Below are 72,089 nucleotides of genomic sequence, written 5' to 3' on the forward strand. Positions count from 1 at the left end.
ACAATCCTAGTCAGGTAAGTCACAACACAATCCAAAGTATCCTGTGCCTGCCCTCTGGTAGCTTGGCACTGAGCAGTCAGGCTTAACTTAGAAGGCAATGTGTAAAATATTTGTGCAATAACTTATAAAGTCACACAGTGAAAACACCACATAAATACACCACACAGGTTAAGAAAAATAAATAACGTTTATCTGAATAAAAAAAGGTAAAAAAGATGAAAATCCAATGTACACACACAAAGTTATGAATTTTTAAGGATTAAATCCTATTAAAGTGCTTAGAAACCCAATAGCCCCAACTGGCGCTGTCACAGTGTCATTGACAGAGTTGTTACCCAATAATCCAATGCGACAGGTGCCGGTCACGGAGTCGCACGGACTCCCAGGTAGAATACCTTTGAAAACAAACAAGCAAAGAAGTGGCATGGAGTCGTAGAGGTGAAGCGTTGCTGGAGCCAGTGCAGCATCAGTCCCTTACGGTGTCCAGGAGGGTGAGGCATTGGTTCAACACTGCAAGACAGGGGGGTAAGGTATCAGGTCCATCTAATTGCAGGGGGAGTTGGTGTGGCATCTGTGGAGAGGCGTCGGTTCATTGTGACGCAGCGAAGACGATGAATCCAGGACGTGATGAGTCAACTTCACAGTGTCACAATCACACTGTGACATCAGCAGCATTGCAGCGACGTCAGACTTGCGTTGCAGGCTGTGGTCGTCGCGTGCAGTGAGGGCCATGGAGCAAGAGCAGGCAGTGGTGTGGTGTCAAGCAATGACGTCTGTGCTGGAGTCGCTGAAGTTGGTTCTGGAATGCTGAAGTTGGAAAGCTAACTAAAAGCTAGTAGGTGAAGTCTTTGTTGCCCGTGAGACTTCAGAACAGGAGGCAAGTTCAATCCAAGCACATGGAGAGCACTTTTGGGGAAGGCAGAGTCCTTCCAGCAAAGTCAGAGGCCAACAGGCAGCAGGGCAGCAAGCAGGGCAGCAGTCCTCCTCAGCAAAGCCGTCAAGATGAGTCCTTTGGCAGCCAGGCAGTTCTTCTGCCAGAGTTCATGTGTAGATCGAGAAGTGTTTGATTTGGTGGGGTTAGGGACCCTGTATATATACACAAAAATGCCTTTGAAATGAGGTAGACTTTAAAGATTGATTTTGAAGTGCACAATTTCCCCTTTGAGCCCAGTCCTCTCTGCCAGGATCCCTGTGGGGGGTTATTTGTCCTTTTTTTGAGGGCAGGCCAATGGCCTTTGAAGTATAAGAGAGAGAGGCCCTCCGCACTTCCTGCCCAGGGAGGCCCATTCAGTGCACAGATGAATGCAAGTGTGACGGAGTGTTCTGTGTTAAGGTGGAATCAACAAGGGGAGCTGTCAACTATCACAGACAAGATGTGGATTGGAGACATGTTGTAAGGCATGGATGGCAGTAAGTGCAGAGAAATGTCACTTTCTAAAAGTGCAATTTTTAAAATAGTAATATTAAATCCAACTTTACCAGTAAGCAGGATTTTCTATTACCATTCTGGCAATACAGAGTTATTCCTTCCAGATCAGAATCTACCACTTAATAGTATATGACGTCAGTTCTAATGAGAGTCTATGAGAGGAACAGACCTTTCATTAGTGCAAAATGAGTTTATGATTGTTTCACTACCAGGACATGTAAAACACATTGGTACATGTCCTGCCTTTTACCTACATGGCACCCTGCCCTATGGGATACCTATAGGCCTACCTTAGGGGTCACCTATATATAGAAAATGGGGGATTTAAGACTTGGGAAGTAGTTTTAAATGTCAAGTAGAAGTGGCAGTGAAAGTGCACACACAGGCCTTGTAATGGCAACCCTGAGAAATGTTAAAAGGGCAACTTATGTGGGTTACACAATCAGTGCTGCAGGCCCACTAGTAGAATTTAATTTACAGATCCGGGGCACATGTAGTGTACTTCACTAGGGACTTACAGGTAAAGTAAATATGTTATTTGAGTAGGACTCAATGTTACCATGTACAGGGGAGAGAGCAAATGCACTTCAGCACTGTGCAGTGGTAAAGTGTGCAGAGTCCTGAAACCAGTAAAAACAGTGTGTGAAAAATAAAGGAAGGTAGGCAAAAGGTTGGTGGATGACCACCCTAAGACTGTCAGGTCTAACAGTAAGACAGTAGTCTTTTTGTAAACTGGGTACTGTTCTAGATGTGAAGCAAACAGACTTCTCAAATGGTTGTTCTACAGCACACAACTGGAATCAGCATTTAATTTACTATCATCAAACTATATCAGATACAAACCAGACAAATTTCTAATGTGTGACAATACTACATAAGGTATACCTTCCTTTTACACAGTGCTACCAATAATAATAAATGCTAAATCCACACTTAAACCATGAGATTTATTTATTGTTACAGCATATGCTAAAGATATTGGAAATTGCTTTCTACGTACATACGGTTCTATCACAAGTAAGAAAAGGGCGTCATATCTTGCTATCTTTTTTACACCTTCAAGATCATCAAACTTAATTGCTAGATGCTAAGCTTCATTCCTATTTGGCTAGAGTATAAAATCAGTTATTTATCCATTGCTCCATTAACTAATCTTTCTTCAACATTTGAATTACATCGCAATAGTATTGTTACTCCTTGGTGTTCCATTTTATCAGTTGACAGCAATTCTAATATTTGTTTCTTTTCCAGTGGCAGTAATTATTCATTAAAGGATGTGCATTCTTGAATCGTAGGCATTAGGCACAGAATTGATTTTGGTTGTTCAGTAAACTCAAACATTAGCTGTGCTGCAGATTTTCTCAAAGGAAATATGTTCTTTATAAGTTGGATTTCCAAACAACATTTTCCTTCTTTTGACAGTATTCCTACTCTAATATCCTTCATAATATTTACATATTGCATATCAGATGCTTGGCACATATTTGCAATCAGTTATTTGTATTGGAAAGATAACTAAATGTTTACATCTCAAATGCTTTTTCAGGAATTACGAGTTTCTTCATGTAAGAGTGCCTTAAATACAGAATGTCCTTTCACAGGGGTGAGTTGTTTTAAATCCCCAAAAAAATCACATGCTTTCCTCCAAAAAGTACATCATAGTTTGTATTCAATATCTGTTGCATTCTTGAATGCACAAAGGCGAGAAGTAAGTTTGATACCATGCTCACCTGATCAATGATTAAAAGTTTCAATTTCCTTCAGACTCTGGAAACTTTGTGGCAAGTTTCAACAGATAAACTTTGGTACTCCAGTTTATTGTTGTCTTCAACAGGAGCATAAGTAGACAATGCAAAGCAATTCCTTTGATTTTTTATGCAGCTAATCTTTTAGGGGGTGTTTCTATACATGATAAAATGGAGTCTGTAGTCTTTCTGCAGATACTTAGTTAGAACTCATATTAAAAAGCTTTGTCCAGTATCCACTTGTCCACTAACATACAAAAATATTGGCTTAAAATTTGAATATTTACATTGATTCTTTTTGCGTAGGAATCCATACTCTATTTTGTCTTTGACTTCCCTGTATATTTCTTTCTGTTCATTATTGAGTTGCCCTACTAAGTCTTCCAAGTTAACATTTTTTTTCTCTTGGTTGTTGGATTGCTGTCTCCACTTCATTCATTGCTATGGCTTCTTCGTGAACTTTCCTTTACTATCTCAATACCAATTGTTTCTTCTTGTTCAATTTCTTCATTTAATATTTTCATATTGTTTGGAAATATTGGACACTGAAAACTGTCTTTTACAGCATTGAAAGAGTATACATAGCAATCAAATTGTCCACGTAACTCTGTTTCAAATCGCCAAGGTTTGAATAGTTGGAGAAATGGCAAGTAGAAAAATTCTCTTTACTCAGCAAATTGACAAATAAGTTTTCTATGGTTGATTAAGTTACCTTTTGCATGCCAAACTAAACAACCATAACAACCAGCTACACCATACTTGCCTTCATCAATGTTTTCGGACACATTGTTTCTGTACCTATAGTGTTGGAGAATTTCGAAAAGACGCATGTTATCGAAATGTTGACATCTTATTGAATAGTAGTTATCCAACATATTTATTTTTACAATATCTGTACTCTCTGGATCAAATTTCACTAAGTGCTGAATTTCTGGGTAAGATTTCAAGTCTCTGGCCCTCATTACCACTTTGGTGGTCTTCGCAGAGAGGGGTGAGATGGGGGAGGGTGCACTGTGTCAGGTGGGTGGGTGGGGCGCTGTGTTTGGTAGGGAGGGGAGCGCTGTAGCTGGAGGGGAGGAGAGGGGGTCTAGTGCTTGCTGGGGGGCAGGGGAATCATCTACCAGTAACAGGGAAGAAATTCCCTGTCACCGGTAGCCTTTCCGCCATGGTTTTCATGGCGGTGCACTGACACAGCAATCATATCAGAAAGGCGGCTCCTAATACCGCAGTTGGTATTCTGTGGACCGCCAGGTTGGAGATGATCATCTTTGGCCTGGCAATTCAGACCACCATAGCGGTACAAGTGGAGATTTGGTGGATTAGCAGCATCCAACCTGCCACTCTCATAATGTGGCAGTCTGCACCCCCAGCCTGTTTGCGGTGGGACAGCTACATTTACTGTTTCGCATTTCGGTAAGCCTAGGCAAACCCAAATAATTCCTCCAGACTTTGAGAACAAGCTAGCTGAAATCAATCTATCACAGCACTCAAATTAGTTTACCTCTATATGTGAGAGTATTTTCAAGCTGCAACTGTATAATTAAATTGATAGAGATTTTTCTGCAGAAATCTTCTCCCATGTTTCCTTCATCTCTGCTTTCTCTGACTTTGTGATATATGCAGTGACATACAGAGCAACAGCAATGGAATAATCAGCACACAAATGTATATCAATATTTGGATTCCATATATTTGTGATAACAACATCATATTCGTTAATATATTTGGAGGCCTCTGATCTTTTCAGAGTATATGTACTTTTTGGGATTTTCTTGAGACTGTGTGCCTCACTGCTGATAAAAAGCTGTTCACTCTTCCCTTAGAGATGAGAGGCCTTGGAAAGTCAAAATGGCATCTTGTGTAAAACTTTCCGTTACAGCTATATCTTCAGAAGCAACACTTCCTACATCTATGTCAGCGAGACCGGATCCTCAGGGTTTGTGCCTGTTCCCTATATGTCCACCTCTTGGCAGCTCCAAATTCTACCAGCTGTTATAGCACAGAGTTAAAGAATGGCCAGGCGGGGGATGGGGTTTAGGTTGGGAACAGCGGGGAACAGACCTGTGGAAGCAAGAATTAAGAACACAGTAGCAAGGTCATTCACATTAATCTTCTTAAACTTTGTTTTAACTCTTTATGCTCTAATAACATGAGAGATCAAGTAGTTTTCAATAATGTGACCTTTTTATAATCATATACTCTGAACATTGAACTTTCTCAAGTTAATCCTTGGAATAGCAATTACATCACAAGAAGAGTCAATGAGTACATTTGTTTCCAAAGAATTAACTGCTATATGATTCATGAATTATACTGTAGAATAGGCAAACTGACTAAACTTGTTTTGTCTAGAAAGATCACACTCTGTTTGATCTAAGTTTCAAGATTAAATTGCCCAGAAATTATTGCGCACCTTATTGCCAGACTGCACATCAACACTCAAGTACCTGGAATGATCGTGCAATCTGCCGATCTGAACTGCAAGGGTTAATTGCCAAGAATGAATCACGCACACTGTTGCCGATTCAACCATCAAGATTCAAATGCCTTGAAATGATTGCGCACTCTGCCAATCTCAACTGCAAGGGTTAATTGCCAAGAATGAATCGCGCACACTGTTGCCGATCCAACTATCAAGATTCAAATGCCTTGAAATGATCGCGCACTCTGCCAATCTGAACTGCGAGGGTTAATTGCCAAGAATGAATCGCGCACACTGTTGCCGATTCAACCATCAAGATTTAAATGCCTCCAAATGATCTCACACCATGCCGATCCGAACTGCAAGGGTTAAGTGCCAAGAATAAATCGCGCACACTGTAAATCACAAAGCCAAAAATTCAAATGTTTCTAGAAAAACTGAGTCGAGGTCTAATCCCGAACTCCGCCTTACCACCTTGCTTGGAGATCAGCAAGATAATGAGGACAGGGCCAGGAAATGTCCAAGTAGGCCTCCGGAACAGAAGCCCTGGAAAATGCTGCTGCTCTTCACCGGGACCTCTGAATAGTGAGAACGTGGAGCTGGGCTGGGTTCCTTAAATAGACCCAAGCCCCACCCACATGCCACACCCAACCAAGCTGCAGGAAAGGCTTAAAAGTGAACAATACATTACAAACAGCATTAATGACATTTCAAGATAAATACCTGCAATGCAAAAAGTTAATAAGCAATATCAACACACAATGCATGAATTATTACATTGCATAAGGTTTGTCATTTTGCATTATGTTGCCGGTAGAGTGCGCACTGTCCTGGTGTTGAGAGTACTCCCCCCTCCTGAACGTGCTCTAGGCCCTGGATTGTCTGGGTTTAGGCGGTGAAAATGCCACACTAATCGTGGAGCATGAATGTCAGATGCTGAGACAGATGAGTCGTTCTCTGGACCATACCCTTTCCAAGATATTAGATACCAGAGAGTACGACCTCTACATTTTGAATCCAGAACCTGTTTTACTTTGTATTCTGGAAAGCTTTTTTCAGGAGAGAAGTATGAAACACTGGATGAATACGTAGTGATTTTGGTAACTGTAGTTTGTAGGTTACTGGATTGATCTGTTGAAGAACTGTGTAAGGACCTATATATTTAGGATTAAACATATGTTTTATCTTGAATTCAATGTGGCCAAAGGAAAGCCACACTCTATCTCCTGGCTTATCTTGTGGTCCCTCACAATTTGTTTCGTCACAATGCTTTTTATACTTTTGTTTTGCTTTGTTTAGATGTTGCTGGATTTGTTTCTGGGTTTGATGGAGTTGTTGTATTGTTTCTGACACTTCTGGTGGAAGTGAACTTTCTTGTGGAATTGTGATTGGCAAAGTACCTGAGTGATAACCAAATAGACCGAAAAAGGGCGTCGCTCCAGTAGAAGTATGATACGAGTTATTGTAGGACGATTTAGCTAACCAAAGCATTGATACCCAAGAATGGAGTGCATTTTCAGCGTAAGCACGCAAATATTGTTTCAATATTTGATTGAGTCTCTCAGTTTGTCCATCTGTTTGAGGATGATGACTGGTAGATAATGTAGCTGTAACTTGCAGCGTTTTGCACCATGTTTTCCAGAAGTTAGAGGCAAATTGTGAACCTCGATCGGAAAGAATTACTTTTGGTAATCCATGATAACGGACCACTCAATTTAAAAGTATTGTTGCCAATTTACTGGGGGTAGGCAATTTCCTGCAGGCAATTAAATGTGCATATTTTGTGAGACTATCTACCACTACAAGGATTACTGAGTGATGTTGAACAACTGGCAGTCCTGTAATAAAGTCTATTGATATGTAAGAGTGGAGTTGGGAGAGGATGTAACAGTCCTTTTGGTTTTGAATGACTTGTCTTGGTATGAGCACAAACTTCATAGTTAGTTACCATTTGCTTGAGGTTTTTTGTCAAAGTAGGCCACCAAAAATATTGTTGGATTAGTTCAAGTGAATACCTGAATGACCTGCCGTAGGTATAACTTGCAACCAATGAAACACTAATTTAGGCGACCTGGTAGTGGGAGCAAATAAACATGCATTATGAAAAGCTAGGCCTTGTTTGATTGATCTTTTGGGGTCTGCTTGAACCCATTTCTGCCATTTTTCGATTGTGAAAGGATAATGAATATTTTCAAAAAAATCTTCTGTTTTAAAGGATTTTGTCTGGAGCAATGATAGCTCGTAGCTGCTGGATTGTGGGTAACATGGTAGAGTCTTGTCTGGACAAAGCATCCGCTTTGCGGTTGTCTTTGCTGGGACGAAAGGTTACCACAAAATCAAACTCTGCAAAAAACAACATCCATCATAATTGTCGAGGAGTCAAAAGTCTAGCTGAACTCATGATCTGGAGATTACGATGGTCTGTGTATACTGTAATAGTGTACTTGGCCCCTAGCAAGTAGTGTCTCCCCTCTTTAAAGACATCACGGATTAATAGAAGTTCTTCCTCAGCAATGACATAATTTTGTTCCGTTCAGTTTTCGAGACATGTAACCTACAGGATGTAGCTGACCAGTATCTTTGTTGCATTGCTATAACACTGCACCAATTGCCACATCTGAAGCATCTGCTTCTTCTATGAATGGACATTCAGTATCTGGGTGAGTCAAGACTGAGGCGGTGGAGAAGGCATCTTTTAACGTTAAAAAAGCCTTCTCAGCTTCTGGAGACGATAGAAATGGTTCTTTCTTTCGTAGTAACTTGGTGATTGGTGCCACTGTTTGTGAGAAGTGGTCTATGAACCTGCGATAGAAATTAGCAAAGCCAAGGAAGCTCTGAACATCTTGAACAGTTTTTGGGATTGGCCAATCGGATACTGCTTGCACTTTTCTTTCTGCCATGACCATGCCTTGAGGGGTAAGGATGATCCCTAAAAATTCAACGGTAGTAACATGAAATTCACATTTGCTCAAAATGCAATATAAATGATGTTTCCGAAGGGCTGTGAGAATTTTTTGGACATGTTGTACATGTTCGACTTCTTTATCAGAATAGATTAGAATATCATCAATATAAACTATTGCAAATGGATCTAGATATTCTCTAAGGACACAATTCAGAAAGAAATAAATCGCTGCTGGAGCATTACAAAGTCCAAAGGGCATGACAGTGTATTCAAATAGACCATATCTAGTTTTAAAGGCGGTTTTCCACTCGTCGCCTTCTCTCATCCTGGCTAGGTGGTAAGCTCCTCTTAGGTCTAGCTTGGTGTAAATGTAGGCTTTTTTAACTTGATCCAACAGGACAGGGATCACGGGTAATGGGTATTTATTCTTTATTGTGATAGTCTATACAAGACCTAAGATCCCCATTAGCCTTGGGAATGAAAAAAAGAGGAGATGCTGCAGGAGACTTGGAAGGGCGGATAAATCCATTAGTTAGAAATTGATCTAAATAGTATCTTAGATATTGATTTTCGTGGTCAGACACGGCATATACATGACAACTAGGGAGTATAGCACCAGGAATCTGATCAATTTGACAGTCATAGGGTCTGTGAGGTGGCAAGGTTCCTGGTTCATTTTCATTTGAAACATCAAGGAAGGCTGAATACTGCAAAGGCAGCATTACAACTTTTTCAGCAGTTGTGGCTATATAGTAGTTGTGTGAATCTGTGACACTGGATGTCTGGAAACATTTTTCTTTACACAGAAATGAAGAAAACATGATTTTCCTTTCTTGCCAATTTATTAAAGGAGTATGATAACTTAACCATGGCATTCCTAGGATAATTCCATACTGAGGAGCATGGATTACATCAAAGATTATTTTTTCCACATGTTTGGTATCTTGATTTCCTCCTTTACAGATCACAGACAAGGGGAAGGTGTGCAGAATCACCAGACCTCCAGCTAGAAGTTTTCCATCTACAGCTTGTATTATTTCTGGTGTTTTCTTCTTCTTACATGGGATCCCCCATGTTTGAATCAATTGTGCATCGATAAAATTACCAGTAGCCCCAGAATCTACTAAGGCTTTCTTTAGATAAGTCTTTTGTTTTACCACTACTTCTAGATCTAATTTTAAATGTCTTGACTCGAAGTAAAACCTTTTTAGCATCTTGTGAAGGGTCCACGGTTACACCCAAAAGCAACCGTTCCTTACATCTTGGGTGTTCTAGTTTTCCTGATTGATCTGTGCATTTGCTACAACCTTCTTGGTAGGGGTTTGTTTACCTTTTGGTTTTGCTGGACATTCTTTAACAAAATAGCCCTTTCGACCACGATACAGACATTGTCCGGTCTTTCTACAAAGATTTGTCTCTTCTTTCGTTAAGGGCCGCCTGATGGTTTCTATTTTCATTGGTTCATGATTGTGGTCTCCATGAACTTGTGATTCTCTATGCTCATGAACATGCCAGGAATTTTTCTCAGTCTTTTTGCGTGTTCCCTGTCGTTCTTCAAGACGATGGTCTAGTCTTAAAACAAGATTTATCAGATCTTGACAATCCGTGGGTTGAGGATCAATCTGTTCTCGGTCTGCGGACAGAGTAACTGTTCTTCGATCAAAAAAACTTTCAAATTCTCAGACAAAGTCTCTCCAGTTATAAAGCAAAGGATTATCTCAACACACAAGAGGGATTGGGCCGCGTGTCCAGTCAAATAAGAAATCAAGAAGGCCACCCTGGATTGGGGATCAGGAACGTGTTTGGTCTACAGGTGAAATGCAATTCTACTTGAGTCAAAAAGGATTGTACTTTCTGAGGATCACCTGAAAACCTTTCTGGGGGAGCCAAAGGAATGGGTGTGGGAACTGTGAGTGATATGTTAGTTGGAGGATTCCCTCCTGAACCTTGAGGAGGAGGATTAAATCTACCCTCACCCAAAGGACTTTGCTCCTTCTTTCCCACTCTTTCTTGTAACTGATCCACCCTTTCTGCTAGATTGGTTGCTATGTTTTTAGATTCTATTACATCCACTTGAAGCTGCGTAATTACCTTAAGTAACTCGTCCAATGTGGCCATATTGAAAACCTAGCACAAAACAGGAGGATAAAAACATTTGTGGGCTCACTATTCTGTTATCGAGACCGGATCCTCGGGGTTTGCGCCTGTACCCAATATGTCCACCTTTTGGCAGCTCCAAACTCTACTAGCTATTATAGCACAGAGTTTAAGAATGGCCAAGCGGGAGATGGGGTTTAGGTTGGGAACAGCGGGGAAGGACACCTGTGGAAGCAAGATTTCAGAACACAATAGCAAGGTCATTCACATTAATCTTCATGAACTTTGTTTTAACTCTTTATGCTCTAATAACATGAGAGATCAAAAACTTTTCAATAACGTGACCTTTTTACAATCATATGCTCTGAGCATTGAACTTTCTCAAGTTAATCCTTAGAATAGCAATTACATCACAACAAAAGTCAATGAGTACATTTGTTTCCAAAGAATTAACTGCTATAGGATTCATGAATTATACTGCAGAATAGGCAAACTGACTAAACTTGTTTTGTCTAGAAAGATCACACTCCGTTTCAACTAAGTTTCAAGATTAAATTGCCCAGAAATTATTGCGCACCTTATTGCCAGGCGCGCATCAAGACTCAAGTACCTGCAATGATCGTGTGCTCTGCTGATCTGAACTGCAATGGGATAATTGCCAAGAAAGAATCGCGCACACTTTTGCTGATTCAACCATCAAGATTTAAATGCCTCAAAATTATTGCACACCATGCCGATCCGAACTGCAACGGTTAAGTGCCAAGAATAAATCACGCACACTGTAAATCACAAAGCCAAAAACTCAAATGTTTCTTGAAAAACAGAGTCGAGGTCTAATCCCAAACTCTACCTTACCGCCTTGCTTGGAGATCAGCAAGATAAGGAGGACAGGGCAGGGAAATGTCCAAGTAGGCCTCCAGAACAGCAGCCCTGGAAAATGCTGCTGCTCTGCACCGGGACCTCTGAATAGTGAGCACGTGTAGCTGGGCTGGGTTCCTTAAATAGACCCAAGCCCTGCCCACATGCCACACCCAACCAGGCTGCAAGAAAGGCTTGAAAATGAACAATACATCACAAACAGCATTCATGACATTTCAAGATAAATACCTGCAATGAAAAAAGTTAATATGCAATATCAACACACAATGCATGAATTATTACATTGCATAAGGTTTGTCATTTTGCATTATGTTGCCCGCAGAGCGTGCACTGTCCTGGTGTTGGCAATCTATTTGCTTTGAAGAGCGGAACTCGCTGTCTTAGTGTATTGTTATTATTGTCATCTGGGATTCTGCATGTTACATATTGCTCTATGAATGATAGTACAGCATCATCACTATCAGTTCCAAATTTTGGAACCATCCTTTATCCATAAGAGCATGTGTATATGAGGAGCACCGCCCAGCAATATAGTCTTGTTGACCTGTATTCAGCTGCTGGTATTTGTACAGGTTGATCATCGTAGCGGCCTTCTACTCCTGTGGAAAATAGTTGTGGAAAGCAAGAAGCCTTTAAACTTTTTTCCCAGACAGTCAATGGAGCTCCTCTAGCTTGTTTTATTTGAAACATATCAATAGCATCCACAACAGCAACTTTTGAATGCAGTAGATGAGCTTATTTCTTCTGACTTCTGCTCATCCACTTTTTCTATATGTCCACTAGATTGCACTACTTCATATTCAACACAGCTTGCATTTCTAGTAACATCAGCAAATCCCCATGTGTGTCAGTATATGCATGGGTGTGTCAGTGTGTACATCGGTGTGTGCCTAGCTGTGTCACTGTATGCATGAGTAAGTGCCTGGGTGTGTCAGTGTATGCATCAGTTTGTGCCTATGTGTATATGTGTATACATCGGTGTGTGCCTGGGTGTCTCAGTGTATGTATCAGTGTGTGCTTAGTTGTGGTAGTGTATGTATCAGTGTGACCCTAGGTGTGTCACTGTATGTATCTATGTGTGCCTGGGTTACTCAGTGTATACATCAGTGTGCATCTGGGGTATGTCAAAGTATGAATTACTATGTGCTTGGATATGTCAGTGTGTGCAGCAGTGTATTGCTGGGTGTCTTACTGTATGCATCAGTTTCTACCTAGCTCTGTCAGTGTATACATCGATGTGTGCCTGAATGTGTTACTGTATACATCAATGTGGGCCTGGGTGTGTTAATGTGTCCATCAATATACAGCTTAGTGTATGGCTGGGTATGTCAGTATCCGCATTGGTGAATATAGAAATGGTTCTGCAACATTCCACTAGATATGTAATTCATTCTAACATTTTTATTAGCTATTTGAGTACAGTATCTCTACTAGAGTGAATGGGCATGGAGGTCTGGAAGCCAACATCTTACTTAATGAAACTCAGAAGAACATGTTTCGTGGTTTAATAAGAAACCACTCCCTTCTATGACCTATGTGCACCTCACTTAAAGGTTGAGTTATCTGTTGTAAACAGGGTGTATAAAACTTCTAAAACACACGTTCTAATATCAAGTCTAGTTAGGGATAAAGCTGTGTATCTAGGGTCACCATTAGTGAAAAACAGTTTAAGGCTTCCTTAGCAGCTTTTTAATGCTAACTGAAACTAACAGTAAATCATTTCACTTACACTTTTAAGTAGTATGCTTCAGTTTTCTGTGTTTAACTGCTAGTGAAACAATCTCTATCATTTCTTAATCCATATGTGACTATGAGTTGAACATTGCTTTCATTAATATCCATATCAGTGTATCATAGACTTGTAAGTTTTTTGTTTTTTAACTCAGTATCACATGTTTAATGATTTCATGACTAATCACTGCATTCTGTATGCTAGTTTCAACATAGCTCAGGGGTCAGGTTAGTATATTGAAAGAAAACAGAAACAGCCACCAAGCACCTTTTCTAATTTCTACTAAGTCATTTAGTTATTCATTCGATGACTTGTATAATTTTTTTACATTTATATTTGTTCTGTCATTGTACTAGCAAACTGCTCAGTTTCATTCACCTAATATTCACTAATTCATTTACTAATACTTTGTAAAACAAACTGCATTTATACCTGATAAGAGTGCCTGTTGGAGTGTATTTCAATATCACTTAGAATTTCTTCACAGTGAAACATGTACAAAAAACAACTACAAGAATTGTAATCCACTCTCACAGAAGGCAATCATTTATGGCAACCTTTCCAACTTTGCTTTGAAGGTTACTCAATAAGAAAACCAATCACATTCTCCCTTTCATTTTATACTTATGTTCTACCAATTATGACTGGCTTCCATAGTTTACCCTTTCCAACACTTATCAAAAGATAGCCCAATTCAGTAGGAGTTTTCGCCATGTCTGCGAATCCACTGCGGACCTCAGTGCAGACCCCATGTAAATCCACAGATCCACTGTGGTGCCAATGTGGCCCCCTGTGTAAATCTGCAATTGCATCCTTGGATGTGCTGGCAAGTACAGACTTAATTGTCCCAACATGTTAAAATACACAAACCCATATCCATGCCATTATTTCAGACAAAAAGCTACTTTCACGCCAAATAATCATTTTAGCTATTATTCCCACTACATATGTAACAAAGAACTCACAGTCTAGTCTTTTTTATTACCTTCTACCTCTTGCTCTTCTAGCTGTGTTACCATGATAACACAGTCTGCAACATTCTGCGGCATCAGGTCACACATTCATAACAGTTTCTAACTACAGAATGCTTACCTTTAAACCAATTTCAACAGGTGTGGTTATAGCTTTCACAAAATAAACATATCATAGGTAGTAATACTAATTTTAAATTTACCTAAAGCCAATTCAACATTTGCTTACTATTCACATAACATCAGTACCTAGCACCATGATCAAACATATCTGCAACAGCCAAGCAGATATGTTCTTTGAGATTGTATCTTCTACCCTCTATTTTAACTGAATTTCATTTAAACTCTGCCTCATTCAGCTGCAGCCTTCTCCTGTGTGCTACTCCATATTCCCTCCAAAATGTTCAGAGTATGAATTATGGGACACAGCTTTGTGTTTTGGGCCATAGCAACTGCAAAAAAGTAGTATTGACAGTGACCTAGGTTTATCTTATGTGGATATTACATGGGTTGCCAGAGCGGGTTAAAGTGGTGTTTTTGCTCCCTTTGATTGAATCTATCAAGGATTGCCAGCATCAACAGCTTATGATTGTCCACTGTGGTGGCAATGGCCTGGGCACAATTACAGGGGTTGGTTTGGAAATCTTAATGAAGGATACCTTTGGAAAATTAATGACACTTTTCCCACACACTACCTTTGGTTTTTCTGACATTTGCCAAAGGCAGAAGTGGGACTGGTCAACTGAATTCTCTCAACAAATAGACAAATCTAGGAACCATGTTAATACAACTGTTTCTGCATTCCACAGAGTCAATAACATGGGCTCTATATACCACAGCAACTTAGTATTTGATGTGGATGGTATATATAGAAATGATGGAGTGCACCAAACAGACAAAGGCAACAAGGTGTTCCTGCATAACTTGAAAGACTGCACCTTCTTTCATCTGTAGTAATCAGCTACACATCTTAAACACAAAGGCTCTTTTCAGAACCACTCCATTAACCATACGCTCATTTATTTTTAAATACTTTATTTTTTTTAAGTAATTTGGCTGCGCGGATTCACCTGTGGATCTTAAGAAGGAAAAAAAAAGCTATTTTGGACATTCTCTATACATTCTTTCTCAATATGCCACATTTATTTAAACATACATGGCCAGGGAGCTCCTACCCTAACCCCCTTCACATGTATCAGTGCCCACTTATTTGCCTCAGGTCCCTTTCCCAATACTACAAAATGTAAGTCAAACTTTTGGCTCTGAGATCGTACACACCCAAGACTATATAACTATTTGTGTGACTGGTTAACTCTTTCTCTGTGTGTGAAGGTATGTGGGAGAGACTGTATGTTGAAGTGACAGTGGGTGTGAGTGTGTATATCTGCTATGACAGTCAGTTTGTGATTGTCTCTCCCCGGGTGTTAGACTGGGTATGGGACTCTCTCCCTGAGTGTGAGAGTGGGTGAGAGAGTATGTTTTGGTGAGAGAGTAGTGTGTGACTATCTCTCTCAGTGTGAGAGTGGATATGAGAGTGTCACTCTGGCTGTGAGAGTGGCTGTAAGAGTCTCTAGGAGTGAGACTGAATGTGAGAGTGTCTCTCTAGGTGTGAGCATGGGTGTGGCATTCTATATCAGGGTGTGAAATGTACTGTAAAAGTGTCTGACTGGGTGTGAGAGTGCCTGTCCGGGTATGAGTGTCAGAGTGTGTGTCTGGGTGTGAGATTGGGTGTGAGAGTCTCTGTATGGAAGTGACAGTGGATGTAAGAGCATCTGTCTGAATGTGAGAGTGGGTGTGAGAAGTCTGGGTATGACAGTGGGTGTGAGAGTGTCTCTCGAAGTGTAAGATTGAGCGAGAGAGTGTCTGTAATGGTGTGAAAGTGGATATAACACATTTCACTGGATGTAAGAATGAGTGTGACACTGTCTCAGTGTGAGAATGAGTACCAGAGTGTATCTCTGGGTGTGAGACTACATGAAGGAGCATCTCTCTGGGTATCAGAGTGAGCATTAGAGTGTCTGTATGAATGTGAGAGTGTCTGTCTGGATGTGAGAGTGGGTGTGAGAGTATGTGCCTGAGTGTGAGAGTGGGCGTGAGAGTCTCTGTATGAATTTGAGAATCTCTGTAACAGCACCTGTCTGGATGTGAGATTAGATCTGAGAACATCTGTGTGGCTGTGAGACTGGCTTTAATAATGCTTCTCCGAGTGTGAGAGTCACAGTGAGAGAGTCTCTGTAGATGTGAGAGTGGATGTGACAGCATTTCTCTGGCTATCAGACTGGGTGTGACAGTCAATTAATCAATCAATCACTTTTTGTAAAGAGCAACTACTCTGTGTATCTTGCTTTGGAAGTGGGTGTGAAAGTGTCTCTCTGGGTGTGAGAGTGGGTGTGGGAGTGTCTATCTAGGTGTGAGAGTGGGAGTGAGAGTGTCTGTACGGGTGTGACAATTGGTGTGAGTGTGTCTGCCTGTATATGAGAGTGTATATATATATATTATTTTTTTTACGATTTCCAAGATCTGTGAATCTGTCTGTGAATTAACATCTGGGTGGCCATGTTGAGTCCCACGGAGAAATCAACGGATCTTAGAAAATGTCCCGAAAATATTTTTGAAGACATTTTGAGCCCATTATTTACTTTTTACACTCAACAATATAACCCCCATGGAGTCAGGGAACCCCTACCCTGATTCCATCATCTCCATTCCTCCCAGATTCCAGCCCCAAGGACCATTTCACAACAAAATAAAATGGAGGCTGCAAGGCTTTCAGGTTGCAAGCAGCAAATTAGATTTTTACTGCGGCACGTGGATACCCACATTGACTCGAGGTGGAATAGTGGAGGATCTGCGTCCCTATATATCTATATTTGTTGGCCTTAACTTACTCCAAAGCTACTAAATAGATTTGCACCAAACCACAAAAAGCACAATCTGCAGAACAGGATCTAGATTCCTGCATAATTTTGTGTAATTCTGTTCAGTGTTTTGGGGTCTGTAGGCGTGTTTAAAAACCCTATGGAAAAATTAATGGGGAAAATGCCTTTTGGGACCCCCCTTTTTCTCAGCCCCTGCTTGTCAAATTACCCTGAAACTTTGAAAACAGCACATGAACTGTGTAAGTATAAGTTTTGAAAATTTTGTGAAGATTCATCAAGCAGCACCAAGTTTTAAGCAAAATGCCTAATCTATGGAAACTTGGTCCTAAATATAATTGCCTAGTGGCGACTGCCACAAGGATATATATATATATAAATATATATACTTATATATATATATATATATATATATATATAGAAGTTCTGAACACGAATAAAACCACAGAAAGTCATCTTTTATAGATAGATTTATTTCAAGTATGTATGACCCTAAGGTAACCAAGTCATGCACAGTTTTCTTATCATAATTTTATTGCAAATGCTGCAGTGATAATATCAGTGATGCCGTAAAAGATGTTAAAATGCTGTAATATGTGGCATAATTAGCTGTACATGTTGAGGGCCCAAGTTACAGTGACAATTTTGGCCCCAGGGACTCCATCCACCGGTGCTTGGCCTCTTGTTATAAAAAAATTTTGGAGGAGTGGGCCACATGGTCCCCCTCCTCTGGCAAATTTTGGCCCTGGGGACCTCATCACCCGGGTTCCATCATTTTATTCTGTTTTTTTTATGGGAGGGGGGCCATGCAGACTTTCCTCCCCCATGCAATTTCAGCCCGGGGACCCCAACCCCTGGGACTCGGCCTCGCCATATATTTTTTTTGTGGGATGGGGGTTGCATGGCCCCCCCCTCCCCTGGCTGATTTTTGCCCCTCCCTTGGCCGATTTTTGCACTGCTAATTACCCAACAAATTACAACATTCATCCCATCTTTTTTAACATAATTGATAATGTCATTGTAATATTTGTGGTAAACATTTTAATGGAAAAACTGTGTATGGCGAGGGCCTGAGTAGTTACCTTAGGGCACGAGTTATAGTTCCATGAGGTAATATACATATATATATAGATATATATATATATATATAGAGAGAGAGAGAGAGATATTTCAGATATTCTGTCAACTGTGCGTTTAGATTTAGATTTCTATATACATGCACAGTTGACAAAATATCTTCTAATATACTTATATTTTAATTGAACTAGTAGTAAACCTTTCTTTTTTACAATAGAACAAGGTTTTTTTTGCATCTACGGTAGCAGGTAATGGTAATGGGCTTTTGCGAACAAACAACTTTCTTTTTCACACCTTATTTTTGGCGTTCGCCAATTCTAATTATCGCTGTGGAGTTTTTTGTGCATCTCAAACTACACATGGGAATTTTTAGCGAGCATAGTACGTTTAAATTTGCAGTTCTCTAACAAGACATGGCAAATACTATTACTGCCTATTAATTTGCAAAAGTGCATCTGTTTTTATGAGATTTTTATGAGAGGAACACGAACACTGTCATAGTTGTATTTTTCTATCACATTTTTTCCTACTTAAAACAAATTGCACATTGACAAACTGGTAGGGTGGGCAAAAACAAAGCTCTTTTTAACAGGATGAAGTGCACACTGTATCTCTGCGCTAATTAACGCCTTCAAAAGTTGAACATCCCGCACCAGTATTCAAGCTTTTATTCAGAAGTTAACATTAGCACCACCAGGCTCATGTCTTGTAATCTAGTGCCAGGATCACTTTATACAGTCCACAAAGGTTCAATTTCAGCTCAGTTCGCTTATACATTTTCAACATTTCTAGTTAACATAATCAAGTGCTGTGAAATCTTCTTCTAAAATGGCAAGTATTCATTCCTGACTCAATTGGCACTTAACAATATTTTTTTTCTAGTATGCGCGATAGCTTTCTGCAGGGAGTTGTTAAGGACCATCCTTGGAGAGAAAAAGCTCACACGTGCAATCAGCAAGCAGGACTGTTCTGTGTCTAGTGCCCCTTCAGATGTTATTTAGCTAATATACAGACTCACACTGAAAAACACGGAAAACACTTTCGAGGTAGCATCTTGCACTTGTTCACTTTTCAGTTTTAAAGCTGCCCATGAATATATAATCATCGTACTTTAATTTTGTTTGTAAAAATATATTACATTTTAACTGACAGCAGATGTTTTTTTAGTTTGCTCCTTCTTACAATATACAGGTACACATCTTACTAATAATTGTGAATCTCTGCTTTATGTGCCCCATAAATACAACTTTACGGCCCTAATTCTGAGTGAGGTAAAGCAAAGTTAATTCAGAGTGAGTAGGTTTTTCCACATTCAGTTTTTCTGGGTTTGGAAGAATGACAAATGTTTCTTCTGGTTGGTAAATCCAGTTATACAAATCCCAGGAGGCTTTGCTGCAGCTGTGGTGAAGCATCATTCCCAGATTTCTATTTTTATTATTACTGGGTAGCCTGCCAAAAATACTGGTCTCTTCTAACCCCTACTGTGCCAATCCATCTCCCTCAACTGAACCCCCACACCAGCAACAGGTCCTCACATGCACATTCCACCTGCTCCGAGCAAGTGTGAACTATATGCAATGAAATACCATTGACCTGGGAATTCTGTGCGGTTTTACGACTGGAAAAATGCCCCAACAAGATAATTCCCACTTTCATTGAGTTTTACTCATAATTGCATAACGTTGGTGCAGATTAACCACAAGATAAGAATAAATTAACCATTACGCCAGTCCCCTGTAACTTGTATTCAGGCCCTCGGTGAGAATAATATCCTGTTATTGTTGTGACAGCGTGGGCAAAACTAGATGCTCAAATGTCTGCAGCGGTCATTCTTTTTCCACGTTCTAGTACTGAAAATATGTAATATTTTGCATTGTTTTAAAGAATGATTAAAACATTTCTGAAGAGACAGAAAATATAGCAAATTGCTTGATGTATTACAAAGATAAGATTCTAATCCCAATTGTATGTACGCATCATAGCAGACAGAAACAAAATATATACAGGGAGTGCAGAATTATTAGGCAAATGAGTATTTTGACCACATCATCCTCTTTATGCATGTTGTCTTACTCCAAGCTGTATAGGCTCGAAAGCCTACTACCAATTTAGCATATTAGGTGATGTGCATCTCTGTAATGAGAAGGGGTGTGGTCTAATGACATCAACACCCTATATCAGGTGTGCATAATTATTAGGCAACTTCCTTTCCTTTGGCAAAATGGGTCAAAAGAAGGCCTTGACAGGCTCAGAAAAGTCAAAAATAGTGAGATATCTTGCAGAGGGATGCAGCACTCTTAAAATTGCAAAGCTTCTGAAGCGTGATCATCGAACAATCAAGTGTTTCATTCAAAATAGTCAACAGGGTCGCAAGAAGCGTGTGGAAAAACCAAGGCGCAAATTAACTGCCCATGAACTGAGAAAAGTCAAGCGTGCAGCTGCCACGATGCCACTTGCCACCAGTTTGGCCATATTTCAGAGCTGCAACATCACTGGAGTGCCCAAAAGCACAAGGTGTGCAATACTCAGAGACATGGCCAAGGTAAGAAAGGCTGAAAGACGACCACCACTGAACAAGACACACAAGCTGAAACGTCAAGACTGGGCCAAGAAATATCTCAAGACTGATTTTCCTAAGGTTTAATGGACTGATGAAATGAGAGTGAGTCTTGATGGGCCAGATGGATGGGCCCGTGGCTGGATTGGTAAAGGGCAGAGAGCTCCAGTCCGACTCAGACGCCAGCAAGGTGGAGGTGGAGTACTGGTTTGGGCTGGTATCATCAAAGATGAGCTTGTGGGGCCTTTTCGGGTTGAGGATGGAGTCAAGCTCAACTCCCAGTCCTACTGCCAGTTCCTGGAAGACACCTTCTTCAAGCAGTGGTACAGGAAGAAGTCTGCATCCTTCAAGAAAAACATGATTTTCATGCAGGACAATGCTCCATCACACGCGTCCAAGTACTCCACAGCGTGGCTGGCAAGAAAGGGTATAAAAGAAGGAAATCTAATGACATGGCCTCCTTGTTCACCTGATCTGAACCCCATTGAGAACCTGTGGTCCATCATCAAATGTGAGATTTACAAGGAGGGAAAACAGTACACCTCTCTGAACAGTGTCTGGGAGGCTGTGGTTGCTGCTGCACGCAATGTTGATGGTGAACAGATCAAAACACTGACAGAATCCATGGATGGCAGGCTTTTGAGTGTCCTTGCAAAGAAAGGTGGCTATATTGGTCACTGATTTGTTTTTGTTTTGTTTTTGAATGTCAGAAATGTATATTTGTGAATGTTGAGATGTTATATTGGTTTCACTGGTAATAATAAATAATTGAAATGGGTATATATATTTTTTTGTTAAGTTGCCTAATAATTATGCACAGTAATAGTCACCTGCACACACAGATATCCCCCTAACATAGCTAAAACTAAAAACAAACTAAAAACTACTTCCAAAAATTTCAGCTTTGATATTAATGAGTTTTTTGGGTTCATTGAGAACATGGTTGTTGTTCAATAATAAAATTAATCCTCAAAAATACAACTTGCCTAATAATTCTGCACTCCCTGTATATTGATGTATAGCTACTGTAAACCCCAATAGTATCTGCACGTTATTGGATACATTTGGAATACTTCTTCTTTGGGGACTACGTTTGTCTGAACTAACTTTATCAGTACTTTATCCATTGTCAGACTAAGCAGAAAATAGACACTGGCACCACAATAAATGTGGCCATCAAAAGCGAATCATATAGCTAAAATAGTTCCCAATTCGGCAACCTTATGGAGTTTTGAATTCCTAAAATACACTTTATATGTGTTTTGCAAGATAGGGTATAAGGTCTGCATTTGTGCTCACTGCAGGCAATTATTTTTTGCGGCAATATCAGAGAAATCAACAGCAAACAACCGTCCCCGTGCGAAAAAACAGGCCCACAAGCAGCAAACTGACCCACACACTGACCTGTTAGCCCTGCTCTACAGGCCAGTTTAACACTCACTTTATCTTTCACTGCTGCAAGTTCCAGTGTGCTTATTTTAAACGAAATAAAATCTTTGTGTGTGAACTTTGGGTCTATCAGTATAAATCCTCAAATACATCCTAGAATCCTTATTGCCTAATTAAACCAAAGTAATTGAAACAAAAGTAGCTGCAGCTCAGAGGTACAACGTAAACAGTGCTTGTACTGGCTGCCTGGGATATTCTAACCATTGTATTGTACTGTATTTGCATGTATATAGTGCTTACTACCCCTAGCAATGCATTAAAGTGCTTTACACCATGCAGCTGGCTGCTCCAGAACCCAATGTTATTGGTTAATTCATTGGTTATTTTATTTTATGTATTTGAGGAGTTTTATGTAGTGCAAACAAGACCCGTCAGGGTATCAGAGTGCTGTACAAATAACAGACAAGTTGTACATACAGGGAGAGGCGCTAAAAGGAAATGGCATGCAGCAGTACAGTAACACTATAACATAAGGCCATCAGATTCAAGATCCCGAAGATGTCACAGTAAAATATTGAAGCTGAGGTGCTTCAGGTCTGCTATTCTTTTTTGAAGGAGGAAGACCTGCATTCCAAATTCTAGGGGCTAGACTGGAGGAGCAATTGTATGTTTTAATTTTGTAGAACTTCTGTAGTTTCAACAGTAGGTAGTTAGCTCTTCTCAAGGTACTACTACCATCAGACAGTTTGTGTTTATTGCCAAGTAGACACGAATGTTATGGTGAAGGGCCTTGTGTGTTATGCTGGCTATCTCCAGCAGGATCCTTGCGTTAAATGGGAGCAATTTTAGATGTTTCACATTTGGTGTGATCTGGTCAACTCTTCTGAATCCAGTAATGATCCTAGCAGCTGAGTTCAGTATAGCCATTACTGGCGGCGTCAGACTTATTTTGGGTAATCGAAATGGGAGATGACTATGGATTGGACTGCTAATTGAAAGTCATCAGGGGCAAAAAAGTTTGAGTTTCCTTAGTGCATTCCGTTGGATATTGGCTACCCTGGAATTTACACTACTCTGATCTTGCATATTCAAGTATTTGTGCAACGCTATACCTAATGATCTAGAAGAGTCACTAATATGTGGGTGCAGTTGAGAGCTGTAAGTTGCTAGAACCATTAGTCTGGGGGACAGAGTCATTGTAAGGGGAGATCAGGAGGAATTCCGTTTTGAGTGTGTTGAGCATAAGGTAATTGTGGGTTAACTATTGTTGATGTTTTCAGTAGGATGCAATTGAGAGGTTTGATATCTTTGGGGACTTTCATATATAATTGTGTTTCACCAACGTGCATGTTGTAATGAATGTCTGATTGCTTTAGAATGTCAGTAAGAGATTCCATGAACAAGTTCAATAGCGTGAATGAGAGTGTGGAACCTTGGGGCACTCCCATTGAGACTGGTGTAATGTCTAAAAGGGTTAGCTTGCTTTTTATTCTTTGATCTCTGTTTTGCAGGAATAATGAAAACCAATTAAAAACGGGACCAGATAGCCCCATCCATCGCTCAAGAAGGACAATCATGCTGTTGTGTCAAGCATGTTGAATGCAGAGGAGAGATAAGAATAAGCAGAAACAGATTGTTCTGATCCAGCATTCACAGGGCACCATCTTCAATGTGTGTTAGGGCTGATCCAGTGCTATGCCCCTTTCTGAATCCAGATTGACAATGGTCAAAGAGCTGAAAGTGCTCAACGTGGTTTCAGAGTTGCAGGTGAGGTATTTCTTAAGTAAATTTGCTACTGTTATGATGTTGGTAATTGGATGTAAATTGTTGAGGTCAGACAGGTCGCCATTACGTTTTTTTAGGATAGGGGTGACTTGACCTATATTTAGGCAATCAGGATTCATGCCCTGAAAGAGAGAACCATTTGCAATCTTAGTCCAAAGAGGGAGTATGGATGATCTAAGCTCTTTGATGATCTTGGCAGGCAGAGAATCAATGACGTGGGTGGAGGGTTCTATTGATAATATTTTGATGTGTATCTCAGCTTCATCTGAGCATTTGAAGACATTCCAGGTAGCATTGTTTTTTGTAGTACAACCGGTAAGAGGGGAGTTCACCATGGAATACAATGGGAGGAAACAGGACTGGCATAGTAGGTTCTGTGAGGCAATTTGCAGTTCTAATTCAATCTGATTTAAATTCATGTACTAGGGAGAGAATTCATCTACATTGAGCAGTTATCTATAGACTACTGGTTAGGTTTGTAAATTGTTTGATGATTAACAATTTTGTATAATTTGCGCCCTAAATTAGTCTGTTGTAGGAGCTTCTTGTTGACCTCAGGTGCTTGCAGTGGGCTAAGGAGGAAGATATTCTCCATGCTCTCTTGGCAAGCCTTAAGTTGTGCCTTTCGTCTTTATGGGTGCAGTTCAACCAGGGGTTGGAGTGTCTACTGGGTATTCTTTTTAGTTGTTTCAAAGCAGTGGTATCAAGAATGTCTGACATGGATTGTATGTAATGATTGGCAAGCTCATTCACCTTTGTCATATTTGAGGGAGGAGGCTGTTGCTAACAGAGGTTAAATCAGTTAGGTTAATGTTTCCCAAGACTTTGGACCATTGACTGGTTTTAAGAGGTTGGCTTTGTCAGATCAGCAACGTTTCACAGATGAGGAAGTAGATTAGGTAGTAAACTGACCAGTCTCAGGGGAAATAGATTCCAGTGGCATGACATTACCCATGGCAATGATAGGATCTGGGGCTGAGCCTCTATTGAATGTTGGACAATTATATGCCTAGGTAAGGTTAACATCTGAAAGGAAGGCCTTGAAGGTATTCAGTATGGGTTATTTGAGTCAGGCCATTGAATGCTGAAGTCCCCAAGGAATATCTGGTTCGGGTATTGGTCTGCACTGAAGGAGATGGTCTTCATTATTTCCCAGGGAATGGTGGATTGTGAGTAGTTTGCACACATACTTGTCTCTGTTCCATATTTCTACAGCTAGGTATTCATATGAAGAGGCTGTAGCAGTTTTTGCAGGTTTGAAGGGAAGCGTTGAGGTGTAGATACATGCTATGCAGTCCCCAATTCTTTCAGGTTTATCTAGTCTGATGATGTCATAGTTGGGAGGAACTAGAATGTCTAAAATGGGTGATGTGGTTTTATTGAGTCACTTTTCATTTAAGATTAGGAAATCAAGGTCTTGTGCGAGGATGAGATTGACAATGTCAGCTGCTTGTCTTAGCGCAGATCTGCAGTTATGAAGCAGAGAATTGATTTGAGATTTTGTTACTAATGTCCCTTGGTGTCTTATAGGGACCTGCAATAGATTGTGTTTGTTCAATGTTCTATAGTTGAGACCAGGTTCTCTTAACGGGCCGGAGGGAGTAGTTTGGATAGCGGGTGGTGAGAATGATGAGTCTTTAAGTGTAGTGGCATAAGATAACAGAAGGGAGTGAATGTCAACCTCAGAAAATTGGTTTGTAACCCTCTGGGGTCTGGAGGAGGCATTTAAATGAGGTTTAGATCTCCAATGCAAGTTTGGTGAGCTTTCAATTATCAATTCCCCATGCTAAGAATAATTTATCCTTCTCCTTGTGGGTGGATTACATAGCTTGAAGTGTTGTTTTCTGTTGACCCCAGTGGCCAGGTTTGCACTTTCAGAGCTTCTCAAGCTTTGAGGTGATGTGTAAAAGGATCCAGAGATTGTCTTGAACTAGCTGAAGGCCTTTATTGAGATTGGCTAGTTGTGTTCAAATAGAAGGAGGAACAATACTATGGAAGGGAGGGCGGTGTGCTATCGGGAAGGGGGCTGAGTGTGGTCTTTCTGGGGAGGGCAGAGGGGTCAGTAGACCAGAAGGGTCATAAGAGGTGGGGGGTGAAATAGGTGAAGTGTTTGGAAGTTGAGGGCTACAATATGATATACTAGAGGTGATAACTGGAGAAGCGGTAGGAGGAAGCCTCATAGGTGTGCCAGCAACATGACCCATGCAATGTCAGGAGATTGGTATGAGCAGGTTAGAGGACAAAGCGGTTGAATGCGTTGTTTTTTGGGACACCGATGAGGTAGGTGAGGGGAAGACCTTGATCAACTGAGGTCAAGAATTATAGCTGAAAATCTGTGTGTTGGGGCTAACAACAGTTCATATATAGTGTACATTAGTTCTCACACTTTTGTGGTCTAAGGGAGTGGGTAGGTCCAATAAATGGATTTTGGGGGAAGAGCATGAATACTCACTTGAAATGGGTAGACTAGCCAAACAGCAATGGATCCAGAGTTAGTGTATAGAAGACAGTCATGAGAAGGAATTGATGAAAGAGTAGAGTTGGGGCTAGATGATGCCTGTGCTTCATTCTGGTTAGCGGCTACTGTTGGCTCCTGGGAATAGTCTTGTGCTCTTGAGGAAACATTATATTTACTCACGTTTCTGTGCGGTAGGTTAAAGTAATTACAGAGTGATCATTAGTGGGGCTGTATGTGAGATCATGCAGATGGTTACAGTTTATAGATGAGGTACAAGGGGTTAGGTATTATTACATTGCAGGAATTTGACTTTCAAAGAAGGAGATGTGATGTTTGAAGTAAAATATGTGCAATTTGCAGAAATACAATGATAGATTAAGGCAAATAGGTTTGTGAGTTATATTAGGTCTTGTTTAATAGCATGTAACCTGATGATGACAAAATGTAGATGGAAGCAACAATGTCTGCATGTGAGATAGTGCTATGATAGGTACTTTTGATAGGTGTTTGAATCAAGTTAACAGTCTACTTGCTGCTAGACTACCACTAGAACACTGCATCAGCAAGGACAGTTGATCAACACAGGGGTTGGGAATGCAAACTACTGGCTTGGCAAATTTATAGGGAAATATAGAGAACTTTATGCTGCACTGGCATGAAGCAGTAACTTCATGCCCACAACAATATAGTGAATATTGGTTAACTAATGCAGACATCAAAAAGGAGATTCTGCAGTACTGCAGGGGATCTCATGAGATGTTCAACCTTAAGGTTTAATGCCCAGTATTAACTACAAAAGTAAAGCAGGATCCATTTTGGATTCCTCTTTTTTAGCATGGCACAAGATGTGAGTGACGAAGGCTTTCCCCTGATATACTTCAGTAAAAATGTTGTTGTCCAGAGAGTTTCATTTTTGATTTGTGTTTTTGGCTCATTAGATAAGTATTTTCGCTTGGGAAGACATTGCTGATTTGGGCCAAATTTTTCTGGACAACATTTTTTAAAATGATGGATGTTTTGCAGTGATGATGTAAAATTTCAGGAACCATGAAGCCTATATAGATCATTGTGCCAAAACATAGGTTTTGGAGCTTATATAGTCCCATATTGGCAGAAAATAACTCCTCAGAGCAACCCTTCTGTCATTTTCCAAAAATAACGGCTATAATAGAGGAGGAAGAGACATTTACAGAAATGAAACAAATAGTTATGTTTTTAATCCTTTTATGGATACACAACACAATGTTTAGGATCTCAATATGAAACAAAAATAATGTTTATCACTCCTGCTTTAGACACATTTTCATATTTCACTTCATTTGTTTGTTTCAGCAATCGCTCGTGGTACATTTGCAGAATGCTGAACATTTGAGAATAGCATATTGACTGGTATATCTTTTTGTAGCACAGATTTTGCAAGTACATGTATGGGCAAGTTCTGTGGGTAGAGGCTTTAAATGTTTTAGCACCCCATCAATATCCTCCCAACCAAATCAACACAGATTTTTCTCTACAGTATATATGAATAATCTGAAACATTTACACATCTTCTGCTCAAGTAGAATTCACATTTAATGTGTCCACCCATAGAATATGATGTCATGGAAGGTCACTTAGCGGAACTAATCACTTCAACTCACTGTGCCAAAGATCATCAAATGTGTGACAGTCAACTTGTTTTCCATACACGTACACAGTATTTTCCCATGTCTATAAAGTCACATTCTTCTTCTATGTCATCAAAGCCTTTTAAAAACTTCACAGGTTCAGCTGTTAAAGCTCCAAACTTTGTTCTAATTTTGCTCATAGTATTATCATCTGTAAGAATATGTGCCTTGATAAGAACACTAGGCATCTCTGGGTCACGTTTCTTGTACAGAATATGAAGCTGGATTAAGTGGCATTTTGCATTTGCTCCATAACTCTATCAATCCCTGACTAATTAACATTGCAAAAAATCTAAGTAGCACAATAATAATACTTGTATCATTTCACAGTATAATGACTCGATTGGAACCATTTCAAACAACCCACTCAACATGTGCCACAACACGAAGGTCAACTTCCTCCAATTTGCTGTATATTTCTCAGACGAATTGGCCCATTTCTTTTGAATATATCTTTTTAGGCACCAACTCTTCATTGACAATCATTCCACTTGCAATGATTGGGAATTCAGTGTTCACTGAAGCATGAGGAATGTTTTGGGAAGGTAACATCTCCAAGTTTATCTTCTTTGATGTTAATGACCAGAATTTATCAAGGTGCACAGGTATAGTTGTTGAATTTGTGATTTAGGCAAGGTCAATTGTTCCACTTGTTGACATTCATCTGATTCTCTCACATTCTTTGACAGATAGTTCAAGATAACTCTGAAACACAATGAGCAGTTGTTGCAAGGTGCACACTGACTTTGATGTCTGTAGAGCAGTCTTAATGGCCTCTCCGAAGTTTCCCCTGGATGAAACTTTGACAGTTCTCAATTCGACATATAGTCCACAATAACAGCAGTTTTTGAAGAGGACACCTTTTCAAATTGAAATTCGTCAGGTGAAAGGTTTTTTTGGAGCTCTGGTCTGAGTTTGTGCTTCACTGGTTTGGTCACGACATCTCCATCAAATAATGCATTTGTTAGAAGAAGACCATGCCAAAGAATGTCCTTGATACATTCACCCCTTTCTTTTGCTCCATCACCTCTCTATGTGCTTGAAAAAGTAGTTTTTTTGCAACCTGTTTTGTAGTGGCTGGCTTGACGAAACTCTTACTATTGCAATTAAAGTGTGGAAGTTTAACTTTAGTGATTATGACAAGCAGCTTTGTCTCTTTCAATATAAAATTCTCCTGCTTCAGTTCTGAGTATAGCTTTGATCCATGTTCCAGGACATCTAGTGGACGTGTTTTCATATCTTTAGCCACATGGTTTGGCCACAAAGTTGTGTAGTCTCAGAGGCTCAGTCATTTCAAAGGGGTTTCCTTGCTGCTGCATGAAATGAAGAAGGCTGTCAAGATTTTTATTACAAATTTCCCTTTTCTTTGCTGGCAGTTTGTGGTGAGGAACAGATTCAAGACGGTCCATTAATTTTGAATTTGTCATCCCTCTGAAAACATTTCAAATAAAAAAGGACTTCATGGTAAGCTAGCTGCCATTGAGCTACATACTCACTTTTAACGTCTGACCAACAATTTCCTTGGAACTTGTCTGAGATTTCTGGATTGTCTGTTCTAGTTTCATATCTGGAGCCACAGCATTGAACCTTCCCTCTCTGTCTTTCACCACAAAATGTTGTTGGATTAATTTTCTGCAGAGGTATGGTTTTTCCACCTCTAGCTTCTTCACACTTTTCAAATACCTGGGCCCATACCTCAGGTATTTATTGCAATTAGATTCATGAAACACAGTATTCAGTGACTCCACAGTCTTCATGTGCAGCTCCCAATCAACTTCCCAATCAGCATGTAACAACATTTTCACTAGATCTATCATGTGTAAAATATGTCCACAGTACTCGCAAAGTTCTGATTTTTCTTCACATTCTTTACAAACTCTATGATGGTTTTCAGGTTTTCTGATTTTGAACTGAGTGTACTGAACAGTTCTTGGCTTTGCATTATGTCTTTTGAAGGAACTGCACCCTGTGCCTTGTTCACTTCTGAGATACGATATGCAAAACCTAATTTGTCATTCTTGTTCCAGAAAGCATTCCAATGCAATGTTTCTATAGCCTCAGATATGATGAGCATACCTTGTAACAAACAAACATAATGAGTTCCGCTCAATATTGATTGGTCAGTTTATTTCAAAGGTTTCAGCCTCAATAAGTGCATCATCAAAACCACACCCACTGAGATAACTTCCTGTACACCACAACTTTTGTCATGTGGAAAATGCCCATCATTCGATAAAGATCATCAAATTTAACTGGTTTGCTCACAAAAATGTCAGCTACAATACAGAAAAAATCTCCCCTGCAAGAAATTGGCAGGATAGACTGGTCTTCAAGCTGAGCATGCACTTTTTGAAGATTTTCTGCAGCTGTGTATACTCTTGCGTAGTTTGTGCTGGAAATTATATTACTGGTAAAAACCCAACCTTTTTCAGTAGGACGGTATTCTGAGAAATCAGAGCAGGAATTCCAGCCCACGGAGGAACTGGCTTTTCTTCATCCTTCAGTCCGCACAGAATAAGCAATATGATAAATCCAGTTCAATCAGCTTTACCGACTGCAGCATCAGGTAGAAGATCTATGTCCTCAGCCACTTTGAAACTTTCTGGTAGACTGGGGTGCGTTGATGGCTTGTAGTGATTTTGCACATGTTGGCATGGCAGTTGAGTTATAAGTTTGCAGCTTCATTTGTTTATGAATACAGCTGACATAGCTAGTTTTCCAACAGTTACTTCATTGGTACAGTCTTGAAAAAGCTTTATGGCAGTATCATGTGTGCTGGATGTATGAGACAAAGAAGAGTTGCCTTCAAAATCAAAATTATCAAGAGCAACATTTGTAAATCCTTTCCTGGTAAAGTGACTTGGAAGTGGTGTGCTGTTGGATTTACAAGATTTTACAGCATGAGCTGCTAACATGTTTCTGCTCTGTATTATGTCATTATAACTTGTTGATACACCAGTCCTATTCAGTGATGTGATTAGCTCTCTACTTTTGCGCTTGTCATAAATTGTGTGGACAGTAATCATGTGTAATGGAGTTTTCCTTATGCCGTGATGTAATTCATAAAACATGATTTGGAAAAGACAGTACATTTGCACAGCGTAAGCCTGTCAGTTCATGGGCTCGTCTTACACTTCTTCGCTTTTATCTTCAAAGCCATCTTCAATGTTGCTGGCTTCTGTTCCAAACTCAATAACTTTATTTTGTAACAGCTTTGCTTTGCTGATATTAAACAATGTTGAACAAAATGTTAAGACAATGGGGGTCATTACAACATTGGTGGTAAAAGCCTCTTACCGCCGTGCAGAAGACCACCGTTACACCGCCGCGGCGGCGGTAGTCCGCCACAGCTATTATGACACACATCTTGGAATCCGCCGAAATTCAGACACCCACACAACACCGCCACACCAAAGGTCAGTGATAAACTGGCGGAAACAAATCCTCCACCTCCACGCCAACAGAAACACGCCCATGCTATTACGACCCACAAATCCATGTGGCGGTCTTTCAAATGCGGTATTCCATTGGCGGTACACACAGCCGCGCTCAAAATACACACACATCTCCAAAACACCGCCACATTGGACAATTCAAAATACATACACCTGATACACATACAAACAACAATCCCACACACCCAACACTATATAAAACACACACCCACATCACCCACAAACCCCTACGACCAAAAATCTATCACGAACGAAGGCCAGAGAGATAGCACAGAATAGACAACCCCATCACACAGAGGCACACAACACCATCACCCACACAACATCCACGCACAAAACACCACAAACCACTACACTCACCACACTCATCACCACATACACCACCCACACATCACACACACCACCCCATGGCACGCCAAAGACACCCCCGCTTCTCCGAGGAGGAGCTCAAGGTCATGGTGGAGGAAATAGTCCAGGTAGAGCCACAGCTATTTGGCTCACAGGTACAGCACACATCAATAGCCAGGAAGATGGAGTTATGGCGCAGAATAGTGGACAGGGTGAACGCCGTGGGACAGCACCCAAGAAATCGGGAGGACATCAGGAAGAGGTGGAACGACCTACGGGGGAAGGTGCGTTCAACGGTCTCCAGGCACAACATCGCGGTGCAGCGGACTGGCGGCGGACCCCCACCTCCTCCCCCACAACTAACAACATGGGAGGAGCAAGTCCTGACCATCTTGCATCCTGAGGGCCTCGGAGGAGTCGGTGGAGGATGGGACACTGGTAAGTCAAATGTTAACTATCATATCCCCCACCCTACCTGCATGCTCTCACACACCCCCACACCCTCCCCTATCACTCCAAATCCTCACTAATGTACCCATAACACAAACCACCCATCCCAACACCAAGCCCTGCATGACACAACTAAGCATGGACATCCATCACTAAAGCATGCCCACTGCACATACCCATAACACCCCCAACCATCATCACACAAGCCCCCACATAGGAATGCTTGCACTGGGGTACATGCACACCCACCCATTGCACACCATGACACACACACATGTAATAATCATGCTCTTATGCCCCTGCAGGAACCCGAAGGACCGTCACCACACCAGAGGGTCCAGACAACACCACTCTACCCCCAGAAGAGGCCCACAGTGACAAGAGCAGCTCTGCCCTACTGGATCCTGATGACCAGCCCAGACCATCGTGGACCTCGGGACAGTCGGTTCCCCTCGCACAGGCACAGCCCAACACCGACCTTCCACCCTCTGGTAACACCAGCACAGCACCCACCCAGAGGGCCCAAACCTCCCTACCCAGGAGAGGTCAATCAGCGGTGTGTCCACCACTACAGGGAACCCAGGCTAACCCACCACCCCAACAACAACAGGGACCTGGGGGCAGTGGTAGTGGGCACACGGTCCAGGGGACGGAGGCACAGGAACACAGGGGAACTGGGAGGGCTGCTGTGCGACAGGGGGCGGACAGGCCAAGGGAACCCACTCTCCACGAGGCCCTCTCCTCCATCATGGGAGCATACCACCACTCCCAGGAGATGATGGCGAGGGTCCTGGACAAGTTGCAGGAGACCCTGCGCCTGCAGGAGGAACAGTATTTGGGGTTTAGGGAGGAGCTCAGGACCATCAGCTCCGCCCTGGGCACCATCGTTGGGGTGCTGAAGGACATACAGCAGACCTTGAGGGACACCGTGGCACTCCAAGGGGCCCCTGACACTAGCCAGGACGATGAACTGCCCACCACCTCTGCCGGCGCTAGTGGACAGGACGCCCCGCCACAGGACCACCATACCAGCACCCCACCCCCTGCAGACGGACAACCACCACGCAAGCAGTCCCTGAGTTCCAGGAACAGGACAGAGCAAGATGGCAAGACCCCGGCAGGAAATGACACCACCCTGATTGTACTCCCACTGTCCCACTTTGTTACCCTGTCCATACTTTAACTGCACCAGCTCCACTTCCTATGCCCAGATGGGCAGTGCACCTGTGAGGCTAATAGACTGGACTCTGCCATGGACATTCCTCCGCCATCACCCATCCTCATTTTACAACCCCCTCCCATTTCTGAGCACTTCAATAAACACCCTTGAAACACAAAACAATCTGGAGTCAGTCTGTGATATAGTAAATATGTATTATCAATGACAGTGTCATAATGGGTTTTCCATTGTAAGGATAACATACCTATGTCACACATCACAAGTCCTTGAAGGATGGAAGCAGTTGACACGTAGGTAACCACACCTGTGAAACCGTAATGGAAGGGTACAACTCAGTCACCAAATAGTGATTTAAATCGACAAACATGACAGAGGTAGACGTGTGAAAGTTAATGTAATGTTAAACCAGAAAATGTTCACCTCAGGGAAAATGATGTATCTCCTTACGTGTTTCAGCAGGGCAGACAACGCTCTGGACAAGACGTTGGAAAACATAGGCTGAGACATCCCTGATGCCATGGCCACTGTTGTTTGAAATGACCCACTTGCAAGGAAATGGAGCACTGACAGCACCTGCACGTCAGGGGGGATTCCAGTCGGATGGCGGATTGGTGACATCAGGTCTGGCTCCAACTGGGTACACAGTTCCTGGATTGTGGCGCGGTCAAACCGGTAGGTGACAATGACATGTCTCTCTTCCATTGTCAACAGGTCCACCAGCGGTCGGTACACCGGAGGATTCCGCCATCTTCTCAACTGTCCCAGCTGACGGTGCCTACGAAGGACAACAGCGAAGAATCAGTCATTATTCCTCCAGGTATGTACCCACAGTTACACACAAGACTACACCACTCACAAAACCCTTCCTGTATGTGTGTTGAGTATAGGCCTAGCTATGTGTGACGCAGTAGTAAATGAAGCCATGTGGGCCCCTGAAATGGCAGCTGCCTGACCTCTAAACTGGGACAATGGGATTGTGGGGTAACTGTGCTGGCGTTGCACACCGTCGCGGTAGGCGGTCATAGGCCCCGGCGCAATGCTGCATTGGTTAACATTGGACCCCATGGGTCCCAGGAGCCAATGAACAGGTGCGCCGGCGGACGTCACCGCCGCGGACGTCACCGCCATTTTCTATCTGTTCAATCACTAGATACCTGACCTTCGACAGGAGAGGACCTACACTGCAAGTGCTGCTGTGACCTCGGTCTGGACGTGACGATGGCTACTGCGTCTGGGGAAAGGGCCCCTGCCTTCACTGCACAGGAGTTGGAGAAACTGGTAGACGGGGTCCTCCCCCAGTACACGCTACTCTACGGTCCTCCAGACCAACAGGTTAGTACACAGGGAGCACGTTGTATGGCCTATGCCTGGGTGGAGAGGGTTGGTTGGAAGAGGGAAGGGGGCAGAGTTAAAAGAACAACAATGCATGGGACTGAATGGGCCACATGGCCAGAGTAGGGAGGGGGCCACTCACAACGACGGTGCAGTTGGTAATGACTGTTCCTCTTCCCTTGTGCATGTCATATAGGTCAGCGCCCACCAGAAGAGGGACATTTGGCGTGCCATCGCCAAGGACGCCCAGACCCTGGGGGCCCACCAGAGATGGGCCACCCACTGCCGTAAGAGATGTGAGGACATTCGCTGCTGCAGCAAGAAGACGGCGGAGGCTCAGCTGGGGATGGCCTCCCAACGTGGGAGGGGTGCCCGTCGCACCATGACCCCCCTGATGTTCCGAATCCTGTCGGTGGCCTACCCGGAGTTGGATGGGCGCTTGAGGGCATCACAGCAGACACAAGGGGGTGAGTACAACCTCATTATGCTGCCTTTGCGTGCAGTGGAGGTGTTTGGGTGGGGGAGGTGGGCTGTGGGTGTCCCTAGGCCAGGGCGAGTTAGGTAGGCAAGGCCCCTCCGTAATGTAGGCCATGTGGCACTCTGCAGAGTGCCAAGTCAAGGTACAGTTGTCCCTGTGGCATCCATGTGCACAGATGTCCACCATAGCCATGTAGGCCATATCCCAGAAATTGCATGTGCAGAGGGCAGGAGCACGCCGTAATGCAGGGGGCTGCTGCGTCTGTCTTGTCCACCAACGGTAGCGGTAATCCATGCACTAAAACTCTCTTTCTTCTGTCTCCCCCCCTTTTTTTGCTCTCCCTGTCCTTTTGTACATCAGCATCAACAGGCGGAGGTACAGTGGCACCGGAGCACGAGGGAGCTGCATCCCACATGGCCATGGAGGGCCACACCATGGACTCTGAATGCACCAGTGGGACGGAGGGCGAGGGGAGCTTCACGTCGGCCACCGGATCACCAAGCAGCGACACGGACTCGTTCGCCTTTAGGGGCTCCCTTGTGGTGGCGGCACCATCTGTGCCCCCCACCTCTACAGGTACAGCCGCCACCTCCCCTACCAGCACCGCCCTCCCAGCAGCCCCTCAGCGTTCGCCCCGTGCCCGCTCACCCAGGAGGGTGGGCATCACCTTCGCCCCAGGCACCTCAGGCCCTGCCCCAGTCCCCCCTGCTACCCTCAGTGAGGAGGCCATTGACCTCCTCAGGTCACTCACTGTTGGGCAGTCTACCATTGTAAATGCCATCCAGGGTGTAGAACGAGAGTTGCAACACGGTAATGCATTCATGGAGGTCATTCATTCTGGTCAGGCTGTCCTTCAGCGAACCCTGCAATCTCTGGCCTCAGCACTGATGGCAGCCATTGTCCCTGTGTCTAGCCTCCCCCCTCCAACTTCCTCCACCCAGACCCAATCTCCTGTACCCCAGCCCATCCCAAGCACACCAACAGACCAGCATGCACACAAGTCAACACACACAAGTAGCTCAAGCAAACATAGGCACCACACACACCACAGGCACTCACGCAAGCCTCACCCACGTACAGACATAGCAACATCCACTGCCTCCACTGTGTCCCCCTCCTCCTCTTCTCCCTCCCCCCTCCCAGTGTCATCTACACACACACCTGCATGCACCACATCTACAGGCACCATGAATCGCACAAGGAGACCCAGCAACACAAGCCGCTCACCTGCACTCACCATCTCCACTCCCATTTACACGTACCCTGTGTCCTCTCCCAGTGTGTCTGTGACGCCCCCTCCCAAAGTACACAAACGCCAGCAATCACTCAGCCAACATCCATCCACCTCACGACAGCCTCCAGTACCTGCACCCATAACAGCTAAAGTGACACCTCCAACAACCACCTCCTCTTCCTCCACTCCCAGACCCCCTCCAGCTACCCATCCCAGTGTTCGTCAGAAACTGTCCCTCTGTAAAGTTGACCTTTTTGCCCCCACCCCCCCTCCAATTCATCAGTCCCGTCGTAGCGCCTCAGCCAAAAAGCCTCCAATACCAGTGGTGCCTGTTCAAGGTTTGTGGAGTGCACCGGCCACCAGGGCAGGCAGTATGACCCGGAGCCAAGGCACTGGTAGCCCACCCCTTGTAAAGGCTCTAAAATTGAAGAGTGGACGACGGGACCGTGTTAAGACTCCTGGTGGGAAAACAACTGACATGGGTTCCAAGGGGATTGGAGAGTCAGCTGTGACTCCACCAAAGGTGGGGAAGGGCCAGAGGAAGTCTGCCCAGCCTGTTGTGAGTGTTACAGTGGAGAAGTGCGCCATCATTTCCGACGGTCGAGACACAACCGCCAGCACCGTCGTCACTGGTCTAGAGACCACCGCCAGAGTCACAGGCCAGGAGGGCCCAAGTATCGTCACTGGTCCAGAGACCACCGCCAGAGTCACAGCCCAGGAGGGCCCAAGTATCGTCACTGGTCCTGAGACCACCGCCAGAGTCACAGCCCAGGAGGGCCCACTGCCAGAGTCACAGCCCAGGAGGGCCCAAGTATCATCACTGGTCCTGAGACCACCACCAGAGTCACAGCCCAGGAGGGCCCAAGTATCATCACCGGTCCAGAGACCACCGCTAGAGTCACAGCCCAGGAGGGCCCAAGTATCGTCACTGGTCCAGAGTCCAGAGACCACCGCCGGAGTCACAGCCCAGGAGGGCCCAAGTATCGTCACTGGTCCTGAGACCACCGCCAGAGTCACAGCCCAGGAGGGCCCAAGTATCGTCACTGGTCCTGAGACCACCGCCAGAGTCACAGCCCAGGAGGGCCCAAGTATCATCACTGGTCCTGAGACCACCACCAGAGTCACAGCCCAGGAGGGCCCAAGTATCGTCACTGGTCCAGAGACCACCGCTAGAGTCACAGCCCAGGAGGGCCCAAGTATCGTCACTGGTCCAGAGCCCAGAGACCACCGCCGGAGTCACAGCCCAGGAGGGCCCAAGTATCGTCACTGGTCCTGAGATCACCGCCACCGCCGGAGTCAGCCCCGCTGGCCAATGATGGAACGTCATGCAACACACCAATGCCCAGTGTAGAGAACGTCATGCCACACACCAATGCCCAGTGTAGAGAACGTCATGCCACACACCAATGTCCGTATCAGAACCGCCATGTCAAAGCACCGATGAACTGTCCTGAACCGCCATGGCAAAGCACCGCTGAACAGGGCAAAGACCGCCATGTCAAAGCACCGCTGAACAGGGCAAAGACCGCCATGGCAAAGCACCGCTGAACAAGGCAAAGACCGCCATGTGAAAGCACAGCCGAACAGTCCTGAACCCCCATGTCAAAGCACCGCTGAACAGGGCAAAGACCACCATGTCAAAGCACCACTGAACAGTCCTGAACCGCCGTGGCAAAGCACCGCTGAACAGGGCAAAGACCGCCATGGCAAAGCACCGCTGAACAGGGCAAAGACCGCCATGTCAAAGCACCGCTGAACAGTCCTGAACCCTCATGTCAAAGCACCGCTGAACAGGGCACAGACCGCCATGTCAAAGCACCGCTGAACAGTCCTGAACCGCCATGGCAAAGCACAGCTGAACAGGGCAAAGAGCACCATGTCAAAGCACCACGGAACAGGGCAAAGACCGCCATGGCAAAGCACCGCTGAACAGTCCTGAACCGCCATGGCAAAGCACCGCTGAACAGGGCAAAAACCACCATGTCAAAGCACCGCTGAACAGGGAAAAGACCGCCATGGCAAAGCACCGCTGAACAGGGCAAAGACCGCCATGTCAAAGCACCGCTGAACAGTCCTGAACCCCCATGTCAAAGCACCGCTGAACAGGGCAAAGACCGCCATGTCAAAGCACCGCTGAACAGTCCTGAACCGCCATGGCAAAGCACCGCTGAACTGGGCAAAAACCGCCATGGCAAAGCACCGCTGAACAGGGCAAAGACCGCCATGTCAAAGCACCGCTGAACAGTCCTGAACCCCCAAGTCAAAGCACCGCTGAACAGGGCAAAGACCGCCATGGCAAAGCACCGCTGAACAGGGCAAAGACCGCCATGTCAAAGCACCGCTGAACAGTCCTGAACCGCCATGGCAAAGCACCGCTGAACAGGGCAAAGACCGCCATGTCAAAGCACCGCTGAACAGGGCAAAGACCGCCATGGCAAAGCACCGCTGAGCAGGGCAAACACCGCCATGTCAAAGCACCGCTGAACAGTCCTGAACCCCCATGTCAATGCACCGCTGAACAGGGCATAGACCGCCATGTCAAAGCACCGCTGAACAGGGCAAAGACCGCCATGGCAAAGCACCGCTGAACAGTCCTGAACCGCCATGGCAAAGCACCTCTGAACAGGGCAAAGACCACCATGTCAAAGCACTGCTGAACAGTCCTGAACCGCCATGGCAAAGCACCGCTGAACAGGGCAAAGACCACCATGTCAAAGCACAGCTGAACAGGGCATGCACCGGGTAGGAATGAATGGACCGCCACATCAGGCATCCTTATCCCATGTGCAGCTGGGACAGTGACAGGACAGGCACTTTCACGGGGAGACTCATCCAGTCTGGGCACCAGTCCCCCCCAGTACCAGTGGAGACCTGCATCTACTTGAGAGACTGTGGCTTTGCACTCCCCAGGATGGCACAGTGGGCAAACCACCCACTGCAGAGACTTGAGAGACTGTGGCTTTGCAATCCCCAGGATATAACAGTGGGCAAACCACCCACTGCAGAGACTTGAGAGACTGTGGCTTTGCACTCCCCAGGATACATCAATGGGCATGGTGCCCCATCGTGGATCTGGCTTTGCAGTCATCCGGCTGAGGTGCCCCCCCTCCCTTCAGTGTTCTCTCCGATTGTGGTCAGGTATCCTTTGTGGGCCTCGCCCATGCATTTTTGGACTGTTGGTGCACGGACATTGTTATGTACATATCTGCACTACTTCTCGTATTGTATATAATTATGACTGATTTTCAAATATATATCTGTATATTTTTGTATGACATGTATATTGCCACATTACAATGTTTGACCAAATTTCGCATTGTCTTTTCATTCTTCCGGGGGGATTTTGGGTTGTTACTGTGATTTTTTTTGTGAATGCATTGGTGTGTATGTTGTAATATGCAAGGGTGGGGGTGTTTGGTGTGTGTCCCCCTAACTTTTGCCTCCTCCCTCCCCGTGTCGTAGGTGCAGTACTCACCGTTGTCTTCTGCGCCTACATAGCTGTTGGTCGTAGAGGAGCAGGAACACAAGGGCAGGGAGTATTTGGAGTTCCGGGTCCATGGAGTCCTCGTTCCTCGTGGGATGTGTTCAGGTGAGCGTTTTCCCATTGCAAAAGCTGTTTCCGCCGTCATTTTATCCACGGTGAATCCGCCCTGAAAAAAAGGTGGCGGATTGGCGGGTTGTAATACTGTGGGCGGTACATTGTCTTCCGCCTGTCTGTTGGCGGTGACCGCCGCGCTGCTTGTCTGTACCGCCGTGGCGGTCGGAGTGTTAAAGTGGCTGTCTTTGTTGGCGGTTTCCGCCATGGTCATAATTCCCTTTTTTTGTCCGCCGGCCTGTTTGCGGTATTTCCGCAGCTTTAACACCGTCCGCCAGGGTTGTAATGACCCCCATAATCAGGCATTCTTGTTGATTGGCATAGCTCTGGGCCATCACCAAATTTGTCATTAAGTCCACAATTTAAATAGTTCCTGCTGTTTTCACTGTATCCTGTGATCTCACTTTGCCAGCAAGAGCTTCAGGAGTCACATCAATTGAGAACCACATAAGTGACTCCTTTCTTTTGTTGGAGTGACAAAAACGAATTCAGTCATTGTACATTCTCACCAGATAAATCCTAATTTCATTATTGTGGCTCAATACAGTTTCATCAATGCTGACCATTATTTCTCTGATCTTGCTGAGTGTGAACCCATGGCCAGAACTCAACAGTAGCTTTAAAAATGAATTTACTTTTTCAAAGAGTACAAACTTAACTGAAATCTGGTGTTTATTTTGCTGCTGGGAACTCATTGAACATTGACACTTTCAAATGAATGCATGCATGCAGTTCGGGTGGGCATACAAATCTGCTGAAAATACACCCACCTAGCTGTTGAGATCAGCTACTCAGCTGAAAACTTTATCTTGGAAGAAACTAGCTGCAGATAAAAACATGTTTGCTCTTTGAGACTCCCATACTCTGTTCTTTGTTCTTTCACCAATCCCTTTGGCCTTTGTTCTGGCTACACCACAGATAACACATTGAAGATCCTCCTCTATCTGATCAGTTATTGGAGGTGGACTTAGTAGTAGACATCGATCTTTCAAGTGGATGAGCATTGGGTTTGGTTGTCGTTGCTTTCTCAGAAGACTCAGATTCTAGTTGTGATTCACTGCTTTCTGCTATTTTGTGACAACTATTTTCCGGGCTTTTTTCTATTGAATATGACTTGCACACACTTGTTGTTACAATGATAATATACGTGATCCTCTTCACCATCAGTTTCAATCTTTTCTGAACTTTGCCTTTCTGTATTTCCACAGTATCCCACACACTTTCATGTCCAGCCGCAATTGATGTTAGCTTTTCTTTTTGAATAAATTTGGCATATAAAACATTTTTCTTTGTTGAAAGAGTCCTAAGATTTTGTAGTTTACAAATTTGAATCCTGAAACAAAAACAATATTACAATAAATTACCAATATGATGGCTAAAACACATCATTATGGACCTGCCATTTTGGAAAATTGCAGAAGGGTTGCTTTGAGTTTTTTTTTCTGCCCCTATAACACTATTTGACCCCCCAAACATATGTGTTAACACCAAAATGAATTATATAGGCCTAATGGATCTTGAAATATCATATCATCACTGCATCACATCCACCATTTTTAAAAATGTCATCAAGAAAAAAATCAGTATGGATTACTAATTTCTACCCAAGCTACATTACTTCTCTAATGATACAAACACACAAATCAGAAATGAAAATCTCTGGCCCGGCTTCAGAAATTATGCTGTGTTGGCTGTGTTTGGCAACCTGTAGGGGTGCAGATCCTTCTCTGATTTCTAGAAACAGTTTACTTAGCAGTGGAAATAATAGTGTCTTATTAAGCAGTGGCAGTAATAGTGATTTGTTTACTCTATAGTTTTCTCATGGGGACCCCTCAGTTCCCATGGCTTTCATATGTGGGAGGCTATCTATTACTGATGCTATCTCATCTTCTGAGATGGCCTGTTCCAAATGAGTGAGTTTTTTCTCGGATAAGTTTCAGTAGTTTCAATGATGCAAGAAACAAATCTTCCAACTAGGTAGAGTTATGACACTTTGTTGAACATAGCACATAGTAGAAGTTATTGAATGTTTTTAGGGTATCTAACTGGTGCATAAAGATGGATCCCTCTGAGTTCTGGATCACTGGTATGGATTGCTGGACTTCCTGTAGATGCAAATGTAGCTCAGAAAAGCAACTTCTCTTTTTATCTTTCTGGTAGTGCAGATGCTTCAGATGGTAGAGTGTGGAGCCTGCCTTTGAGTAAGGCAGTTGCCTGAGTTCACACTTGGCCTTCAATAGGCTACAAAAATAATCTATATAATGCATGGCCATGTATGTTTGAGTCAGGCTTGCTGGTCTTATGTCCAACTGTTTCTGATGTTTGACCATTCCTCTCTTACTGAGAGTGGCATCCCTCATTGTGTCTGGTTTCATACTTGCTTTCCAAGAGGCACACCATTTAAGTGGTCGGTACCATCGGATCGTACTCTGCTAGATATTTTCAGAGTACGGATACCAGTTTCCATTTGTCCTAATGTGTCTTACATAATATCTAAATTTAGGCCCTCATTATGATATTGGTGGTAAATCTCACTTACCGCCACGATGACGGCCACCAACTTACCACCGCCAGGTCAGATATCCGTTCACCATATTCTGACACACACACACCAATCTGTCAGTATTCAGCCACATACCCAAATCCGCCAGATCAAAGGTCAGCGATAAACTGGAGGTATCAAAACTCACACCGTTACTCCAACAGAACAACGCCCATCACATTATGACCCACGAATCACCACAGCGGACATTCAATGGCGGTAAACCTTTGGCGGCACATACCGCTTCGCTCAAAATGGACACCCACATACAAAACAATACCACATTGGACAATTTAAACAATACACACCTGACACCCATACACACACCACACCCACACACCCACACCACTATAAAACACACACCCACATTACCCACAACCTTTTACCATTACAAACCATTGCCAGCAGACAGACACCAAGACCACTGACACAACTAGAGGCTCACACGATCGCACGATACACCACTCTCACACTCCACATCACACACCCTAACACATTACCCAACACACCCTCACCAACACACCTCACACAACACCCATCAATCAATAATCAATCAATAATATTTATAAAGCGCGCTACTCACCCGTGAGGGTCTCAAGGCGCTAGGGGGTGGGGGTTACTGCTGCTCGAAGAGCCAGGTCTTGAGCTGCCTCCGGAAGGCGAGGTGGTCCTGAGGTTGACAGGGAGGGAGTTCCATGTCTTGGCCGCCAGGTAGGAGAAGGATTTCCCACCTGCCGTGGTGCGGCGGATGCAAGAGACGGCGGCGAGTGCGAGGCTGGTGGAGCGAAGATGACGGGTGGGCGTGTAGAAACTGAGGCGACGGTTGAGGTATTCGGGTCCCTTGTTGTGGAGGGCTTTGTGTGCGTGGGTGAGGAGCCTGAAGGTGATCCTTTTGTTGACGGGTAGCCAGTGCAGGTATCTCAGGTGGGCGGAGATGTGGCTGTGGTGGGGTATGTCAAGGATGAGGCGTGCGGAGGCGTTTTGTATTTGCTGAAGACGTTTCTGGAGTTTTGCGGTGGTTCCTGCGTATAGGGTGTTTCCGTAGTCCAGGTGGCTTGTGACGAGGGCGTGGGTCACAGTTTTTCTGGTGTCGGCGGGGATCCAGCGGAAGATCTTTCAGAGCATGCGGAGAGTGAGGAAGCAGGAAGACAAGACAGCGTTGACTTGTTTGGTCATGGTGAGAAGCGGGTCCAGGATGAATCCGAGGTTGCGTGCGTGGTCTGAGGGGGTTGGTGCAGTGCCCAGGGCCGTGGGCCACCAAGAATTGTCCCAGGCGGACGGGGTGTTTCCGAGGATGAGGACTTCCGTTTTGTCTGAGTTCAGCTTCAGGCGGCTGAGTTTCATCCATTCTGCGACGTCTTTCATTCCGTCCTGCAGGTTGGTCTTGGCGGTGGTAGGGTCCTTGGTTAGGGAAAGTATCAGCTGGGTGTCGTCGGCGTAGGAGATGATGTTGATGTTGTGTTTGCGTGCGATGTCGGCGCGGGGGCTCATGTAGACATTGAAGAGAGTCAGGCTGAGCGAGGAGCCCTGTGGGACGCCGCAGATGATCTCGGTGGGATCCGAGCAGAACGGCGGGAGGTAGACTCTTTGGGAGTGGTTAGAGAGAAAAGTGGCGATCCAGTCCAGGGCCTGTCCTTGGATACAGGTGGAGCGGAGACAGGATATTAGGGTGCGGTGGCAGACAGTGTCGAAGGCAGCCGAGAGGTCGAGGAGGATGAGGGCGGCTGTTTCTCCATTGTCCAGCAGAGTTCTGATGTCATCGGTTACTGCGATGAGGGCGGTTTCCGTGCTGTGGTTGGCTCTGAATCCGGACTGGGAGGGGTCGAGCAGGTTGTTGTCTTCGAGGAATTTGGTCAGTTGCTTGTTGACGGTCTTCTCGATGACTTTGGCCAGGAAGGGGAGGAGCGAGATGGGGCAGAAGTTCTTCAGGTCGCTGGGGTCCCCCATAGGTTTCTTCAGGAGAGCGTTGACTTCTGCATGTTTCCAGCTCTCGGGGAAGGTGGCAGATGCAAACGAGCTGTTGATGATGGTCTGGAGATGGGGGGGCGATGATGTTGTCGGCTTTGTTGAAGATGAAATGGGGGCAAGGGTCCGAGGGGGCACCGGAGTGGATGGTGTTCATGGTAGTTTTGGTCTCTTCCGTGCAGATGTGTGTCCAGGCGTTGAGGGTGATGGCTGGGGCTGTGGGTTCTGTGGTGGTTGGCTGGGTCTGCGGACCGAAGCTGTCGTGTAGGTCGGTGATCTTTCGATGGAAGAAGGTAGCGAGGGAGTTGCAGAGTTCTTGTGAGGGCGTGATGGAGTTGGAGTTGGCGTTGGGATTGGAGAGCTCTTTGACGATGTTGAAGAGTTCTTTGCTGTTGTGAGTGTTCTTGTCCAGTCTGTCTTTGAAGGATGTTCTTTTGGTGGCGTGAATCAGCTGATGGTGTTCGCGGGTGGCGATTTTGAGGGCAGACATGTTTTTTACGGTGTGGTCTTTGCGCCAGGTTTTCTCGAGGGTACGGCAGTTTTTTTTGGATTCCTTGAGGGCGTCTGTGAACCATTGAGCTTTCCTGGTGTTGGTCTGTCTTGGGAGGCGTCTGAGGGGTGCGAGGTTGTCAGCGCAGTTGGTGATCCATTGTGTGAGGCTGAGGGCTGCGTTGTCGGCGTCGGTGGTGATGGTAGGTTGGTTGTGGCTGAGAGTGGAGAGTAGCTGTTCAGTGGAGATTTTGTTCCAATGTCTGCGTAAGATGGGTTGTGTGCGAAGGTGGAGAGTCTTGCGTCTGAAGGTGAAGTTGACACATCTGTGGTCAGTCCAGTGTATTACGGAGGAGTGGCTGAAGGATACGTGGTTGCTGGCGGAGAAGATGGGGTTGAGCGTGTTTCCAGCGATGGGGGTGAGGGTGTTCACCAGTTGCTTGAGACCGAGTTTGGCGAGGTTGGCGAGCAGGGTGGTGGTGTTGGTGTCGTTGTTCTGCTCCAGGTGGAAGTTGAGGTCTCCGAGGAGGATGTAGTCCGGCGAGGCTAGGGCGTGCGGGGAGATGAAGTCTGTGATGGATTCGCTGAAGAGGGCGCGTGGTCCTGGGTGACTGTAGATGAGAGTTCCTCTGAGGGTGGTCCTGGGGTCGGTGTGGATCTGGAAGTGCATGTGTTCGGCGCCACCATGACACCACCACCAAGACACCCACGTTTCACAGAGGAGGAGCTAAGGGTCATGGTGGAGGAAATTGTCAGGGTAGAGCCACAGCTATTTGGAGCACAGGTGCAGCAAATATCAATAGCCAGGAAGATGGAGCTATGGCAGAGAATTGTTGACAGGGTCAACAAAGTGGGACAGCACCCCAGAATAAGAGAAGACATCAGGAAGAGGTGGAACGACGTAAGGGGGAAGGTACGTTCCATAGCAGCAAGACACCAGCTCATTCTCCAGAGGACTGGTGGTGGACCCCCACCTCCACCCCCACAGCTAAAAGCATGGGAGGAGCAAGTCTTGACAATACTGCATCCTGAGGGCCTGGCCGGAGTCATAGAAGGACTGGACTCTGGTAAGTCAACTCTCTACTATTATCATCTGCCTACGTGCATACCATCAAATACCCTCACCATCACTCCCATCACTCCACTACTTCCCACACACCCCACCATCACATCTCACTCATTCCAACACCAAGCCCTGCATGCTGTACTCATGCATGGACACTGCTCTCAGCCCTGCATGAGCACTCATCACTAAAGCATGCACACTATAGATAGTTAACTATACCACCATACACTAACATACACAGGTGAAAGCTGGCAGGGCAAATCCAACCATAGAGGGTAAGCCATGGATGTACAATATGTCAGACACAGAAACCATCATTTAAATCCCCACGGGTACCCCGGCCAATGTCAGCGGAGAGGAGGTGCAAGCACTATCCAGTCCCCCAACTGAAGAGGCCCACAGTGATGACAGCAACTCTAGTCTTCAGCATCTGTATGACCTACCTGGCCCATCAGGGACCACTGGACAGCCGTTTATCCAGGCCCAGTCACACACCACCACAGAGCCTCCCCATCAGGAAACAGCATTGCAGCACCCACCCAGCGTACTCGTACCTCTGTCCCCAGGACCTGTCAATCAGCAGTGTGTCCACCTCTTCAGGGACCCCAGGGCACACCTCGCTCCCAAGACAATCAGGGACCTGGGGTCAGTGGCAGTGGCCACACAGGTCAGTGGACAGAGGCACAGGCCAACAGGGAAACTGGGAGGACTGCAATGTGACAGAGGGAGGACCGGCCCAGGGAACTGACTCTCCAGGAGGCACTCGCCGAGATCCTAGGAGCCTACTGATATTCCCAGGAAAAGATGGGCCAGATCCTGGACAAAGTGCAGGAGAACAGGGGGCTGCAGGACGTTCTTCTGCCCTTGTCCTGGCATTCCTCAGTAGCCATGATAGGTTAGGGTAATCAGAGTCACCTGCAAATATTGAGGGACAACATTTATCCACACAGTATCCTATATGGCCCACATCATACCCATACCCCATCATATACTGGTTGGGAACCAGGGCTCACCGCTTAGCTGCACCCTGTGCCTCTGTAATTGGGACATCACATTTGGGATGCTGCTATTTCTTAGGACAAAGGCATCATGCACCGGCCCAGGATACTTAGCATTGATATGGGAGATCTACTGGTTGGCCAAGCACACTATCTGAACATTCATTGAGTGAAAACTCTTACAGTTCCTGAACACCTGTTCATTTTGGTGGGGAGGGACAAATGCAGTATGTGTTCCATCAATCACCCCATTATTCTAGGGACATGTCCCATTGCATAAACCTTGGCCTTCACTGTGGCCAAATCTTCAACCTGGGGGAAAACAATGTAGTTGCACATGTGTTTTATCAGGGTAGACAACACTCTTGACAGCACTATTGAGAACATTGGCTGTGACATTCCTGCTGCCAAGCCCACTGTCACTTGGAAAGAACCAGTTGCCAGGAAATGGAGTACTGATAGAACTTGCACAAGAGGGGGCATCCCCTCAGTGGGGTGACGGATATCAGATCAGGTTCTGGGTACACAGCTCTGTGATTGTGGCCCTTTCCAGTCTATAGGTGAGGATAATGTGCCTGTCCTCCAGTGTTGCCAAATACACCAGGGGTCTGTATACGGGGTATGTCTCCATCTCCTATTCATATGCAGCGGTAGAAATATAAGGGAAAGAAGAGTGAGAAGCCAGTCCCAAACTGAACAATGGAGCTACAAGAGTAGTTTGCATTGTGTAAACATGTAATGGGTCATTGTCATTTGTCCATTATGTGCTAATATCTCCTGTGACGCAGCAATATTCCAGGGCCTGCCCCCCCGAAATGGTATCCGCCTGTCCTGTGTGGAGGGACAGGTGGAAGTGAAGAAATTCCGCTGACGTTGTGCGCCATTGCAGGAGGCGGTCGGGATCCGCCATGCAACTCCTCATTGGTCAACATTGGGCCCTACGGGTACAGTGGCCAATCGTGAGCTAGGCCTGCAGTGACGGTATGCACTGCTGTGGATGTGAACGCCATTTTCTATCATATTCCTCACTTGCTACCTGACCCTCCATAGGAGAGGACCTACACTTCATGTGCTGCCGTGACCTGTGTCTAGAACCTACCATGGCCCATGTGACTGGGCAAAGGGCCCCAGCCTTCACTTCGGAGGAGTTGGAGAGACTGGTGGATGGGGTCCTACCCCAGTATGGACTGCTGTATGGGCCTCCAGACCAACAGGTGAGTACACTGTGAGCACGATGCATGTGGCATGAATGCATGGAGCTGTGTGTGTGAAGGTCTCGTGTAAGGGGGGTGGGTGGATGTCTTCTTGGCGGTGTACAGGTTGTGTGCTGGGCCACGGGTGTGGAAATGGTGATGGGAAAGGAATGGTGGGCCATATGTGTACCAGGCAGGACTGTTTGTCTAATGGTATTTTCCTGTGTGTATTGCTTCGCAGGTCAGCGTCCATCGAAAGAAGAGTATTTGGCGTGCCATCACCAAGGAGGTGCGGACCTTCCCGGTCTATGGCAGGCGGAGCACCCACTGTCACAAACGGTGGGAGGATCCGAGACACTGGGCACGGAAGATGGCGGAGGCCAAGCTGGGGATGGCCTCCAAATGCGGAAGAGGTGCCCGTCAAACCCTGACCCCTCTGATGGCCCGCATACTGGTGGTGGCCTATCCACAGCTGAATGGGCGCTTGAGCGCATCACAGCAGCCAAAAGGGGGTGAGTACATTGCCCATCATTACAACTTATGCATGGTATGGTGGTATCTGGGTGGGAATTTGTGGCAGTGGGTGCCCCTAGGCTAGACCTAACATTGCAGCGTAGGTCACCTGGTGGCTAGGGTTCTGAAGGATTAATCCTGCTTCCTAGCTCGTAGGCATCCACTATTGGTCAGGGCTGCGTGGGTCCCAGGTGTGCTGCATTTGGCGGTGTGTGCCCCTCCCCGTGCCTTAGTGGTAAGCTATTTATCTGGTGCTGCAATGCATAGTGCTTAGGCCTGTTCCCTGTGTGTGAGTGTGCTGTGTACACCAACTATGGTATAGGAGCAGCCATTGACCCAGTGTATCCTTGATCTCCTCCCCCCTTTCTTGTTTTGTCTTCCTGTCCTTATGGGCACTAGTTTCATCTGGCGGAGGAGCAGAGGTACCGGTGCCGGAGAGTGCTGCATCCCACAAGACCCAGGAGGCAGAGTCCACTGACGCTGAGGGCACCAGTGGGACAGAGGGTGAGGAGAGCAGCACAGCAGAGACTGTAGGGGACAGTTCAGATACTAATACCTCCTCTGATGGAAGCTCCCTGGTGGTAACGGACACTTCTGTGACCACCCCAGCTACAGGTACATCTGCCACCCCCGCACCAGCACCAACCTCCCAGCAGCCCCTCATCGAGTTGCCCGTGCCCGCTCACCCAGGAGTGTGGACATCTCCTTTGCCCCAGGCACCTAAGGCTCTGCTCCAGTGATCCCTGCTGCTCTCAGTGAGGAGCCTATTGACCTCCTGAGATCCACCTCTGTAGGGCAGTCAACCATTGCAAAAGCCATCCAGGGGCTGGTAGCCCAGATACTACAATCTAATGCATTCCTCGAGGGCATTCACACTGGATAGGCTGCCCAAGAGAGATCGACTCAGGCTCTGGCCTCCTCTCTGATGGCAGCCATTGCCCCTGTTTCTTCCACCCCCCCCAAATTTCACTGCCCAGTTCCATTGCCCTCAACCCCAACCTATCCCAGCCACACATACAGATGAGCATGCACACAAGACAACACCCAAGAGTGTCACAGGCAAACACAAGCACCACACTTCATCCCAGAGTCACTCACACAGACACCATCCAGTTGCAGACAGAACAACATCCACTATTTCCACTGTCTCCACCTCCTTCCCCTCTACAACCTCCATCCCAGCCATGTCTACACTCACACCTGCATGCACTACATCATCATCCACTACCAGCATCATCACCACACCAAGCAGAACACACACCTCACTGGCAGACACCTCCACAACATCCATGCAGATGTCCCCTGTGTCCTCTCCTACTGTGTCTGTCCCCACTCCTACAGTACACAAACACTAGCAGTCAGATACCCAACAGCCATCCACCTCACAAAAGCATACAGCCCATGCACCTGCGCTCAAATCCAGCAGACAGGCACCTCTAACAACCACCCCCTCATCATCCCCTCCCATTCCTTCTCCCTCTTCCCGCCCAATGTCCCTAAAAAAAGTTACTATCCACCATTGACCTCTTCCCTACCCCTCCCCCCATCCTGCATGTATGGCTAGGGTATCACAACCCAGGCAAGCAACTCAGCCACACAGTCCATGGGCCCAGTCCTAACCGCACCCACTCGTGTTAGAAAGGGATCCGGGCCACATTTACTGAAGAGGAAGGAGCCTGCACCAGCCAGCCTAAAGGGAAAGGAGCCTGCCCCAGCAGGGAAGAAGGGCAAAGAGCCTGCACCTGCCACCCAAAAGGCCAAGGAACCTGCACCTGCCGCCCGAAAGGCCAAGGAGCCTGCACCAGCAGACAGGAAGAGCAAAGAGACTGCACCAGCAGGCATGAAGGGCAAGGAGCCTGGATCAGCAGCTGTGACGGAGCCCCTACCACCAACCATGGTTGTGCATCCGTCCGAGGGTGCAGGGGATGTGCAGGAGCCTCCCCCCACCAGCAGCACCACCACTGTGCAGCCATCACTGACGGTGGATGCTATGTAATCCTGCCTCCATGGGCTGCTGTGCGGCTTGCCCCCTCCAGACGCAGTGGGCAAGCCACCCACCTGAGTAACTGTGGCCCATCACTCCCCAGGATCAAGCACAGGGCATGTTGCCCCCTCCACAACCAGTGGGCAAGACACCCACCTGAGAGACTGTGGCCCATCACTCCCCAGTATCAGGTACAGGGCATGTTGCCCCCTCCAGAACCAGTGGGCCAGTCACCCACTTAACAGACTGTGGCCCATCAATCCCCAGGATGAAGCACAGAGAATGTTGCCCACTCCACAACCAGTGGCAAGACACCTACCTGAGAGATTGTGACCCATTACTCCCCAGGATCAAGCACAGGGTATGTTGCCCCCTCCAGAACCAGTGGGTAAGACATCCACTCGACAGACTGTGGCCCGTCACTCCCCAGGATCAAGCATATGGCATGTTGTCCCCTCCAGAACCAGTGGGCAGGACACCCACCTGAGAGACTGTGGCCCATCACTCACCAGGATCAAGCACAGGGCATGTTACCCCCTCAAGCACCAGTGTGCAAGACACCCACCTGAGAGACTGTGGCCCATCACGCGCCAGGATCAAGCACAGGGCATGTTGCCCTCTCCAGAACCAGTGGGCAAGACATCCACTTGACAGACTGTGGCCCATCACGCCCCAGGATCAAGCACAGGGCATGTTGCCCCATCCAGAACCCGTGGTCTTGTTTCATCTCCCGGCTGAGGTGCCACCCTCCCTTTCCCCTGAGGTGCCTGCCTATTTACCAACTGATGCCCCTGTAGTGTTGTCTCTGTGTTGAAGCAGGTGACAAGGCCTTGGACTTTGGCCTGTGGCCATGTGGCCCACACAATTTGAGGACTAGGCTGTGTCCCTTTTTTTATGAATTTGTATATATCTATTATCTTGCCTAAATTTTTATTTCTACTGTGTTGATCTTATTACAAACACTGTTGCAAAATCATTTTGTCCTTGCATTATTCAGCCGATTTACAGGGCTAAATTGTTTTTGAAGTGCATCTGGATGTGTGTATAGTGTGTGTGTCTGGGGTGTGTGTTGTGCATGTGTGTGTGTCACTGTCGTTTTCCTCCCCCCTCCCTTGTGTGCTAGGCGGCTTTATTCACTGTTGTTGTCTTTTCCGGCGTGGATGCTCGTGGTGGAGCAGAACATAGAATATAATTGGAAAAACATGCAGTTCTGGTTCCATGGTGGCATGGTTCTTCCCTGTGTCTCCAATGGTGAGTCCTTTCACTTCTGAGCTCAGTTTCCACCAGGCTTTTGATGTCGTTGGCACCGCACCGGAAAAGGTTGCTGTTTGCAGGGTCTCAATATGGTGGGCAGAACATTGACTTCCGTCTGGCAATAGGTGGCTACAACCATGGTGGCTGTTGTTTCAGACCTGGAGGTCATTGGCTGTCTTTCAGAGATCTTTCTGCCATGGTCATAATTTGGCGATAGTTACCACCAGCCTGTTGGCGGTATTACTGCCACTTTATCACCGACCGCCAGGGTCGTAATGAGGGCCTTAGTCCTCATTGTTCTGTTGGGAATTTAATTATTCCTAAGTCAAGTCAAAGAGGTGCCTGACATCCCATTTGGCAGGGTAGTGGAGGGCAAGAAGAAGTCAATTCTCAAGTATGTACCATAGACACATGAAGAGGATGTATATTTCCTGTCCGTGAGTGGAGTAATCTTCGGGGGTTACAACAGTAGAAGTCTGGTTGGAGGTCATGTATCAGTTCCCTATCCTTAGTGCTCCTCACACTTGGGTGGTCTGACTTTCTAAGTGTGTCTCAAGAGCTATGTTCCAGTAACTCTGAATGCAAGTTTTTTAGTAATGTTCTTGTAATGTTTCTAAGGACACCTTCTTGTCAGTCACTCGCCCTGTCATGGAGTCTTGAAACAATATTTGATCTTGTATTGTACCCTTAATAAGCACATAAGGCCCTTGTGGGTCCATCTTTGTCCTGTACATGTAAATGGGTGATGCTTTACATATGAATGTGGCTACCCCTCCTTTACTGTATGATATTGAAGGGGTACATTCACTACTTTGCTACTTGTGTGATATTCCTTTTCTACACAATCTCAGCCTAGTTTTTGGCTTTCAGACTTTCTGACACAGAGAGATGGGTTTCTTGGATGAGTGCTCTGTCCAGATGCAGGTTGTGAAGGTATGTGAGAATCTTCCTTCTTGTGACAAAGTGGGTTAATATGTTCAAATCTAGGGAATCTATGATGAGGTAATTCCTGATCTGGTATGCCTGATGTGAATGCAATACTACTATTATGCATTTATATTATGATTCCCCCAGTAAGGGGTGTCAGGTCCATTTCTCTTCTTAGAGAGTACTGAAAAATGTAGATTAGAAGAGGCTATGACAGGCCATTAGGTAATCTGTCATCAGAAATATTGGTTGTACTGTGAAGTGTGCTTCTGTGACAGAGTGAAACAAGTTGCAATTGTCTGATAAGAAGGAATGGTGATTAACAAGTATGGTGCACCTGTGAAGTGCCCTGTAAGATTTTTTTATAGGACTTGGCTTGCATCTGTCATCTGAGAAGCTGTTGCCACTCCTCAAGATTGGCACTGCTCCTATGGATATTTATACTTTAACTCTAGACCCCACTAACGTAAAAATGTCTCAGTGTGCGTCATTTTCTGGATAAGTGAAACCGCCTTACGTTAATGACATGCAAAGTGGGCGTTCCTGTCCAAAAATGACTTAAACACCCGTGCGCCATATTTATCCAACTGCGCAAAAATCACGCATGGCTTGGAGACAGAGTTGTTAAATTACACACATCCCGATTTGCGTAAAAAATGTACGCCTGATTCAGGGCAGGCGTTAAAATGGGACAAACACACCAGTACTTACTTAAGGAAAACACACAGAAGCAACATCAGAGCTCCAAAAGGAAGACATGGAGGTGCTATTCATCCAGCATGCACTAAGACGCAGAGCACAGGAGCAACAGCAGCAGCTTCCACCACACCAACAGGGACCCCAAAGGCAACACCAAAGGCAGGAGAGGATATTCCGGACCAGGACAACCCTTCAGGGCCTCAAGGAACATGACATCATCCAGAGGTACAGACTAAACTGGCAAACCATACATCAGCTGCTGCACCACATCGAGCCACAGTTGGCACCCAGCTTGCAGACACCCCTCATCATTCCACCAGAGACCAAGCTGCTAGCTGTCTTCCACATGTTGGCAAGTGACTCTTTTCAAACCACTGGTGCCCTGGTTGCCGGGATCACACAGCCCTCATCCTCTGCCTTCCTACCCAATGTACTGGATGCCATCATCTCCCTCACACCCTGGCACATCAGCTTCCCCAACACACAGCTGAAACAGCAGGAGACCAAACAGGGCTTCTATCAAATCAATGGCTTCCCACACATGCTTGGTGCCATTGACTGCACACATGTACGGATTGTGCCACCTGCTGCAATGGAGCATCTATACCGCGACAGGAAGCACACACACTCCATCAATGTGCAGGCCATTGTGGATCACCGGGGATTGATCACCAACATCATGGAAAAGTATAATGGGAGTGTACATGATCTTCAGCCACTGCACCATCAATCAACACTTCCAGGATGGACGATATGGCAATGGCCTACTTGTTGGTAAGTACAGCAACCTAGTTATATACACACAGCACAGCAACCCTGTAGGACACACAATGCATACACCACTACATGGACACGTGGCCAGGAAGACACTGAGGTTGTGACACTGCCAGTCATGTTTGATATCCTGACTTAATGGGATACACACCTATGGACAAATGACACATGCAAATAACAACAGATGCCACTCCAGAGCCACAATGGACCAATTGAAAACCCCACAGTGACAATGACATGCCCTTAACTGCCAGTACAACTTGGAAGATGAATCTTACAATATCACATCAATAACACTCAATCACACACCCTTCCAAGCAATGCGTACTGTGTAAAGGGTGTGTAATGTGTTTCGCTTCAGGTCAAACACCATGAGACACATAGCATGATGATGATGACTCTAATGAAGGTGACATGGAATCATTGAGGCAGTACCAACATCTCACATCACTCCTGGGGTGACATTGCCTGCTACCAATAATGAAGTGGACTGTGCTAAGAACACATATCGATGTGACAATATTGCAAAGTGCACATTGCTACACATACGGATTGAGACAATTACACATATACACAACAGATGTACAGGCACATGGACCTTCTGACACTTCAACCTTCACCCCCTCAACCAAGTTAGCCAGCTTACCTGGACCAGTTTCAGTACTGTAGGTACAAATTTGCACATGAGCCAACTCGGTGAGGGCACAAAAATAGGTTTGCATAGAACTTGTCACACATGGGATATTTGTGTATTGTTAATTGTGAACACTTCAGTGCTGCCAACTTATGTAGATGTGTTGTACATTGTCAACTAGCCAAATCAAAGGGCCACACTGTTGTTTTTCACATGTTATTACATATGTTGAATGGATGGGATGTTCAGGCCATATAGTGCAACCATGTTACCACCACAGTGGAATCAATTCTGTGTGTGGAAGTATCATGTCACCTCCAGTGGAGGCACATGGACACTTCTTTCACATGACATAATGCATGGGATATACACAATGAACTGCAGGTTTACAAATATACGGCTGATATCCAGTCAATCAGCCAAATACCAGTTTAGATAAACAACCCAATGCTGAAAGAACATCCTAGAAGCCTAGGATCCCACACTATAACACAAACACAAATGAGTCACGACGACACAAGATAACAACTGCCATGCAAAGTGCTAATCAAGGTGCAACCAGCATCCAAATATTTACACTCATTTTCTCTTTCAGCTGATCAGTGTTATGGGATCCAGCCATGGATCATGACCCCATTTGCCAACCCAAGCACAGCATCAGAGCGTGCCTATAATGAAGCATACACCATAGTAGAGAGGACCTGTGGCATCCTGAAGTCAAGATTCAGGTGCCTCGACATCACCGGAGGCAGCCTCTTATATTCACCTGAAATGGTCTGCAAGATCATTTTGATTTGTGCCATCCTGCACAACATTTGTGTAAGGTGGAACATTCCCCTCTATGAACCAGACCCACAAATGCCTGAAGATGAGGAAGAGGAGGATGCTGCTCATCAGCATGAGGGGGACCATCCAAACACTGCAGCAAAATTGCATCAGAAACAACACATTGTACAAAACTTCTATTAACTATAGTCACCATCACCACTTTGTTACCAAATGTCATTAAAAGCCTCACTTGATCACACAATCATGGTCTGGGTAATTATTTATGAATCACATGATTCCTAGGAATCATAATCAGAGTTTAGCCTCATGGAGCATTGCAGAAATACAGATTAGGCTACTGAAAAAGCCACATCACATTTGATGGGTATGAATGTACAGCCAACATCACACACAGTGGAAATGACATATGTCCTGTCTATTTCACATGTGAAGGGCAAAATCAGAGGACCACAGCTATGGCACACATCCATGTTGCCAACATGGTTCATTGCAGCACATGAAACACAACTAAGACACCATCAATCATAAGGTAAAAAAGTGTTTCACACATGAGGCAGTGGATGTGCTATTGCATTGGTAACAGGAATGTATGACCAGACCCTTGACAGCAGTACGTGTGACATCAGCTATCTTTGCAAGGAGCATGTGTGACAAGGAGTCCAACTACGCTGAAAATGGATAGCACGAGTGCCCCAGCTATGACAAGGATTGCTCACAAGACATGCCCTGCGCAGTAAATTTTAGGTAATAAGTCCTGCCACTGCCATGTTTTCAGTCTCTGCCCACTCTTCTCTAGGGGGCCCTGTAAATGGATTATCTGTACCCTGATAACCTTCATCTACACACACTCAGACTTCCATTCTGACTCCTGTGTGCTTTCCTCTTCAATATGGCATGCCATAGTCATAGTTCATCAGTCTACATGGACTTTAGGTCCGATAATGCACTGCCTGGTAGTCGGTAGGACCTGTAATCAGCTGTCCATTGCTTCCCATGTGAAAGGTTCAGTTGGCCCTTTGAACTTGATTCTCAACTACAGGACTTGTGAGAGACTGAAGTTGCACACACCTGTGAGCACTTCCATGCAGACCAGCCATTTGAACCTGCCCTGCCATTGCTGCTGCCTGGAACTGCTTAGAAGCTGCCATTTTCAGAATATCCTTGTTGTGCATTGCCGTATAAATCACTTGTGTACCAGAGTCCCTGGGGGATTGCGTAATGTTGCAGCCCACAGCACAAATACAGTTTTTAGTTCCCACAGTGTTGTTCCAGCTTTTCCCAGTCAGAGTCTGCTCACTGTGTATTTGTCTTGTTCATGTTTGTTCCTGACAGAGCCTGCATCCTGTTAGCCTGACTGGTTCCTGTCTTTGCATTAACCATAGAGGTTCCCTGTGGCTCCATTTGTCTCATAGTTGCTTCCCATGCCCTCTCTTTCCTCCTGGGGTATTGTGTCTGGTAAGTCTATGGTGAATCCTCAAATGTGCAGTATAGTTTAATCAGTTTACTTATCGTACTATGGTCTGGGACATGAATTTGAATTGCCTAATCTAGCCCCCATCCCTTGTCTGGGTTTTATGTATTCATGAGTGCCAAACAGTGACAGTGTACTATGGCTGTATGCATGGATTTGGTACAGTGCCTCCAGCACAACAAGGGTAGCTAATGTCTATGTAAGGACAAACATGTTTGTGCCCTGACGGTCCACACACAGATTCACATCGGCTGCAACCTTTTCATGGGGCTTGCATGGTGACTAGCTGTGAGATTAATCAGCACAGAGGCACTGATGTTCCCTGTTGCAGTGTGAATGTTAGAGGCCACCCTGTGTACGAATGTTGTGATGAAACCTGCCTGTTTCCTATTACTGATCCATAAAGTTTTTGAGCACACCAAGGTTGCCCTGTTGTCAGCCTTATAAAAAGTCTGCAGTGCCATAGGTGGACTATCCCCATGTGTGTTGTCAATTTATCTTTGGTTTTAGGTCAATTCTGCTTTGAAGAATACTCTGTTAATGCAGGGAATGGCTCCACGGACTCATGACTAGACCTGCACGTAACTGTGACAACATGGAGGCCAATACTGACACAGGGTACACATGGCCACACACTTAAACTGGACACCTTTGTGCAATGAACCACTGGAAATATGTGAACACATGCAGCTTGGTCTGGTGGTCCTCCACTGCCACAGGAGAAACATAGGTCATTTATATGACTCAAACTGTGGTGTACCATAACGTTTCTGGACTTGTGTTGGGACTCTGTGTCACAAACACTGTACCTACCTAGCATGTTCAAATGCCTGACTCATGGGTAGTATACACACAAGTGACTAGGAAGTGGTATCCAACATTACAGTGCATGTGATGGCTTACCCTTGTAACATTGCCATTATCAACCGTCCTCTATCTATCCTGTGCATAGTTTGTCATGGGAGATGTTTTGTCCCCAAAGTCAGTGAAGTTCACACAGCATAAGACCGCTACAGGTATGCCAAACACATATCCTGACTGATGTACTTCAATGAATGGCATCTGATGGTTATCCACATACACATGCATACAAGCACATTATGCACAACACGTCTTGTGACGTTCACACAGAGGCACAACAACAATTGAAATAGCCAATTCACAGACATAAACACACCATGTTTATGTTCAGGCCATGACTGAATGTATTACGTTGCATAGACTCCCTATCCTCTATTGACGCACCACCTGATCATTCTAGGGAATACCCATTTTAATTCCAAATGTTTGGATTGCTGTTGCGTCAGTTAAGAGTGCTAATCCAGCACAACAACATGAGTATTATGGCCCACAGTAGTGTGGTCTGCCCCATGTGCCCAAACACTGGAACACACACAACAGGCCCTAACAGCCTATCTCTGTTCTGTATAGTTACAGCTTTCATGTACGTTAAAAATGAGAAAAAATGACACGAACACAGTTAAAGACAGATATTTTGAGGCAAACGTGTAAAAAAAATGCATATGCGTCAAAATATGCCGCATATGCGTTGAAAAATGATGCTCACAGGCATTATACATCGATTGGTCCCTAGCAGTAATTCCATCACTGCACCCCATGAAATTAGTTAACCATGAAAAATATATTGATCTTTGAATGTGGGGTAATTTTTAAGCATATGCGTAAAAAAATATTGACGCAAAGCCCGTAAGCGTCATAACATTTTCACGCTTCATAATATAAACGCACCGCATTTGAGACAGGAAGTGATGTAATAGGATATCCTGTTTACAGAAATGGTACAGTGGGTGTACTTACACTTTAACTTTGCAGCCTGTGATTCTTCTAGACTGTGTGGCTGTGTTGAGAGTTGTGTCTGTCCAAATTGTGCTTTTGTCTCCTGTGTGCCATTCCAATTGTCATCTGTTGTTTTTGTAATTGTCTCAGTAAATCAGTGTAAGTGTGTTTTTGTCATTTTTTGTGTCTAATTTTGTCTTGTGCGGTTGAGAGTGTGTAGTGGGTATTGTTAGTTGGGGTATTGTTAGGCTGTTTGTGGGTTCTTTAAGTTTCATTTTCCTACCTCGTTTTTCTGTATTTTCCTCTTTTCCCTGTGCTATCCCTATTATTTTTGTCATGTTGGGAAGGCCACATCTGGGGAGAATGGGTGAGGAGGAGCTGGGGCTTTCATTTGACTGGTGTGCCACTTCCTCCCCCTGATGTTAAAGGCTGGTGGCAGGGTGATACAGGGGTATCACACCGAGGCGAGGAGGCTCAGGTGGTCCAAGGTGCTGTTCCACCTGAAGAGAGTATTCAACAGCCAGCACAACGACCACCAACTCAAACATCGCTGGGCCGATCTTGTGGCCAGAGAGCAAGACCTGCTGGACCATCTGGGTGTGTTGATTGGTGGCCCTGTTGGTGAGTACATATCAGACTAATGTGCACATTTAAATGCTCTGTAGTGACAGTAGCAGATTTGGTGACATGCTGCATGCAATGTTTGTGGACATGTGGAATGCAAGTTGAACATACAGTGGCCCTGATTAATCCAATATTTGCTACGCATTACCGTCATTTGTTGGCGCAAAAGCTGCACAAACTTACAAAACACAACTTGATTTTGTAAATTAGTGCTGCTTTGATGTCAATTGATGATGGTAAGTCGGCACAAACATATGTTTCATTCATGGTCTGTGAGTGTACCAGGAATGAGATGCATTTCACATGCTAAAGCAAGGAATGAATGTAGTCCCCAACAATTTTGAATACATGTCTGAACTGTATTCATGGCCATACGTACAAAGATCTTCCTAACCTCTGGTAATATCTTAGGCTGATACTTTAACTTGGTTTGTGCAGCATTTAAATTATTTATGGATGCCAAAGTAATGCACAATCGATAATATCTAAATGTTTGGTGCTACTTTACATAGCTGTAGCATAAATACATGAAGCAAATGCTACACATAAAAAAAAAAAAACAATGATCGGGCTCTATGTTTATTGTTCCTGTGTGTTTTAATTTGCCTTGGGCACAATTGCTAGTACAGAGCTGATGCATTTGCCATCTGTGTCACTTAATAGCCAAGCAATTTTCATAAGTTAATGGGTCATCATGGGATCCCTGAACTTGGTGAATGCATGTTCACAAATTATTTATTTGCATGATGTTGTTCAAGGGACCCTTGACTGCTTTCATCATATATTTAAAGTGATGAAATAGTTTGCTAGTTTATGTTTGGTACACCCCTGCTGATCTAGTGCAGCATATGTACAATTGCCAGCAGACCAGCATTCCTGTGACTGCTGCCATTTCCAAGGTGCATACAAATTGAGACCTACCTCATCAAGAATGCCACAGTAGGACATTTGCTAAACCATGTTTCAATTAGGGGACAGTGTCAGTTCGTTGTGTAACCACAGATCGCCAAACTTGGCAAATGTAACATGATGAATGTGGCAATCTGTGATCTACAATATCTGATATAGGTACACCGGGCCCTGAGTAAAACATTTCAGGTGCAATGACAACGCCTGTGCCTATGCATTCTGTCATGGATGATCAAATCATACACTGTTAGCATACATTTCTTTGTTGTATTGATTTCGAAAAATGGACAAACCATGTTTAGAGTAACATTGACATCAAGTAACACACAGGATCCCCGCCATCATGGTGTCATAGGGGGCATATATACGGCTCTGGGTACACTGGCAATGTAGCATATGTAACCTTCAGACAACACAGGCCCACATATATTGGACCATAGAAAGCAGAATAATTCATGAGCTAAACTCAACCCACATGAGCATCACACAGTAACTGATTGTCCCTTGATGCACAAGCCACAATACCTGAGTGACTGTATTGCAGTGCACCAGGAAGGTGGCTTTGCATGTCTCTCATAACAACAAATGAAGAAATGGAGTACCCTCTAGAACTAATTCTGCACAAAACTGAGTAATCATGTTTGTCACCACATGATTGTTAGGGCCAGTTCGTGTGTGCATATGTGTGTCTATCACTCACTGGAGTGACAGGGTCAATACATGTTTGCAGTGGTATGTCTGTTGGGGTGTCGATTTGCAGACCCAGACATATCCAGTAATTGTTGATATGTTAGTTCTGTGTTGTGCTTGCAGCTGTTGTGTGATTGACTCCTGTGTGTTGAACACATAGCAAGGTATGATGTGCTGGCACATGATCTGATATGTGACTTGACAGGAGTTTGACATTTTGTTCCATGTGTAGTACTTGCACCATTTGTTATGTGACTAATGGTAGAACAATGATGCACAGATCATTTAAGTAGGTGTACACCTTTTTGAGCATTGCTGTGCTGTTAGATAGGAGATGTGTAGGCTGCATTGACATGTAATTCCTAAGGGACAATCTATGATCAGTACTGTGTTTTGGACTGTTTAAACAGTTTAAGCTAATTTTGAGGAACTGTTAGAATATCATCAGTAGATTCATCACACAATGATGTCACTAATGTTTGGCTTTCACTATTTTTACAGCTGCCACAATGAATGCCAATAACATCAGGGAATTCCAGAGGTGGGCGATGCGTTACCCCCACATTCTAGATGAGGAGTCTGGGTTCCGCAAAATGGCAAGGCATTATCGCCATGAGAGAGCCACAGGGGTCTGGAGGGCATTTTCCCAAGGGGGGCCATCCTTACACACAACAGCCACCACCACTAGCACAACCGCTCCAACCACAGTCACACAAAGGATGACAGACACTGTTGTAGGTCCCTCTACGTCATCAGCTCCAGGCCCACAGACAGCAGCACCTGCACCTCCCCCTCCAAGCACGGCACCGGCACCAGCACAACCATCCACTAGTGGCACACAGACAACCCCTGCTGCAGTGACAGACAATGCAGAATTCCAACAGATGAGACGTGACATGTAACGGATGTTGCGAAGGATGGACAGGCTGCAGCAGGAACTGTTCCACAATAGCAGGAGAATGTGTGGGATAAAGAAGATCCTGCAGAGGACAAACTTGTGACTTTGTGACCCTCAGCCATGATTCCCTCCCTCCTCTTTCCTGGTTCTTATATTTAGTGGGTTTAGGGGGCTTAGCATTAGGTTAGAATAGGCTGTTCGTTTAGTTAGTATAAGTGGGTTGGGGTGGAGGGGTTTATAATATTAAATGTGTTTTTTGTGGGTGAGTGGGTGGGGGATGATGTTGGGGTTCATGTGTATAAAAAGAAAAAAAAGAATAAGATAGTATGTGTCCTGTCATATAAGGGGTGTGGGGGGTTGATGTTTAGAGTGTTTAGTTAAATGTGATAAGTAAGTTTAGATTAGAGTAGTTAGGGACAGTTGTGCGTAATGTGTAGTTAGGATAGATTAGGTTAGTTAAGGTGTTTCCCTTAGTTTTAGTATCCTTTTTTACTGTTAAATAAATATGTAGGTACTCCTTTACAGTATGTGTCATATGCTTGGGGATCAGGGCCTTGGCAATGGTGAACGGTGTCAATTTAGTATTTGCATTTGTGTTCCATCCTGCATCAAATCCCATTATTGACATGATTATTCACAATTCCTAATGTGCAGTCACATTGGCAGTTACACCGAAGCTACATATCTATGCATCGGCCATCCATTGCACCCACCACTCAAGATAACTATGGTTCCCAATGTGTTGTGAAGTTTGGATGTGTGTTTTCTGTCATTCATCATCATCACACCTTTATTCGGCTGTAAGCCATGAAAGGAAAGTACAATCAAGTGTTTTCTGTCATTGTTTGAGACATGATTTGGAATCTTGGGCAATGTGGTACATCTGTCTACAGCCTGATGTTCATGTGAACCCTGATAATGTGAGTGATGGTATAATCGTATGTACTATTGTATACATAACTCAAACCTATCATTTCTTACATTGTACTCCCAGGTTACATATTTGTCCATACACCCGTACACATCCATTCCTGCTGTCTGGTGTGTGTGTGATGAAAGTTTATAGTCAGATGTCACATACATAAAGATTGTCTTGAATGGAATTTTGAACACATTGATTTTCTGCTTAAACATACCTTGATGCGGACTTTTTCACTCCAACACAGCATTATACTGTTAGTTTTCTATTTCCTTCAGAAATAACCCTCAGGAAGCGCAGATGATGATACAGTCCAGACACCAGCGCATAGTTATCAGCCCACAATCTTTCAACGCAGTTGTATTGACATTCTATGGCTATTGACATGTGACATACATCACCAATCTCCTACACAGTTGATGTGTCACATTACACAGAGACAAAGTGGTTGTGTAGGTGCTATTTATTTTAAAGTGCTCTAGCGCAATAATTACATAGTCCAGGATTGTGAGTCCATTAGTGTGATGCCTTCTATTGTGATACTACACAGGTGCAATGGGACATGCAATTGGACATGCTGGGATGAAATGTCACACAGTGCAAAGGAACATGAATTGCCAATGAATTAGTGAGAGACAATCACAGAGCATAGTGTCAAGGTAAACAGTGAGCTGGAGATCAGTGCACGTTAGCATCTGTTGCAAGATTGGCATGTTAATAAGCACAGCACCTAGGATGTAAGTGCCCATGTGTCATGAACTTGGGCTACCGGGTACTCTTAAGGGTGAAGGTGATCTGTTCCATGTCTTCATCTTCCGATGTGTGTGTCGTCTCCTCTGCCCTTGGTGGAGGTGGGTTTGAAGTGGCAACACACACTTCAGTGTTTGAAGACGTGGAGTCAGAAATCCCGGTAGCTGCCAACTGTCTGGCTATTAAGGGCAGTACTGCACCAAGGAGGAGCTGCTGGTTCTTAAGGATAGCAGCTACATCACTGTGGTAGGCAGCCCGGTCGGTCGTGAGGGGGTCATGATTGCATTCGTACACACATGCACGAACGCATCCCCTCAAGGCTGCCTGCCATATTTTGCATCCCCACCCCTGCCTCCTTGGCCAGCTCCTGCTGTACTCCAACTACAGTCCTCTCAAAGGTGGTACCAGTGTCCTCATCTGGGTTGGAGCTGGCAGGTCGTACAATTGGGGTGGTGGGTGGGTCCTCTGTGATGGCTGCTACTTCTGTGCTCCTCCTTGCGACTGAAGGTGGGGTCTGGAGGGTTCCAAGGACATCTTGCAGGTTCTGCTGGCTAATTTGTGTCAGCTCATCATCCATTTCATAGGGGAAGTCCAGGACAGGCATATCCTCAGAAGAGCCATCGTCCTCTGCAATGACATATTGTACAATTAGTGTGACTGTGTTGTGGCATTTGTAAGATGACGTTCCTGACTTTCTATTAGTTGCCCATTGTTATCTTGGTTCCTGTTCATTGTTACTGCCATTAAGATTAGCATTCTCCCAGGCCTATGCCCCACCTGCATGTTACATGTAGTGTGGGCAGTTTGGGGAAATGTCTGTGTCACATCCTCTAGGTGTAGGTTCTGCCCAAATTGTATGTTGCCACTTTCTTGTACTACTCAACCCTCCGTCTACTTCCATTATCATGGTGTGGCCTTGCACTGGCTGTGTGTGTTCTGATGGCACTTAAACCACACTTAACAATCTGGAACTGACCCAGTCTCTGATATTTCACATCCACCTATATGTTGCTGAGCCCTAGCATATACTGTGTGTAGCACTGGCATGGCACGATATGGGTGTCAGCATTGGTAGTGTGTACTGCTGATGTTGGGGAATGTGTGCTACATTCGATTGTACTCATGGTCCTAGCAGTGTTCTATTTCCTCTTATGACTGTGCGGGGGTGTTTCACTAGCTAGAAACATATGTCCTCCCCCTCAATGCTGTTGTCTTAGCACTATGACACTTGAGATGTTGCATGGTGGCATTGCAACTATTGTGACACAGGCACAGGGTATACCCTGACATGTGCAGCATGGGTATGACACTACTGCTGTGTACATCAATGTTAATTACAATACCTGATGTTTGTAGCACCTATAGACATTAGCATTTGACAGGATTTGCACATTTTTGTTACTTACAGGGGATTGATAACATTGTCATCCTGAACCCTCTATTTTCTGTGTGTTTGATCCCTGGGCATGTAACTCCCATTAGCTACTTGACCTGCACACACAGCAGAGGCAACTGTTGTCATTGGTAACTACCACTTGCAGATATGGCCTGAGACTGGAAATTGAGCCCTAGTTCATGTAGCGACAATACCAGCTGTCGTGTGACGGCAGGCCAGTTTTATGTTGTACCCTACCATCCTGGACTGGCTTTGCCTTTCCAACATCCTGGGCATGGCAGAGTACCCCCATGCAAAGGTGGTTAGTGTAGTGTTGTGCTGTGGCCCAAGTTTCCCCTGCACAGCCCATGCACCCCTGCCATGCCCCTTTGCCCTTTCCACTCCCTGATTATCATGGCTGACATGCATTGTGTAGTAGGTATGTCCCCCCCTGCTTGCAGTTAACAATTAGGCATTTTTTTACCCCATGACACTTACCCTGCATCTGTGTTGTATCCTGTTAGTCTGCACTATCCTGTCCTTGAATCCCTGTGACAATCTCCTCTGGGATGACGGCTGCCACCATCTCCTCCATGTGGTCCAGGGCCTCCTGTGGTTCTGGACTCCCACCTCCAGTCTGCAGTGCTGCCTTCCTGTTCTTTGCCATTTTTTCCTTGGTCCTACGTTTGCAGTCATGCCAGCGTTTCTTGCACTCTGTGACTGTTTTCCGTACTTCTGCCACACTGTTGATCTTATCGACAATTTGATGCCAAATTGCCTCTCTCCTCCCAATTGGTAATTTAGAGGTGACAAAAAGTTGTTGCTGATGTTCCGTCAACTCTTTCACCAGTATTTCATGCTCCTCTGCACTGAACCTACACTTCCTTTTCTTCTTCTCCCTCTCCTGGGTCTTGTGTGAGTCCTCCTGGCTGGTTCCTGGTCAGTTGTCATGCTTATTTCAGTCCACGTGACCCCATCCCCAAACCCGGCTGAACTTGCAAAGGGTGTGGGCTGATTTTGGTCCTGGGTACCCCATCCTCCATGGCCCAGCAGTATATGCACTGGGGATGGTGGCCACATGACCACTCCTCTCTGAGCCACCAATGGCCATGGGGTCTCCATCCTCCAAGGAAAGCTCAAAGGCTGTGTCCTAGAGTTATTGTCCCTCGGACATAGCAGTTTCCCTGCCTGCACTAGCGCGGACAAGGAAACCTGTATTTTCTCTCACTTAGCAGGAGCAATTTAAATCTCTTGAAAAGTGAGAGCAAACACGAAGTACAGTCCCAGTGTGTGGAAGCTTGAAGCATGCTCCCATCTGGTGGGAGCGTACTTCAAATCTGTTTCCCTGCCCACAGTGATGCAGACAGGGAAACAGATCTAAACATTGATCGTACCCACAGGGTGTAGCATTTTCAGCTGCTATTTTGGGCTGGCGCAATGCTCCCTACCATCATATGGTGGGTGCCTTGGGTGGGCACCAGGGCATCACACTTTGTTGGACAGGCCCGAGGAATGATGCACCTCGGGCCAGAATCAACCCAGGGAAAGGGACCATGTGCCCCCTCTCCTATATAGTGATGGGCCCCTAGGAATGTGGTCCCTGGGGCCAAACATCAGCCAGGGAGAGTAGCCATGTGCTCAATAAAGATATATGTACCAGGCCCCATAGTGTGGGACCGCCAGGGTCAAAAACCACCCAAGGAGAGGGGCCATGTCCCCCCTTCCACAAGGAAATATAGTGGGCTCTAGAAGATGGAGTCACTGGGCCCAAAATTGGCTTGGGGAGAAGGAGCCTGTGCTCCCTTCCCCTAACAAATGTCTCTGGTTCTGAGGATGCACTGTCCTGGGCCAAAGATGGCCCAGGAAGGGGCCAATGCACCCCCTCAACCCAAAAAGTATGCAATGCCCTGGGTACGGGGTCCTGAGACCAAAATAAGCCAAAGAAGGGGGGAATGTGTGTCCCCTCTTCTGAAAAAGACACTGTGATCCCCAGGGTCAAGTCCTGAGGCAAACCGCCTGATAAATATGGCCAAAGGCCATGCACAGTGTGCAGTTGGTTTCATGTGGGGGTTTGGCTATAGGGCCTGGTCGCAGGCCGGACCTTGTTGACAACCCGCTCCTGTGCATGGTCAAAGACCATGCACAATGAGGTCTGGCTGCATGCGAAGGACTGGCCAACCTCTGTCCTGGCAGCCGCCCCTAAGGTAAATATAACTTATGCCTTCATCATGCATTGCTAATTATCTTACATATTACATAACTCATGACATTTTCTTTGAGATCTTTGATGATATCATTGTGCATTGTGAGGGCATGGGATTTGGGGCCAGATGTATGAAAGCTTTTTGCATTCGCAAACGGTGTGAATGCCAGTTTGCGAATGCAAAAAGCCATTTCAGAATGTATGAAAGACTTTCTGAACGCAATTTTAAGGAATTGCTAAAATAGCGATTCCTTAAAATTGCCACCCTGTTTAGCGAGTCACAAATTGCGACTCTCTAAATAAGAAATCGCAAATAAGGATTCATTATTTGCGATTTCTAAGCACATGTAAGAAGCAATTCCTAAATGCGAATTGGGCATTTAGGAATCAGTATTTACCACCAAGTTGAACTTGGTAGTAACCATTTGCAAATTTTAAAAATGCATTTAAAATGCATTTTTCAAATTTACATGTGAAGCACACATGCCCTTTTGGGATGCAGCAGAGGGGGCCTTAGGCCCCCAGCACCCTGGGTTTTTGCATTTCCCAAATTGCGATTTCTGGTTAAGAAATCGCAATTTTGGAAATGCAAAAAATTAGCAGATATGGGCCTACCGACCCATAGGTATGAATTGGGTCGGTATCGCAATTTGCAATTCGGTAATAGCAGTTGCGATTTTTAAGAAATCGCTATTACCGATTCGCAAATGTGATACATTGCATTTTGCAAATCAGAAATAGCGATTTCTTAATTTTTTTTATTTCTGACTCGCAAAAGGCCTCCTTGATACATCTGGCCCTTAGCTACAGTCAGGCACGAGTAATAGTTACTTGAGATAACTCTAACTTTAACTGTTCAATTTTAGTGGTTATTAGAGTTTAAACTGAGCATTTTACGATTGCATAACTTTAGTTTCTCACTGAATAATATATATAATACACCACACACACACACACACACACACACACAAAACAGAAGTCCTGGTCTTGAGGAATAAAACCTCCATCTGGGACAACAGCTCGGACCAACTCAAGCTCCATCAAACCACATTCGCAACCTCAGAATCATCGCTGAAGGCGAACTATCCATGGATAAACAGGCACAGTTGGTTGACTCCTCCTACTTCCATATCCTCTGAATACTCCACCACACCTTCAGGTAGATCCCCACTGACAACAGAAAAATTGGCACGCACGCCCTGGTCTCCAGCCGGCTCAACTATGGCAATATGCTCTTTGGCAGAATTTCCCCTGCCTCCTCAAAAAACTCCAAACTCTTTAGAACTCTACTGGCAGGCTCATCCTGAACCTTCCCAAATATGTGAACATCACTCCCTACCTCAAATATACATCCACTGGCTCCCCATCCAGAAGAGATGCTGCTTTAACATCCTCACAGTCGCTTACAAAGCTCTACACAACATTGGTTTGACCTATGTCAACCAGCACCAGAACTTCCACGTCCCCTCCAGATTCCTTCACTCCACGTTGCTGAACCTCACACCCACACCACACATCCATCTCAGCAGAGGCTGCTCCCTCTCTCACAGAGCAGCTAAGTACTGGACAACTTACCCCTCCACCTCAGAACAGCTCCCTACCTAGCAGATTTCATAAGGAGACTCAAGCCGTGGCTACTCAATCTACAATCAGGTACCACAGCGCACAGGTACCACTAGGGGTGACAGTGCTGTGCTATATTAAATGATTGTTTGTTTGATTTATTGATATATATATATAAAAATATATATATGTATACAGTATGTATATATATATATATATATATATATATATATATATATATATATATATATGTGTGTGTTTCTGTGTGTGTATGTGTTTGTGTGTGATTTGATCCATGATGTCCATGGCATGATATTTTGGTAGCACCATGTTTCTGTAGCTAGTATTTTGACATATTACTTGAGAGTAAAAAGGAGCAGTTGGCAAAATAAAGGACAGTCTCAGCACTACGTCTTTTGACTCGGAGATGCCATGAATGGCATCTTCTATTCATTTACAGGACCCTCCTAGACATCCAGGCTCCATTTAGAGTGGATGGAGAGAGTAAGTTTCTACCCTGTCCAGTGGGAAGAGAGTTCATCTAAATAAAGGAGTGGACAACAAGTTAGAGATAGCTCGCCTTGTGGCAGAAACTCCTTCGAGAAAAGAGTTAGGAGTAGGTTTCAGAATTTTTGCAATCAGTGATTAGTGCACAGGCCCAATCTGACATGTAAACGACTACCGCCTCAAAATTTTCCTAAACATTTGAGAACACCAGCTGAAGTCAAAAGTCCCACTAGAAGAAACTCTGAACTGCTGACTCCTGCTGGAACAAGAGGATTTACTCAAGCACTAAAGGATCAACAACCCCTAACTTCTGCTGGTACCCAGGAACTAGAACTCCTTTTCAAAAGTCTAATGGTTAGCCTCCTGTTTGTCTGCTTCAGGGACACAAAAGCAGAAGGAATCCTGACTGAGACCCAGGTGACCATAGAATACTCTGCAGGCAACATGGTTGGTAAGAGACCTTGTACATAGAAACCTGACCATATGAGCTAGGGGCTTGACTATTCAGAAGGAGCTTTCTCAGGAGAAAAGGGGTACATTGTATTTCTTCCACTTCTTAGTGACATTAATAAGGTGTTGAGGCTTGCCCATGGAGTTCGCTTTCAAGTCAGACAAGGAAATAAGGTTCCTCCAACTCAAATCTTTTTCCCTTTCTTTTAGTAGATTCAGCAGGACCTTAAAGGTGGTAAAGGTATCTGGTATTGTGGAGCCCTCTCTGGCTATGGCTTTGAGACATTCCACACTTGAGCATTTTAACTTTGCCGGGCAAGATCACAAATATATCCAACCAAAGAAGCACCCCTTTGGTGACAAAATCCAACTGTGTTCTGCTTGGAGAGTTTGACATCAAAAGGAATTACTTCAGTGGAGCGTCACAATGACGCATTCAACATTTAGGTGCCCACACTATCTACAACCTTGTGCCTTGTGGCCCTGGAATATTTAAACTTCCATTTCAGAGTCTAAATGCAAAGGTGAAAGCTATGACAGGAATAACCCATTTGGTGTATCTGAACTCCATTCCATTGTGTTCAGCCTGAAATAATGCATAGGTCCCAGTCACCACAAACTGTTGTTTTCAATGGTGTTGTTTTGCCTACAACTCTAGAATCCATGTCTCTGGTTCCCCTTTTCCTACTTTATTAATCTTGGTGTTTTATACCATTTGATTTGGGAACTTTATTGCATTGTGTCCTTATCTTTGAAATTCTAGATTCTGCTTGAATGCAATTAACAGTAGATGTCTGCTTGTGCCATAGCTACCAGGTACTGAGCAGCAATTTTCTTGGAACTGTCTTTTGTACCTAACGAAACTATGTTTATTTAGTTGGCAGGAGTCAAATTCATAACCTTTCCTTGGGCAATTAGTTGGTTACAGATTGAGAAAAGTCATGGGAATGACAGAGAAAAGAGTGAAAAAATAAAAATAAAAAGAGAGAGAAAAAGGAGAGAGGAAAGAAAAGAGAAAAGAAAGAGAGAGAAAAAGGTAGAAAAAAGAGATAAAGAGAAAAAGAGAGAGAAAGCACAAAAGCAATACATAAAGAGAGAAAGGAAAGAGAGAGAATGAAAGAGAGAACAAGAAAAAGCAAGAGCGAGAGAGAGAGAGGGGAGTAGTCTTTCTCTGCAGTCAGCCACGTGCTTTGCGTTGTCTGATTAGTGGTTTGACAGATATATACACCATATTAACTTTACACAACCAGAAGCAATAGTTGTGGGGTTCTAGGAAACTGTGGCCCTCAGTACGACTGCGGCGGTCTTTTCTAAAGACCACTGCATCTGCTGGAAGACCGCCAGGGCCAGGGCTGGTGGTCTTCTGACTGCCATATTATGACTGCCATCAGACATCTGCACCGTCGGAGATCTCATATCCGGCGTCATTCGCGCCGGTGGTTTATGCCGATTACGTGGGTCTACTGCGGGCACCTCCATGCCAGAAGAAAGACCGCCAACAGAATTATGGCCAGTAATAATAATAATAATAATAATAATAATAATAATAATAATAATAATAATAATAATAATAATAAAAAGCTTTATTTCGGCTATAAGCCATAAAAGCAAAATACAATCACTAAAACAACAAAAGATGCATATTATCTTAAAAACATATTTACAGCACATAAAATCATAACTAAACAACTTACAATTCTCGGGGATCACTAATTAATTTTAAAATACCCCTTGGGAATGATCACTCTAACTATTCATTTTATAACTTTAGGTTCTTGGCATCAGAAACATTTTGTCACCAGCAGGGTCCATCTACTGCGTACTGGCCACAATAATTTTGCTCTTACTTTAGGGCTAAGGGGTGCTATTGACTAAAATAAATAATGCATAAGCACTGTCACAATATTAGTCTTTCAGCCAATGACCGTGGTACAAGAACTGTAGTCTACAAGATGAGGAACTTCCTTTGATCTCACGATCCAAGCACATCAGTAGATATCTGGCAACTGCAAACACTACATTTTCAATAGTGTCGCTTTTTAGTA

Source organism: Pleurodeles waltl, chromosome 4_1, assembly GCF_031143425.1.
Source record: "Pleurodeles waltl isolate 20211129_DDA chromosome 4_1, aPleWal1.hap1.20221129, whole genome shotgun sequence".
Lineage (NCBI taxonomy): Eukaryota > Metazoa > Chordata > Amphibia > Caudata > Salamandridae > Pleurodeles > Pleurodeles waltl.